This window comes from Aulostomus chinensis, chromosome 20 (genome assembly GCF_037954235.1).
Source record: "Aulostomus chinensis isolate RoL2024-O1b breed Wild chromosome 20, RoL_Achi_v1.0, whole genome shotgun sequence".
In the NCBI taxonomy this organism is placed as follows: domain Eukaryota; kingdom Metazoa; phylum Chordata; class Actinopteri; order Syngnathiformes; family Aulostomidae; genus Aulostomus; species Aulostomus chinensis.
The window spans coordinates 16,618,214-16,678,235 of NC_141339.1; the positions used below are offsets into that span (position 1 = coordinate 16,618,214).

Sequence of the window (60,022 nt, forward strand, 5' to 3'; positions counted from 1 at the left end):
GTGAATTCCCCGGAGGGGTCGGTCCAGCCTCTTCCTGGTTTGAGATTGGCTGGGCGATTGAATTGCCAGGAGAGGTCTGTCCAGCCTCTTGCTGGTTTGGGGTTCGCTGGGCGATTGAATTGCCAGGAGAGGTCAGTCCAACCTCCTGTGGCTCCGGCTCAGCATTTTGATGACCAATTTGCCCATTCTGGATCAAAAAGCTCATCAGCCTCAGGGTCTGCCGTTTTCGCTTCCCTGGCTTCTGACTGTATGTTTCATAGTCCATGTCAGGCTCCAGAGGATCTTCATCGTATTCGTCACCTGAGTACCACATGACGAAATCAAGATGCTTCCTTGGTAGGATTGGCTGGTAGAAAGGAAGTGTATTTCTGTTTGTATGTTGTTTGATGATGGTGAAGCAGGGAGGTCTTATACATCCCCTGTAGTTTCAGTCAGTGTGGGACATGACTGGGATCACAGGACCCTGATCTCCTTCACAACTGTCGAGACGACTGAGGTCTGTGATGGCTGTGAAGGTCATGACTCAGAAATGCTGTGATGTCAGAAGCTCCAGTGGTGGCCGGTACCATGTGGTACGACTGAGTACAGCTTCCTTTTTTTTTGTATTTTTTTTTTAACGTTTAACGTTACTTCTCAGACATAGAGAGTGGGGTTTCTACAAAATGTATTCTGAACTACATTGACACCTTTTGTTTTCCTTTGTTTTTATGATGGGTCCAAGAGCTTGGGGCAGGGAAAAAAGCCAAAACTCAGAAAAGAGTTGTCATTTTTTCTTAGAAGTGGTTCATTAATGCATAAAATACATTAATTCCCACACATATGACATTCAAAGCACGACTGTGTTTTAAATGGTTGCTAAGAATTGCACATTACTCATACAAATGACAAGTTTACAGTATTTCCTTATTTAATTTTGCTCCATATTCTGGCACATTGTAGATTTTAATTTTATGGTTATTTTATTTAATTTTTGTATTTTTTGTACTTTTATATTGCTGCTGCAATAAGAGAATTTCCCAGTTTGGGACAAATAAAGTACCTATCTTATCTTATCTTATCTTATCTCCAGATTTACATAAATGTTCAATTGCTCGCAGTGTGACTTTGAAGTGCTGTATGTCTGCAAGTTTTCTACTTAAAAGTTAAAAGCTTAAAACTTGGTTTCGGGTCGAAAACTTGCACCAAGGCCTTCAGAGGAAAAAGACGTTACAGCGGAGCAGCGCCAGGACAAAGAGGTACCGTCACAGGAACTGTGAAATACGCGAGAGTGACTGGTAATAATTCCTTATGTGTCAAACCTTGTAGATTGAACATTAAAATTAAATTTGTTAAAAATGTTTGGGCTTGAAAACAGGTTTTGATCTTTGGTTTCATTTACTGATATTGTACTTATTTTTTTAAATCTGCAAAAGTTTGAACTTTGAGAGTGTTTGAATAAGAGCGAACTGTGAGAAAATGTTAATGCCTGCCTGAGAAAAGTGTATAAAAGTGTGTGGGTAGGGGTTTTACGGCCTTAAAACATGTATAATTGTAAAAAATAAAGCTGATTACTTGGCGGATTTCGTCTATTGCGGGTTATTTTTAGAACGTATCCCCCACGATAAACGAAGGACCACAGTATTGCATATTGTAAAAAGTGGAGCATTGTATTGCATTCTCTGATAGGACCACTGGGTGCCGCCAAAGTCAGTAATCTTCAATTGTGGTTACTAAAGTACATAATCACTGGGAAAAATGTTGCTTTCTTGAAATATTTTCACCCCTGAATGAAGAATAAACTTCAACTAAGGTAGGGCTGTAATCTCCCAGTCGACTGGTCGATATATTCGTCAATACGTCCTGGTTCGACCAAAATGCTAATAGTTCGATTTTTTTAACCACGTTAATTTCGTCAGAAGGAATGTACCATATTGTAATGGGGGTTTTGTCAAAGCACCCCTCTTTCTCAGACAACAATCAATCTTTGAACACCCCCTTTGTTTTGCTATTTTGGACTCGCCCGACCCGCTAGAGACAGACAGACTGAAGAGTACTAGAAGGCCGACATCTGGTGGTTTGATGAATGTATACTTAATTTTGATGGTTTCATTTATAGTCAGTCCTCGGCCATCATGTCAAAGACATCTGCAGTGTGGCAGCATTTCATGAAAATAGATAATGGAAAAAAAGGCGAATGCAAGTTTGCAAAGATCAGTTTTCATGTCACAGCTCCACTACAAACACGACGGCGTATCACCTAAAAACGATAAGCTAACGTGTCCACCTTAGGTTGCCCCGTCAGTTTTGAGTATATGAACATATCAGAATTGATATTTCAATGTTTCAGTCTAATAATTGTTTTGTTTTAATTGTAAGAATTCTTACCGTGAACTTGCCTTTTGCTTGAGCGTAAAGTTTTAATTTAAAAGTCTGTTTGTGTCTCAGCCGCAATGCTGAGCTCCTGTGTTGAGTCTCGCTCTGTGCGCAGGACAAATGATTGTGTCGCTCAATTATTATGACGTGACGAAAACAATTGTCTACATATTCCTCAGCAGGTTTTGTGTTGATAGTTGACACAGTATATTTTTCATATATAAAATTAGTCGATTTTTAGTCGAAATTTGAGGGCTTCAGTCGACCAAGAATTTCTTTGGTTGATTACAGCCCAAGGGATCTGTCCTGCCATCTGTGCTTGATGTCTGTTGCTGCAGAAGCGACGCAGTGACTGGCTGATGGCCGTTTGTTTACAATTACAAGGACGTCATCACGTTAAATCATGAACATTGGAAGAGGCTGAGTTATTTCTAAGGCCTCAATGAGTCTCATTGCAAAGTAAGGTCTGACGAGGATCATGTCAGAGGGTGGTTGTTGTTTTATTTTAGGCTTTTTAAAGACATATTTCATGAAAAAATGCATCAAATTAATTTACCTAACACAAACACAACACACTCATTGCTCATTCTCTAATATTTAGTTATGTATTTCAACAGAGGAAAAAGAACATATGAAAAAATACAACATATTAAAATAATTCCGAGATGCAGTTTCTTTCTAAATGTCATACATTTTTTAATAGGGACATCACATTTCAATGAAAAAATGTACATCTTTAATGGAGACATGGACAGTGGAGAAAAATTCCATTGTTGTGATCACTTCCTGTTGGTTGACAAGCCGTCAGCTGCTGCCTGTTCTCACTTCATCACGGCCGTGAGCCTCCGTCACGTCAATCATTAGAACAGTAGTCCTCCACGATGAAGTCTCTGGGTCTCCTGCAGCTTCTCTACTCAGGACGCCATCAGTTCCTTCTACCAGGTGTTGTCTGGTAGCTGCTGGTTTGATCCCCTGTATTATAGTCTCACTCCAGTGGTCGCCTGCTCATGCCAGTCACCAGGTTTCCTGAGGGGCCTCCACGTTTGGTCGTTCTCCTCCTTGATGCTCAGAAAAGTCTCATCACCCCCCTGCCCTGTTCCACTGATGTTCTTCTCGGTGGGTCCAAGTCATTCTTGATTTATTCTGAAATTCTTTTTTCCTGCTCCCTTTTATAGAGTGGAGGATCATCCTTGTTGTTATCGTCCATAATCTGATCAGGTAAAATTGGCTTCGGAGCCAGGACAGGGCAAATAGGTCCGATTGTTCAGTCCGTTATTAATATCACTTCCTGGTGCTTGAGATGTCATCAGCTCCTGCTGTTTTCACCACCGCCGCCATCGTGAACCACCGTCACGTCAATCATCAGAACAGTAGTCCTCCCCAATGAAGTCTCTGGGTCTCCTGTTTCTTTTCTCATCAGGACGCCATCAGTTCCTTCAATCAGGTGTTGTCTGGTGGCTGCTGGTTTGATCCCCTGTATTATAGTCTCACTCCAGTGGTCATCCGCTCATGCCAGTCACCAGGTTTCCTGAGGGGCCTCCAAGTTTGGTCATTCTCCTCCTTGATGCTCAGAAAAGTCTCATCACCCCCCTGCCCTGTTCCACTGATGTTCTTCTCGCTGGGTCCAAGTAATTCTTGATTTATTCTGAAATTCTTTTTTCCTGCTCCCTTTTATAGAGTGGAGGATCATCCTTGTTGTTATCGTCCATAATCCGATCAGGTAAAATTGGCTTCGGAGCCAGGACAGGGCAAATAGGTCCGATTGTTCAGTCCGTCATTAATATCACTTCCTGGTGGTTAAGATGTCATCAGCTGTTGCTGTTGTCACCACCGCCGCCATCGTGAACCACCATCACGTCGATGAACAGGACGGTAGTCGTCCCTGATGAGGTCACTGGGCCTCCTGTCTCTTCTCTCATCAGGTCGCCACCAGTCACTTGTGTCCGCTGTCATCTGGCGGCTCCTGTTTTGATCTGCCATCCTGTAGCGGCCACCATCAGAGCCTCTGGCCTTCTCGGGATGATTCCAACCACCATCTTCCTTGTAATGGTGGCGATCGTGATTAAAGTTCTCCCATCGAGAACTCACCCCCTCATCTGTCTCGGGTCTCCACCAGTCACTGGCTTCGCACCGTGATTGGCGACTTTGCCAGCTGTTGCTATGGTGAGGCCTTGACCTGTCTTGACTGGTCACCCGCTCATGCAGGACATCGGGTCTACTGAGGGGCCTCCACATGCGTTCACTCTCCCCCTCGGTCCTCAGAAAAGGCTCGTCATGCCTGCCTTGTGTTCCTCTGATGGACTCATGACTTCTGGGGGCAGAACGGCGTTGGTCCTCGTCAATTTTGAAAAGTACACGACGTTCCTTCTTTCCTTCGTTCTCTGCAATCCGGTGACGTAAAATTGGCTTCGGAGCCAGTTCGTCCCTTTTGATGTAAGGATGAGACAAAATGGCCTGATTGGTCAGTCCATTGTTTTGTTGCTCCAATGGGTCACTCTGGCTGAGTGAATTCCCCGGAGGGGTCGGTCCAGCCTCTTCCTGGTTTGAGATTGGCTGGGCGATTGAATTGCCAGGAGAGGTCTGTCCAGCCTCTTGCTGGTTTGGGGTTCGCTGGGCGATTGAATTGCCAGGAGAGGTCAGTCCAACCTCCTGTGGCTCGGGCTCAGCATTTTGATGACCAATTTGCCCATTCTGGATCAAAAAGCTCATCAGCCTCAGGGTCTGCCGTTTTCGCTTCCCTGGCTTCTGACTGTATGTTTCATAGTCCATGTCAGGCTCCAGAGGATCTTCATCGTATTCGTCACCTGAGTACCACATGACGAAATCAAGATGCTTCCTTGGTAGGATTGGCTGGTAGAAAGGAAGTGGATTTCTGTTTGTATGTTGTTTGATGATGGTGAAGCAGGGAGGTCTTATACATCCCCTGTAGTTTCAGTCAGTGTGGGACATGACTGGGATCACAGGACCCTGATCTCCTTCACAACTGTCGAGACGACTGAGGTCTGTGATGGCTGTGAAGGTCATGACTCAGAAATGCTGTGATGTCAGAAGCTCCAGTGGTGGCCGGTACCATGTGGTACGACTGAGTACAGCTTCCTTTTTTTTTGTTTCTTGTTTTTTTAACGTTTAACGTTACTTCTCAGACATAGAGGGTGGGGTTTCTACAAAATGTATTCTGAACTACATTGACACCTTTTGTTTTCCTTTGTTTTTATGAAGGGTCCAAGAGCTTGGGGCAGGGAAAAAAGCCAAAACTCAGAAAAGAGTTGTCATTTTTTCTTAGAAGTGGTTCATTAATGCATAAAATACATTAATTCCCACACATATGACATTCAAAGCACGACTGTGTTTTAAATGGTTGCTAAGAATTGCACATTACTCATACAAATGACAAGTTTACAGTATTTCCTTATTTAATTTTGCTCCATATTCTGGCACATTGTAGATTTTAATTTTATGGTTATTTTATTTAATTTTTGTATTTTTTGTACTTTTATATTGCTGCTGCAATAAGAGAATTTCCCAGTTTGGGACAAATAAAGTACCTATCTTATCTTATCTTATCTTATCTCCAGATTTACATAAATGTTCAATTGCTCGCAGTGTGACTTTGAAGTGCTGTATGTCTGCAAGTTTTCTACTTAAAAGTTAAAAGCTTAAAACTTGGTTTCGGGTCGAAAACTTGCACCAAGGCCTTCAGAGGAAAAAGACGTTACAGCGGAGCAGCGCCAGGACAAAGAGGTACCGTCACAGGAACTGTGAAATACGCGAGAGTGACTGGTAATAATTCCTTATGTGTCAAACCTTGTAGATTGAACATGAAAATTAAATTTGTTAAAAATGTTTGGGCTTGAAAACAGGTTTTGATCTTTGGTTTCATTTACTGATATTGTACTTATTTTTTTAAATCTGCAAAAGTTTGAACTTTGAGAGTGTTTGAAAAAGAGCGAACTGTGAGAAAATGTTAATGCCTGCCTGAGAAAAGTGTATAAAAGTGTGTGGGTAGGGGTTTTACGGCCTTAAAACATGTATAATAGTAAAAAATAAAGCTGATTACTTGGCGGATTTCGTCTATTGCGGGTTATTTTTAGAACGTATCCCCCACGATAAACGAGGGACCACAGTATTGCATATTGTAAAAAGTGGAGCATTGTATTGCATTCTCTGATAGGACCACTGGGTGCCGCCAAAGTCAGTAATCTTCAATTGTGGTTACTAAAGTACATAATCACTGGGAAAAATGTTGCTTTCTTGAAATATTTTCACCCCTTAATGAAGAATAAACTTCAACTAAGGTAGGGCTGTAATCTCCCAGTCGACTGGTCGATATATTCGTCAATACGTCCTGGTTCGACCAAAATGCTAATAGTTCGTTTTTTTTCACCACGTTAATTTCGTCAGAAGGAATGTACCAAATTGTAGTGGGGGTGTTGTCAAAGCACCCCTGTTTCTCAGACAACAATCAATCTTTGAACACCCCCTTTGTTTTGCTATTTTGGACTCGCCCGACCCGCTAGAGACAGACAGACTGAAGAGTACTAGAAGGCCGACATCTGGTGGTTTGATGAATGTTTACTTAATTTTGATGGTTTCATTTATAGTCAGTCCTCAGCCATCATGTCAAAGACATCTGCAGTGTGGCAGCATTTCATGAAAATAGATAATGGAAAAAAAGTCAAATGCAAGTTTGCAAACAACAGTTTTCATGTCACAGCTCCACTACAAACACGACGGCGTATCACCTAAAAACGGTAAGCTAACGTGTCCACCTTAGGTTGCCCCGTCAGTTTTGAGTATATGAACATATCAGAATTGATATTTCAATGTTTCAGTCTAATAATTGTTTTGTTTTAATTGTAAAAATTCTTACCGTGAACTTGCCTTTTGCTTGAGCGTAAAGTTTTAATTTAAAAGTCTGTTTGTGTCTCAGCCGCAATGCTGAGCTCCTGTGTTGAGTCTCGCTCTGTGCGCAGGACAAATGATTGTGTCGCTCAATTATTATGACGTGACGAAAACAATTGTCTACATATTCCTCAACAGGTTTTGTGTTGATTGTTGACACAGTATAATTTTCATATATAAAATTAATCGATTTTTAGTCGAAATTTGAGGGCTTCAGTCGACCAAGAATTTCTTTGGTTGATTACAGCCCAAGGGATCTGTCCTGCCATCTGTACTTGATGTCTGTTGCTGCAGAAGCGACGCAGTGACTGGCTGATGGCCGTTTGTTTACAATTACAAGGACGTCATCACGATGAATCATTAACATTGGAAGAGGCTGAGTTATTTCTAAGGCCTCAATGAGTCTCATTGCAAAGTAAGGTCTGACGAGGATCATGTCAGAGGGTGGTTGTTGTTTTATTTAAGGCTTTTTAAAGACATATTTCATGAAAAAAAAGCATCAAATTAATTTACCTAACACAAACACAACACACTCATTGCTCATTCTCTAATATTTAGTTATGTATTTCAACAGAGGAAAAAGAACATATTAAAAAATACAACATGTTAAAATAATTCCGAGATGCAGTTTCTTTCTAAATGTCATACATTTTTGAATAGGGACATCACATTTCAATGAAAGAATGTACATCTTTAATGGAGACATGGACAGTGGAGAAAAATTCCATTGTTGTGATCACTTCCTGGTGGTTGACAAGCCGTCAGCTGCTGCCTGTTCTCACTCCATCACGGCCGTGAGCCTCCGTCACGTCAATCATCAGAACAGTAGTCCTCCCCGATGAAGTCTCTGGGTCTCCTGCAACTTCTCTACTCAGGACGCCATCAGTTCCTTCTACCAGGTGTTGTCTGGTGGCTGCTGGTTTGATCCCCTGTATTATAGCCTCACTCCACTGGTCGTCCGCTCATGCCAGTCACCAGGTTTCCTGAGGGGCCTCCACGTTTGGTCATTCTCCTCCTTGATGCTCAGAAAAGTCTCATCACCCCCCTGCCCTGTTCCACTGATGTTCTTCTCGGTGGGTCCAAGTCATTCTTGATTTATTCTGAAATTCTTTTTTCCTGCTCCCTTTTATAGAGTGGAGGATCATCCTTGTTGTTATCGTCCATAATCTGATCAGGTAAAATTGGCTTCGGAGCCAGGACAGGGCAAATAGGTCCGATTGTTCAGTCCGTTATTAATATCACTTCCTGGTGCTTGAGATGTCATCAGCTCCTGCTGTTTTCACCACCGCCGCCATCGTGAACCACCGTCACGTCAATCATCAGAACAGTAGTCCTCCCCAATGAAGTCTCTGGGTCTCCTGTTTCTTTTCTCATCAGGACGCCATCAGTTCCTTCAATCAGGTGTTGTCTGGTGGCTGCTGGTTTGATCCCCTGTATTATAGTCTCACTCCAGTGGTCATCCGCTCATGCCAGTCACCAGGTTTCCTGAGGGGCCTCCACGTTTGGTCATTATCCTCCTTGATGCTCAGAAAAGTCTCATCACCCCCCTGCCCTGTTCCACTGATGTTCTTCTTGGTGGGTCCAAGTCATTCTTGATTTATTCTGAAATTCTTTTTTCCTGCTCCCTTTTATAGAGTGGAGGATCATCCTTGTTGTTATCGTCCATAATCCGATCAGGTAAAATTGGCTTCGGAGCCAGGACAGGGCAAATAGGTCCGATTGTTCAGTCCGTCATTAATATCACTTCCTGGTGGTTAAGATGTCATCAGCTGTTGCTGTTGTCACCACCGCCGCCATCGTGAACCACCATCACGTCGATGAACAGGACGGTAGTCCTCCCTGATGAGGTCACTGGGCCTCCTGTCTCTTCTCTCATCAGGTCGCCACCAGTCACTTGTGTCCGCTGTCATCTGGCGGCTCCTGTTTTGATCTGCCATCCTGTAGCGTCCACCATCAGAGCCTCTGGCCTTCTCGGGATGATTCCAACCACCATCTTCCTTGTAATGGTGGCGATCGTGATTAAAGTTCTCCCATCGAGAACTCACCCCCTCATCTGTCTCGGGTCTCCACCAGTCACTGGCTTCGCACCGTGATTGGCGACTTTGCCAGCTGTTGCTATGGTGAGGCCTTGACCTGTCTTGACTGGTCACCCGCTCATGCAGGACATCGGGTCTACTGAGGGGCCTCCACATGCGTTCACTCTCCCCCTCGGTCCTCAGAAAAGGCTCGTCATGCCTGCCTTGTGTTCCTCTGATGGACTCATGACTTCTGGGGGCAGAACGGCGTTGGTCCTCGTCAATTTTGAAAAGTACACGACGTTCCTTCTTTCCTTCGTTCTCTGCAATCCGGTGACGTAAAATTGGCTTCGGAGCCAGTTCGTCCCTTTTGATGTAAGGATGAGACAAAATGGCCTGATTGGTCAGTCCATTGTTTTGTTGCTCCAATGGGTCACTCTGGCTGAGTGAATTCCCCGGAGGGGTCGGTCCAGCCTCTTCCTGGTTTGAGATTGGCTGGGTGTTTGAATTGCCAGGAGGGGTCAGTTCAGCCTCTTGCTGGTTTGGGGTTCGCTGGGCGATTGAATTGCCAGGAGAGGTCAGTCCAACCTCCTGTGGCTCCGGCTCAGCATTTTGATGACCAATTTGCCCATTCTGGATCAAAAAGCTCATCAGCCTCAGGGTCTGCCGTTTTCGCTTCCCTGGCTTCTGACTGTATGTTTCATAGTCCATGTCAGGCTCCAGAGGATCTTCATCGTATTCGTCACCTGAGTACCACATGACGAAATCAAGATGCTTCCTTGGTAGGATTGGCTGGTAGAAAGGAAGTGTATTTCTGTTTGTATGTTGTTTGATGATGGTGAAGCAGGGAGGTCTTATACATCCCCTGTAGTTTCAGTCAGTGTGGGACATGACTGGGATCACAGGACCCTGATCTCCTTCACAACTGTCGAGACGACTGAGGTCTGTGATGGCTGTGAAGGTCATGACTCAGAAATGCTGTGATGTCAGAAGCTCCAGTGGTGGCCGGTACCATGTGGTACGACTGAGTACAGCTTCCTTTTTTTTTGTATTTTTTTTTTAACGTTTAACGTTACTTCTCAGACATAGAGAGTGGGGTTTCTACAAAATGTATTCTGAACTACATTGACACCTTTTGTTTTCCTTTGTTTTTATGATGGGTCCAAGAGCTTGGGGCAGGGAAAAAAGCCAAAACTCAGAAAAGAGTTGTCATTTTTTCTTAGAAGTGGTTCATTAATGCATAAAATACATTAATTCCCACACATATGACATTCAAAGCACGACTGTGTTTTAAATGGTTGCTAAGAATTGCACATTACTCATACAAATGACAAGTTTACAGTATTTCCTTATTTAATTTTGCTCCATATTCTGGCACATTGTAGATTTTAATTTTATGGTTATTTTATTTAATTTTTGTATTTTTTGTACTTTTATATTGCTGCTGCAATAAGAGAATTTCCCAGTTTGGGACAAATAAAGTACCTATCTTATCTTATCTTATCTTATCTCCAGATTTACATAAATGTTCAATTGCTCGCAGTGTGACTTTGAAGTGCTGTATGTCTGCAAGTTTTCTACTTAAAAGTTAAAAGCTTAAAACTTGGTTTCGGGTCGAAAACTTGCACCAAGGCCTTCAGAGGAAAAAGACGTTACAGCGGAGCAGCGCCAGGACAAAGAGGTACCGTCACAGGAACTGTGAAATACGCGAGAGTGACTGGTAATAATTCCTTATGTGTCAAACCTTGTAGATTGAACATTAAAATTAAATTTGTTAAAAATGTTTGGGCTTGAAAACAGGTTTTGATCTTTGGTTTCATTTACTGATATTGTACTTATTTTTTTTAATCTGCAAAAGTTTGAACTTTGAGAGTGTTTGAATAAGAGCGAACTGTGAGAAAATGTTAATGCCTGCCTGAGAAAAGTGTATAAAAGTGTGTGGGTAGGGGTTTTACGGCCTTAAAACATGTATAATAGTAAAAAATAAAGCTGATTACTTGGCGGATTTCGTCTATTGCGGGTTATTTTTAGAACGTATCCCCCACGATAAACGAGGGACCACAGTATTGCATATTGTAAAAAGTGGAGCATTGTATTGCATTCTCTGATAGGACCACTGGGTGCCGCCAAAGTCAGTAATCTTCAATTGTGGTTACTAAAGTACATAATCACTGGGAAAAATGTTGCTTTCTTGAAATATTTTCACCCCTGAATGAAGAATAAACTTCAACTAAGGTAGGGCTGTAATCTCCCAGTCGACTGGTCGATATATTCGTCAATACGTCCTGGTTCGACCAAAATGCTAATAGTTCGATTTTTTTAACCACGTTAATTTCGTCAGAAGGAATGTACCATATTGTAATGGGGGTTTTGTCAAAGCACCCCTCTTTCTCAGACAACAATCAATCTTTGAACACCCCCTTTGTTTTGCTATTTTGGACTCGCCCGACCCGCTAGAGACAGACAGACTGAAGAGTACTAGAAGGCCGACATCTGGTGGTTTGATGAATGTATACTTAATTTTGATGGTTTCATTTATAGTCAGTCCTCGGCCATCATGTCAAAGACATCTGCAGTGTGGCAGCATTTCATGAAAATAGATAATGGAAAAAAAGGCGAATGCAAGTTTGCAAAGATCAGTTTTCATGTCACAGCTCCACTACAAACACGACGGCGTATCACCTAAAAACGGTAAGCTAACGTGTCCACCTTAGGTTGCCCCGTCAGTTTTGAGTATATGAACATATCAGAATTGATATTTCAATGTTTCAGTCTAATAATTGTTTTGTTTTAATTGTAAAAATTCTTACCGTGAACTTGCCTTTTGCTTGAGCGTAAAGTTTTAATTTAAAAGTCTGTTTGTGTCTCAGCCGCAATGCTGAGCTCCTGTGTTGAGTCTCGCTCTGTGCGCAGGACAAATGATTGTGTCGCTCAATTATTATGACGTGACGAAAACAATTGTCTACATATTCCTCAACAGGTTTTGTGTTGTTAGTTGACACAGTATAATTTTCATATATAAAATTAGTCGATTTTTAGTCGAAATTTGAGGGCTTCAGTCGACCAAGAATTTCTTTGGTTGATTACAGCCCAAGGGATCTGTCCTGCCATCTGTGCTTGATGTCTGTTGCTGCAGAAGCGACGCAGTGACTGGCTGATGGCCGTTTGTTTACAATTACAAGGACGTCATCACGATAAATCATTAACATTGGAAGAGGCTGAGTTATTTCTAAGGCCTCAATGAGTCTCATTGCAAAGTAAGGTCTGACGAGGATCATGTCAGAGGGTGGTTGTTGTTTTATTTAAGGCTTTTTAAAGACATATTTCATGAAAAAAAAGCATCAAATTAATTTACCTAACACAAACACAACACACTCATTGCTCATTCTCTAATATTTAGTTATGTATTTCAACAGAGGAAAAAGAACATATTAAAAAATACAAAATATTAAAATAATTCCGAGATGCAGTTTCTTTCTAAATGTCATAGATTTTTGAATAGGGACATCACATTTCAATGAAAGAATGTACATCTTTAATGGAGACATGGACAGTGGAGAAAAATTCCATTGTTGTGATCACTTCCTGGTGGTTGACAAGCCGTCAGCTGCTGCCTGTTCTCACTTCATCGCGGCCGTGAGCCTCCGTCACGTCAATCATTAGAACAGTAGTCCTCCCCGATGAAGTCTCTGGGTCTCCTGTTTCTTTTCTCATCAGGACACCATCAGTTCCTTCTATCAGGTGTTGTCTGGTTGCTGCTGTTTTGATCCCCTGTATTATAGCCTCACTCCACTGGTCATCCGCTCATGCCAGTCACCAGGTTTCCTGAGGGGCCTCCACGTTTGGTCATTCTCCTCCTTGATGCTCAGAAAAGTCTCATCACCCCCCTGCCCTGTTCCACTGATGTTCTTCTTGGTGGGTCCAAGTCATTCTTGATTTATTCTGAAATTCTTTTTTCCTGCTCCCTTTTATAGAATGGAGGATCATCCTTGTTGTTATCGTCCATAATCCGATCAGGTAAAATTAGCTTCGGAGCCAGGACAGGGCAAATAGGTCCGATTGTTCAGTCCGTCATTAATATCACTTCCTGGTGGTTAAGATGTCATCAGCTGTTGCTGTTGTCACCACCGCCGCCATCGTGAACTACCATCACGTCGATGAACAGGACGGTAGTCGTCCCTGATGAGGTTACTGGGCCTCCTGTCTCTTCTCTCATCAGGTCGCCACCAGTCACTTGTGTCCGCTGTCATCTGGCGGCTCCTGTTTTGATCTGCCATCCTGTAGCGGCCACCATCAGAGCCTCTGGCCTTCTCGGGATGATTCCAACCACCATCTTCCTTGTAATGGTGGCGATCGTGATTAAAGTTCTCCCATCGAGAACTCACCCCCTCATCTGTCTCGGGTCTCCACCAGTCACTGGCTTCGCACCGTGATTGGCGACTTTGCCAGCTGTTGCTATGGTGAGGCCTTGACCTGTCTTGACTGGTCACCCGCTCATGCAGGACAGCAGTTCTACTGAGGGGCCTCCACATGCGTTCACTCTCCCCCTCGATCCTCAGAAAAGGCTCGTCATGCCTGCCTTGTGTTCCTCTGATGGACTCATGACTTCTGGGGGCAGAACGGCGTTGGTCCTCGTCAATTTTGAAAAGTACACGACGTTCCTTCTTTCCTTCGTTCTCTGCAATCCGGTGACGTAAAATTGGCTTCGGAGCCAGTTCGTCCCTTTTGATGTAAGGATGAGACAAAATGGCCTGATTGGTCAGTCCATTGTTTTGTTGCTCCAATGGGTCACTCTGGCTGAGTGAATTCCCCGGAGGGGTCGGTCCAGCCTCTTCCTGGTTTGAGATTGGCTGGGCGATTGAATTGCCAGGAGAGGTCTGTCCAGCCTCTTGCTGGTTTGGGGTTCGCTGGGCGATTGAATTGCCAGGAGAGGTCAGTCCAACCTCCTGTGGCTCCGGCTCAGCATTTTGATGACCAATTTGCCCATTCTGGATCAAAAAGCTCATCAGCCTCAGGGTCTGCCGTTTTCGCTTCCCTGGCTTCTGACTGTATGTTTCATAGTCCATGTCAGGCTCCAGAGGATCTTCATCGTATTCGTCACCTGAGTACCACATGACGAAATCAAGATGCTTCCTTGGTAGGATTGGCTGGTAGAAAGGAAGTGGATTTCTGTTTGTATGTTGTTTGATGATGGTGAAGCAGGGAGGTCTTATACATCCCCTGTAGTTTCAGTCAGTGTGGGACATGACTGGGATCACAGGACCCTGATCTCCTTCACAACTGTCGAGACGACTGAGGTCTGTGATGGCTGTGAAGGTCATGACTCAGAAATGCTGTGATGTCAGAAGCTCCAGTGGTGGCCGGTACCATGTGGTACGACTGAGTACAGCTTCCTTTTTTTTTGTTTCTTGTTTTTTTAACGTTTAACGTTACTTCTCAGACATAGAGAGTGGGGTTTCTACAAAATGTATTCTGAACTACATTGACACCTTTTGTTTTCCTTTGTTTTTATGATGGGTCCAAGAGCTTGGGGCAGGGAAAAAAGCCAAAACTCAGAAAAGAGTTGTCATTTTTTCTTAGAAGTGGTTCATTAATGCATAAAATACATTAATTCCCACACATATGACATTCAAAGCACGACTGTGTTTTAAATGGTTGCTAAGAATTGCACATTACTCATACAAATGACAAGTTTACAGTATTTCCTTATTTAATTTTGCTCCATATTCTGGCACATTGTAGATTTTAATTTTATGGTTATTTTATTTAATTTTTGTATTTTTTGTACTTTTATATTGCTGCTGCAATAAGAGAATTTCCCAGTTTGGGACAAATAAAGTACCTATCTTATCTTATCTTATCTTATCTCCAGATTTACATAAATGTTCAATTGCTCGCAGTGTGACTTTGAAGTGCTGTATGTCTGCAAGTTTTCTACTTAAAAGTTAAAAGCTTAAAACTTGGTTTCGGGTCGAAAACTTGCACCAAGGCCTTCAGAGGAAAAAGACGTTACAGCGGAGCAGCGCCAGGACAAAGAGGTACCGTCACAGGAACTGTGAAATACGCGAGAGTGACTGGTAATAATTCCTTATGTGTCAAACCTTGTAGATTGAACATTAAAATTAAATTTGTTAAAAATGTTTGGGCTTGAAAACAGGTTTTGATCTTTGGTTTCATTTACTGATATTGTACTTATTTTTTTTAATCTGCAAAAGTTTGAACTTTGAGAGTGTTTGAATAAGAGCGAACTGTGAGAAAATGTTAATGCCTGCCTGAGAAAAGTGTATAAAAGTGTGTGGGTAGGGGTTTTACGGCCTTAAAACATGTATAATAGTAAAAAATAAAGCTGATTACTTGGCGGATTTCGTCTATTGCGGGTTATTTTTAGAACGTATCCCCCACGATAAACGAGGGACCACAGTATTGCATATTGTAAAAAGTGGAGCATTGTATTGCATTCTCTGATAGGACCACTGGGTGCCGCCAAAGTCAGTAATCTTCAATTGTGGTTACTAAAGTACATAATCACTGGGAAAAATGTTGCTTTCTTGAAATATTTTCACCCCTGAATGAAGAATAAACTTCAACTAAGGTAGGGCTGTAATCTCCCAGTCGACTGGTCGATATATTCGTCAATACGTCCTGGTTCGACCAAAATGCTAATAGTTCGATTTTTTTAACCACGTTAATTTCGTCAGAAGGAATGAACCATATTGTAATGGGGGTTTTGTCAAAGCACCCCTCTTTCTCAGACAACAATCAATCTTTGAACACCCCCCTTTGTTTTGCTATTTTGGACTCGCCCGACCCGCTAGAGACAGACAGACTGAAGAGTACTAGAAGGCCGACGTCTGGTGGTTTGATGAATGTATACTTAATTTTGATGGTTTCATTTATAGTCAGTCCTCGGCCATCATGTCAAAGACATCTGCAGTGTGGCAGCATTTCATGAAAATAGATAATGGAAAAAAAGTCGAATGCAAGTTTGCAAACAACAGTTTTCATGTCACAGCTCCACTACAAACACGACGGCGTATCACCTAAAAACGGTAAGCTAACGTGTCCACCTTAGGTTGCCCCGTCAGTTTTGAGTATATGAACATATCAGAATTGATATTTCAATGTTTCAGTCTAATAATTGTTTTGTTTTAATTGTAAAAATTCTTACCGTGAACTTGCCTTTTGCTTGAGCGTAAAGTTTTAATTTAAAAGTCTGTTTGTGTCTCAGCCGCAATGCTGAGCTCCTGTGTTGAGTCTCGCTCTGTGCGCAGGACAAATGATTGTGTCGCTCAATTATTATGACGTGACGAAAACAATTGTCTACATATTCCTCAACAGGTTTTGTGTTGTTAGTTGACACAGTATATTTTTCATATATAAAATTAGTCGATTTTTAGTCGAAATTTGAGGGCTTCAGTCGACCAAGAATTTCTTTGGTTGATTACAGCCCAAGGGATCTGTCCTGCCATCTGTACTTGATGTCTGTTGCTGCAGAAGCGACGCAGTGACTGGCTGATGGCCGTTTGTTTACAATTACAAGGATGTCATCACGATAAATCATTAACATTGGAAGAGGCTGAGTTATTTCTAAGGCCTCAATGAGTCTCATTGCAAAGTAAGGTCTGACGAGGATCATGTCAGAGGGTGGTTGTTGTTTATTTAAGGCTTTTTAAAGACATATTTCATGAAAAAATGCATCAAATTAATTTACCTAACACAAACACAACACACTCATTGCTCATTTTCTAATATTTAGTTATGTATTTCAACAGAGGAAAAAGAACATATTAAAAAATACAAAATATTAAAATAATTCCGAGATGCAGTTTCTTTCTAAATGTCATACATTTTTTAATAGGGACATCACATTTCAATGAAAAAATGTACATCTTTAATGGAGACATGGACAGTGGAGAAAAATTCCATTGTTGTGATCACTTCCTGGTGGTTGACAAGCCGTCAGCTGCTGCCTGTTCTCACTTCATCGCGACCGTGAGCCTCCGTCACGTCAATCATCAGAACAGTAGTCCTCCCCGATGAAGTCTCTGGGTCTCCTGCAACTTCTCTACTCAGGACGCCATCAGTTCCTTCTACCAGGTATTGTCTGGTTGCTGCTGGTTTGATCCCCTGTATTATAGCCTCACTCCACTGGTCGTCCGCTCATGCCAGTCACCAGGTTTCCTGAGGGGCCTCCACGTTTGGTCATTCTCCTCCTTGATGCTCAGAAAAGTCTCATCACCCCCCTGCCCTGTTCCACTGATGTTCTTCTCGGTGGGTCCAAGTCATTCTTGATTTATTCTGACATTCTTTTTTCCTGCTCCCTTTTGTAGAGTGGAGGATCATCCTTGTTGTTATCGTCCATAATCCGATCAGGTAACATTGGCTTCGGAGCCAGGACAGGGCAAATAGGTCCGATTGTTCAGTCCGTTATTAATATCACTTCCTGGTGCTTGAGATGTCATCAGCTCCTGCTGTTTTCACCACCGCCGCCATCGTGAACCACCGTCACGTCAATCATCAGAACAGTAGTCCTCCCCAATGAAGTCTCTGGGTCTCCTGCAGCTTCTCTACTCAGGACGCCATCAGTTCCTTCTATCAGGTGTTGTCTGGTGGCTGCTGGTTTATCCCCATTATTACAGTCTCACTCCAGTGGTTATCCGCTCATGCCAGTCACCAGGTTTCCTGAGGGGCCTCCACGTTTGGTCATTCTCCTCCTTGATGCTCAGAAAAGTTTCATCATCCCCCTGCCCTGTTCCACTGATGTTCTTCTTGGTGGGTCCAAGTCATTCTTGATTTATTCTGAAATTCTTTTTTCCTGCTCCCTTTTATAGAGTGGAGGATCATCCTTGTTGTAATCGTCCATAATCCGATCAGGTAAAATTGGCTTCGGAGCCAGGACAGGGCAAATAGGTCCGATTGTTCAGTCCGTCATTAATATCACTTCCTGGTGGTTGAGATGTCATCAGCAGTTGCTGCTGTCACCTCCGCCGCCATCGTGAACCACCATCACGTCGATGAACAGGACGGTAGTCGTCCCTGATGAGGTCACTGGGCCTCCTGTCTCTTCTCTCATCAGGTCGCCACCAGTCACTTGTGTCCGCTGTCATCTGGCGGCTCCTGTTGTGATCTGCCATCCTGTAGCGGCCACCATCAGAGCCTCTGGCCTTCTCTGGATGATTCCAACCACCATCTTCCTTGTAATGGTGGCGATTGTGATTAAAGTTCTCCCATCGAGAACTCACCCCCTCATCTGTCTCGGGTCTCCACCAGTCACTGGCTTCGCACCGCGATTGGCGACTTTGCCAGCTGTTGCTATGGTGAGGCCTTGACCTGTCTTGACTGGTCACCCGCTCATGCAGGACAGCGGGTCTACTGAGGGGCCTCCACATGCGTTCACTCTCCCCCTCGGTCCTCAGAAAAGGCTTGTCATGCCTGCCTTGTGTTCCTCTGATGGACTCATGACTTAAGGGTGCAGAACGATGTTGGTCCTCGTCAATTTTGAAAAGCACACGGCGTTCCTTCTTTCCTTCGTTCTCTGCGTTCTTCGTTCTCCGGTGACGTAAAATTGGCTTCGGAGCCAGTTCGTCCCTGTTGATGTCAGGATGAGACAAAATGGCCTGATTAGTCAGTCCAATGTTTTGTTGCTCCAATGGGTCACTCTGGCTGAGTGAATTCCCAGGAGGGGTCGGTCCAGCCTCTTCCTGGTTTGGGGTTCGCTGGGCGATTGAATTGCCAGGAGAGGTCAGTCCAACCTCCTGTGGCTCGGGCTCAGCATTTTGATGACCAATTTGCCCATTCTGGATCAAAAAGCTCATCAGCCTCAGGGTTTGCCGTTTTCGCTTCCCTGGCTTCTGACTGTATGTTTCATAGTCCATGTCAGGCTCCAGAGGATCTTCATCGTATTCGTCACCTGAGTACCACATGACGAAATCAAGATGCTTCCTTGGTAGGATTGGCTGGTAGAAAGGAAGTGTATTTCTGTTTGTATGTTGTTTGATGATGGTGAAGCAGGGAGGTCTTATACATCCCCTGTAGTTTCAGTCAGTGTGGGACATGACTGGGATCACAGGACCCTGATCTCCTTCACAACTGTCGAGACGACTGAGGTCTGTGATGGCTGTGAAGGTCATGACTCAGAAATGCTGTGATGTCAGAAGCTCCAGTGGTGGCCGGTACCATGTGGTACGACTGAGTACAGCTTCCTTTTTTTTTGTATTTTTTTTTTAACGTTTAACGTTACTTCTCAGACATAGAGAGTGGGGTTTCTACAAAATGTATTCTGAACTACATTGACACCTTTTGTTTTCCTTTGTTTTTATGATGGGTCCAAGAGCTTGGAGCAGGGAAAAAAGCCAAAACTCAGAAAAGAGTTGTCATTTTTTCTTAGAAGTGGTTCATTAATGCATAAAATACATTAATTCCCACACATATGACATTCAAAGCACGACTGTGTTTTAAATGGTTGCTAAGAATTGCACATTACTCATACAAATGACAAGTTTACAGTATTTCCTTATTTAATTTTGCTCCATATTCTGGCACATTGTAGATTTTAATTTTATGGTTATTTTATTTAATTTTTGTATTTTTTGTACTTTTATATTGCTGCTGCAATAAGAGAATTTCCCAGTTTGGGACAAATAAAGTACCTATCTTATCTTATCTTATCTTATCTCCAGATTTACATAAATGTTCAATTGCTCGCAGTGTGACTTTGAAGTGCTGTATGTCTGCAAGTTTTCTACTTAAAAGTTAAAAGCTTAAAACTTGGTTTCGGGTGGAAAACTTGCACCAAGGCCTTCAGAGGAAAAAGACGTTACAGCGGAGCAGCGCCAGGACAAAGAGGTACCGTCACAGGAACTGTGAAATACGCGAGAGTGACTGGTAATAATTCCTCATGTGTCAAACCTTGTAGATTGAACATTAAAATTAAATTTGTTAAAAATGTTTGGGCTTGAAAACAGGTTTTGATCTTTGGTTTCATTTACTGATATTGTACTTATTTTTTTAAATCTGCAAAAGTTTGAACTTTGAGAGTGTTTGAATAAGAGCGAACTGTGAGAAAATGTTAATGCCTGCCTGAGAAAAGTGTATAAAAGTGTGTGGGTAGGGGTTTTACGGCCTTAAAACATGTATAATAGTAAAAAATAAAGCTGATTACTTGGCGGATTTCGTCTATTGCGGGTTATTTTTAGAACGTATCCCCCACGATAAACGAGGGACCACAGTATTGCATATTGTAAAAAGTGGAGCATTGTATTGCATTCTCTGATAGGACCACTGGGTGCCGCCAAAGTCAGTAATCTTCAATTGTGGTTACTAAAGTACAAAATCACTGGGAAAAATGTTGCTTTCTTGAAATATTTTCACCCCTGAATGAAGAATAAACTTCAACTAAGGTAGGGCTGTAATCTCCCAGTCGACTGGTCGATATATTCGTCAATACGTCCTGGTTCGACCAAAATGCTAATAGTTCGATTTTTTTAACCACGTTAATTTCGTCAGAAGGAATGTACCATATTGTAATGGGGGTTTTGTCAAAGCACCCCTCTTTCTCAGACAACAATCAATCTTTGAACACCCCCTTTGTTTTGCTATTTTGGACTCGCCCGACCCGCTTTAGACAGACAGACTGAAGAGGCCGACGTCTGGTGGTTTGATGAATGTATACTTAATTTTGATGGTTTCATTTATAGTCAGTCCTCAGCCATCATGTCAAAGACATCTGCAGTGTGGCAGCATTTCATGAAAATAGATAATGGAAAAAAAGTCGAATGCAAGTTTGCAAACAACAGTTTTCATGTCACAGCTCCACTACAAACACGACGGCGTATCACCTAAAAACGGTAAGCTAACGTGTCCACCTTAGGTTGCCCCGTCAGTTTTGAGTATATGAACATATCAGAATTGATATTTCAATGTTTCAGTCTAATAATTGTTTTGTTTTAATTGTAAAAATTCTTACCGTGAACTTGCCTTTTGCTTGAGCGTAAAGTTTTAATTTAAAAGTCTGTTTGTGTCTCAGCCGCAATGCTGAGCTCCTGTGTTGAGTCTCGCTCTGTGCGCAGGACAAATGATAGTGTCGCTCAATTATTATGACGTGACGAAAACAATTGTCTACATATTCCTCAACAGGTTTTGTGTTGATAGTTGACACAGTATAATTTTCATATATAAAATTAGTCGATTTTTAGTCGAAATTTGAGGGCTTCAGTCGACCAAGAATTTCTTTGGTTGATTACAGCCCAAGGGATCTGTCCTGCCATCTGTGCTTGATGTCTGTTGCTGCAGAAGCGACGCAGTGACTGGCTGATGGCCGTTTGTTTACAATTACAAGGACGTCATCACGTTAAATCATGAACATTGGAAGAGGCTGAGTTATTTCTAAGGCCTCAATGAGCCTCTTTGCAAAGTAAGGTCTGACGAGGATCATGTCGGAGGGTGGTTGTTGTTTTATTTAAGGCTTTTTAAAGACATATTTCATGAAAAAATGCATCAAATTAATTTACCTAACACAAACACATCACACTCATTGCTCATTCTCTAATATTTAGTTATGTATTTCAACAGGGGAAAAAGAACATATTAAAAAATACAACATATTAAAATAATTCCGAGATTCAGTTTCTTTCTAAATGTCATCCATTTTTTAATAGGGACATCACATTTCAATGAAAAAATGTACATCTTTAATGGAGACATGGACAGTGGAGAAAAATTCCATTGTTGTGATCACTTGTTGGTGGTTGACAAGCCGTCAGCTGCTGCCTGTTCTCACTCCATCACGGCCGTGAGCCTCCGTCACGTCAATCATTAGAACAATAGTCCTCCCCAATGAAGTCTCTGGGTCTCCTGCAGCTTCTCTACTCAGGACGCCATCAGTTCCTTCTATCAGGTGTTGTCTGGTGGCTGCTGGTTTGATCCCCTGTATTATCGCCTCACTCCACTGGTCGTCCGCTCATGCCAGTCACCAGGTTTCCTGAGGGGCCTCCACATTTGGTCATTCTCCTCCTTGATGCTCAGAAAAGTCTCATCACCCCCCTGCCCTGTTCCACTGATGTTCTTCTCGGTGGGTCCAAGTCATTCTTGATTTATTCTGACATTCTTTTTTCCTGCTCCCTTTTGTAGAGTGGAGGATCATCCTTGTTGTTATCGTCCATTATCCGATCAGGTAACATTGGCTTCGGAGCCAGGACAGGGCAAATAGGTCCGATTGTTCAGTCCGTTATTAACATCACTTCCTGGTGCTTGAGATGTCATCAGCTCCTGCTGTTTTCACCACCGCCGCCATCGTGAACCACCGTCACGTCAATCATCAGAACAGTAGTCCTCCCCAATGAAGTCTCTGGGTCTCCTGCAGCTTCTCTACTCAGGACGCCATCAGTTCCTTCTATCAGGTGATGTCTGGTGGCTGCTGGTTCTATCCCCTGTATTATAGTCTCACTCCAGTGGTCATCCGCTCATGCCAGTCACCAGGTTTCCTGAGGGGCCTCCACGTTTGGTCATTCTCCTCCTTGATGCTCAGAAAAGTCTCATCACCCCCCTGCCCTGTTCCACTGATGTTCTTCTTGGTGGGTCCAAGCCATTCTTGATTTATTCTGAAATTCTTTTTTCCTGCTCCCTTTTATAGAGTGGAGGATCATCCTTGTTGTTATCGTCCATAAGCCGATCAGGTAACATTGGCTTCGGAGCCAGGACAGGGCAAATAGGTCCGATTGTTCAGTCCGTCATTAATATCACTTCCTGGTGGTTAAGATGTCATCAGCTGTTGCTGTTGTCACCACCGCCGCCATCGTGAACCACCATCACGTCGATGAACAGGACGGTAGTCGTCCCTGATGAGGTTACTGGGCCTCCTGTCTCTTCTCTCATCAGGTCGCCACCAGTCACTTGTGTCCGCTGTCATCTGGCGGCTCCTGTTTTGATCTGCCATCCTGTAGCGGCCACCATCAGAGCCTCTGGCCTTCTCGGGATGATTCCAACCACCATCTTCCTTGTAATGGTGGCGATCGTGATTAAAGTTCTCCCATCGAGAACTCACCCCCTCATCTGTCTCGGGTCTCCACCAGTCACTGGCTTCGCACCGTGATTGGCGACTTTGCCAGCTGTTGCTATGGTGAGGCCTTGACCTGTCTTGACTGGTCACCCGCTCATGCAGGACAGCAGTTCTACTGAGGGGCCTCCACATGCGTTCACTCTCCCCCTCGATCCTCAGAAAAGGCTCGTCATGCCTGCCTTGTGTTCCTCTGATGGACTCATGACTTCTGGGGGCAGAACGGCGTTGGTCCTCGTCAATTTTGAAAAGTACACGACGTTCCTTCTTTCCTTCGTTCTCTGCAATCCGGTGACGTAAAATTGGCTTCGGAGCCAGTTCGTCCCTTTTGATGTAAGGATGAGACAAAATGGCCTGATTGGTCAGTCCATTGTTTTGTTGCTCCAATGGGTCACTCTGGCTGAGTGAATTCCCCGGAGGGGTCGGTCCAGCCTCTTCCTGGTTTGAGATTGGCTGGGCGATTGAATTGCCAGGAGAGGTCTGTCCAGCCTCTTCCTGGTTTGGGCTTGGCTGGGCGATTGAATTGCCAGGAGAGGTCAGTCCAGCCTCTTCCTGGTTTGGGGTTCGCTGGGCGATTGAATTGCCAGGAGAGGTCAGTCCAACCTCCTGTGGCTCGGGCTCAGCATTTTGATGACCAATTTGCCCATTCTGGATCAAAAAGCTCATCAGCCTCAGGGTCTGCCGTTTTCGCTTCCCTGGCTTCTGACTGTATGTTTCATAGTCCATGTCAGGCTCCAGAGGATCTTCATCGTATTCGTCACCTGAGTACCACATGACGAAATCAAGATGCTTCCTTGGTAGGATTGGCTGGTAGAAAGGAAGTGGATTTCTGTTTGTATGTTGTTTGATGATGGTGAAGCAGGGAGGTCTTATACATCCCCTGTAGTTTCAGTCAGTGTGGGACATGACTGGGATCACAGGACCCTGATCTCCTTCACAACTGTCGAGACGACTGAGGTCTGTGATGGCTGTGAAGGTCATGACTCAGAAATGCTGTGATGTCAGAAGCTCCAGTGGTGGCCGGTACCATGTGGTACGACTGAGTACAGCTTCCTTTTTTTTTGTATTTTTTTTTTAACGTTTAACGTTACTTCTCAGACATAGAGAGTGGGGTTTCTACAAAATGTATTCTGAACTACATTGACACCTTTTGTTTTCCTTTGTTTTTATGATGGGTCCAAGAGCTTGGGGCAGGGAAAAAAGCCAAAACTCAGAAAAGAGTTGTCATTTTTTCTTAGAAGTGGTTCATTAATGCATAAAATACATTAATTCCCACACATATGACATTCAAAGCACGACTGTGTTTTAAATGGTTGCTAAGAATTGCACATTACTCATACAAATGACAAGTTTACAGTATTTCCTTATTTAATTTTGCTCCATATTCTGGCACATTGTAGATTTTAATTTTATGGTTATTTTATTTAATTTTTGTATTTTTTGTACTTTTATATTGCTGCTGCAATAAGAGAATTTCCCAGTTTGGGACAAATAAAGTACCTATCTTATCTTATCTTATCTTATCTCCAGATTTACATAAATGTTCAATTGCTCGCAGTGTGACTTTGAAGTGCTGTATGTCTGCAAGTTTTCTACTTAAAAGTTAAAAGCTTAAAACTTGGTTTCGGGTCGAAAACTTGCACCAAGGCCTTCAGAGGAAAAAGACGTTACAGCGGAGCAGCGCCAGGACAAAGAGGTACCGTCACAGGAACTGTGAAATACGCGAGAGTTACTGGTAATAATTCCTTATGTGTCAAACCTTGTAGATTGAACATGAAAATTAAATTTGTTAAAAATGTTTGGGCTTGAAAACAGGTTTTGATCTTTGGTTTCATTTACTGATATTGTACTTATTTTTTTAAATCAGCAAAAGTTTGAACTTTGAGAGTGTTTGAAAAAGAGCGAACTGTGAGAAAATGTTAATGCCTGCCTGAGAAAAGTGTATAAAAGTGTGTGGGTAGGGGTTTTACGGCCTTAAAACATGTATAATAGTAAAAAATAAAGCTGATTACTTCGCGGATTTCGTCTATTGCGGGTTATTTTTAGAACGTATCCCCCACGATAAACGAGGGACCACAGTATTGCATATTGTAAAAAGTGGAGCATTGTATTGCATTCTCTGATAGGACCACTGGGTGCCGCCAAAGTCAGTAATCTTCAATTGTGGTTACTAAAGTACATAATCACTGGGAAAAATGTTGCTTTCTTGAAATATTTTCACCCCTTAATGAAGAATAAACTTCAACTAAGGTAGGGCTGTAATCTCCCAGTCGACTGGTCGATATATTCGTCAATACGTCCTGGTTCGACCAAAATGCTAATAGTTCGATTTTTTTAACCACGTTAATTTCGTCAGAAGGAATGTACCAAATTGTAGTGGGGGTGTTGTCAAAGCACCCCTGTTTCTCAGACAACAATCAATCTTTGAACACCCCCCTTTGTTTTGCTATTTTGGACTCGCCCGACCCGCTTGAGACAGACAGACTGAAGAGGCCGACGTCTGGTGGTTTGATGAATGTATACTTAATTTTGATGGTTTCATTTATAGTCAGTCCTCGGCCATCATGTCAAAGACATCTGCAGTGTGGCAGCATTTCATGAAAATAGATAATGGAAAAAAAGTCGAATGCAAGTTTGCAAACAACAGTTTTCATGTCACAGCTCCACTACAAACACGACGGCGTATCACCTAAGAACGGTAAGCTAACGTGTCCACCTTAGGTTGCCCCGTCAGTTTTGAGTATATGAACATATCAGAATTGATATTTCAATGTTTCAGTCTAATAATTGTTTTGTTTTAATTGTAAAAATTCTTACCGTGAACTTGCCTTTTGCTTGAGCGTAAAGTTTTAATTTAAAAGTCTGTTTGTGTCTCAGCCGCAATGCTGAGCTCCTGTGTTGAGTCTCGCTCTGTGCGCAGGACAAATGATTGTGTCGCTCAATTATTATGACGTGACGAAAACAATTGTCTACATATTCCTCAGCAGGTTTTGTGTTGATAGTTGACACAGTATATTTTTCATATATAAAATTAGTCGATTTTTAGTCGAAATTTGAGGGCTTCAGTCGACCAAGAATTTCTTTGGTTGATTACAGCCCAAGGGATCTGTCCTGCCATCTGTACTTGATGTCTGTTGCTGCAGAAGCGACGCAGTGACTGGCTGTTGGCCGTTTGTTTACAATTACAAGGACGTCATCACGATGAATCATTAACATTGGAAGAGGCTGAGTTATTTCTAAGGCCTCAATGAGTCTCATTGCAAAGTAAGGTCTGACGAGGATCATGTCAGAGGGTGGTTGTTGTTTTATTTAAGGCTTTTTAAAGACATATTTCATGAAAAAAAAGCATCAAATTAATTTACCTAACACAAACACAACACACTCATTGCTCATTCTCTAATATTTAGTTACGTATTTCAACAGAGGAAAAAGAACATCTTAAAAAATATAATACATCAAAATAATTCCGAGATGCAGTTTCTTTCTAAATGTCATACATTTTTGAATAGGGACATCACATTTCAATGAAAGAATGTACATCTTTAATGGAGACATGGACAGTGGAGAAAAATTCCATTGTTGTGATCACTTCCTGGTGGTTGACAAGCCGTCAGCTGCTGCCTGTTCTCACTCCATCACGGCCGTGAGCCTCCGTCACGTCAATCATCAGAACAGTAGTCCTCCCCGATGAAGTCTCTGGGTCTCCTGCAACTTCTCTACTCAGGACGCCATCAGTTCCTTCTACCAGGTGTTGTCTGGTGGCTGCTGGTTTGATCCCCTGTATTATAGCCTCACTCCACTGGTCGTCCGCTCATGCCAGTCACCAGGTTTCCTGAGGGGCCTCCACGTTTGGTCATTCTCCTCCTTGATGCTCAGAAAAGTCTCATCACCCCCCTGCCCTGTTCCACTGATGTTCTTCTCAGTGGGTCCAAGTCATTCTTGATTTATTCTGACATTCTTTTTTCCTGCTCCCTTTTGTAGAGTGGAGGATCATCCTTGTTGTTATCGTCCATAATCTGATCAGGTAACATTGGCTTCGGAGCCAGGACAGGGCAAATAGGTCCGATTGTTCAGTCCGTTATTAATATCACTTCCTGGTGCTTGAGATGTCATCAGCTCCTGCTGTTTTCACCACCGCCGCCATCGTGAACCACCGTCACGTCAATCATCAGAACAGTAGTCCTCCCCAATGAAGTCTCTGGGTCTCCTGCAGCTTCTCTACTCAGGACGCCATCAGTTCCTTCTATCAGGTGTTGTCTGGTGGCTGCTGGTTCTATCCCCTGTATTATAGTCTCACTCCAGTGGTTATCCGCTCATGCCAGTCACCAGGTTTCCTGAGGGGCCTCCACGTTTGGTCATTCTCCTCCTTGATGCTCAGAAAAGTCTCATCACCCCCCTGCCCTGTTCCACTGATGTTCTTCTTGGTGGGTCCAAGTCATTCTTGATGTATTCTGAAATTCTTTTTTCCTGCTCCCTTTTATAGAGTGGAGGATCATCCTTGTTGTTATCGTCCATAAGCCGATCAGGTAACATTGGCTTCGGAGCCAGGACAGGGCAAATAGGTCCGATTGTTCAGTCCGTCATTAATATCACTTCCTGGTGGTTGAGATGTAATCAGCAGTTGCTGCTGTCACCTCCGCCGCCATCGTGAACCACCATCACGTCGATGAACAGGACGGTAGTCCTCCCTGATGAGGTCACTGGGCCTCCTGTCTCTTCTCTCATCAGGTCGCCACCAGTCACTTGTGTCCGCTGTCATCTGGCGGCTCCTTTTGTGATCTGCCATCCTGTAGCGGCCACCATCAGAGCCTCTGGCCTTCTCTGGATGATTCCAACCACCATCTTCCTTGTAATGGTGGCGATTGTGATTAAAGTTCTCCCATCGAGAACTCACCCCCTCATCTGTCTCGGGTCTCCACCAGTCACTGGCTTCGCACCGCGATTGGCGACTTTGCCAGCTGTTGCTATGGTGAGGCCTTGACCTGTCTTGACTGGTCACCCGCTCATGCAGGACAGCGGGTCTACTGAGGGGCCTCCACATGCGTTCACTCTCCCCCTCGGTCCTCAGAAAAGGCTCGTCATGCCTGCCTTGTGTTCCTCTGATGGACTCATGACTTAAGGGTGCAGAACGATGTTTGTCCTCGTCAATTTTGAAAAGCACACGGCGTTCCTTCTTTCCTTCGTTCTCTGCGTTCTTCGTTCTCCGGTGACGTAAAATTGGCTTCGGAGCCAGTTCGTCCCTGTTGATGTCAGGATGAGACAAAATGGCCTGATTAGTCAGTCCAATGTTTTGTTGCTCCAATGGGTCACTCTGGCTGAGTGAATTCCCAGGAGGGGTCGGTCCAGCCTCTTCCTGGTTTGGGGTTCGCTGGGCGATTGAATTGCCAGGAGAGGTCAGTCCAACCTCCTGTGGCTCGGGCTCAGCATTTTGATGACCAATTTGCCCATTCTGGATCAAAAAGCTCATCAGCCTCAGGGTCTGCCGTTTTCGCTTCCCTGGCTTCTGACTGTATGTTTCATAGTCCATGTCAGGCTCCAGAGGATCTTCATCGTATTCGTCACCTGAGTACCACATGACGAAATCAAGATGCTTCCTTGGTAGGATTGGCTGGTAGAAAGGAAGTGGATTTCTGTTTGTATGTTGTTTGATGATGGTGAAGCAGGGAGGTCTTATACATCCCCTGTAGTTTCAGTCAGTGTGGGACATGACTGGGATCACAGGACCCTGATCTCCTTCACAACTGTCGAGACGACTGAGGTCTGTGATGGCTGTGAAGGTCATGACTCAGAAATGCTGTGATGTCAGAAGCTCCAGTGGTGGCCGGTACCATGTGGTACGACTGAGTACAGCTTCTGTTTTTTTGTATTTTTTTTTAACGTTTAATGTTACTTCTCAGACATAGAGAGTGGGGTTTCTACAAAATGTATTCTGAACTACATTGACAGCTTTTGTTTTCCTTTTTTTTTTATGATGGGTCCAAGAGCTTGGGGCAGGGAAAAAAGCCAAAACTCAGAAAAGAGTTGTCATTTTTTCTTAGAAGTGGTTCATTAATGCATAAAATACATTAATTCCCACACATATAACATTCAAAGCACGACTGTCTTTTAAATGGTTGCTTAGAAGCGGCTTAATGAGAATTCAGAGGTTTGTATTGCATATTGTAAAGAAGTGGAGCATTTTATTGCATTCTCTTATAGGACCACTGGGTGCCGCCAAAGTCAGTAATCTTCAATTGTGGTTACTAAAGTACAAAATCACTGGACAAAATGTTGCTTACTTGAAATGTTTTCACCCCTTAATGAAGAATAAACTTCAACTAAGGTTGGGCTGTAATCTCCCAGTCGACTGGTCGATATATTCGTCAATACGTCCTGGTTCAACCAAAATTCTGATTGGTCGATTTTTTTGACCACGTTAATTTCATCAGGAGGAAAGTACCAAATTGTCATGGGGGTGTTTTCAAAACACCCCTGTTTCTCAGATAACAATCAATCTTTGAACACCCCCCTTTTTTTTACTATTTTGTACTCGCCCGACCCGTTGGAGACAGACTGAAGAGCATGAGAAGGCCGACGTCTGGTGGTTTGATGAATGTACATTTAATTTGGACGGTTTAATTTTAAAGTCAGTCCTCGTCCATCATGTCAAAGACATCTGCAGTGTGGCAGCATTTCATGAAAGTAGTATAGTAGTGGTATGAAAAAAGTCGAATGCAAGTTTGCAAAGATCAGTTTTCATGTCACAGCTCCACTACAAACATGACGGCGTATCACCTAAAAACGGTAAGCTAACGTGTCCACCTTAGGTTGCCCCGTCAGTTTTGAGTATATGAACATATCAGAATTTATATTTCAATGTTATAGTCTCATGATTGTTTTTTTTTTCTTGTAAAAATTCCTACCGTGGACTTGCTTTTTGCTTGAGCATAAAGTTTTAATTTAAAAGTCTTTTTGTGTCTCAGCCGCGATGCGGCGCTCCTGTGTTGAGTCTCGCTCTGTGCGCAGGACAAATGAGCCTCTTCATCTTCTTCTTACTGGGGTTTTACGGCGGTTGGCAGTCAACTAGCTGGAGCATTACTCCCCTCTTCTGTCCCACTGTGGAACACCAACTTTCCCTACATCTTACCCCTACACCTCAATCCTACCTCTAAATCCTACACATAATCCCGATACCTAAATCCTATCATAAAATCCTGTATCCCTCAAATAATCTAATCGAACCCCAACACTCTCTCTATCCTCCCTCCCCAGAACTCCCTCCAGACTGATCTCACCCCTCCCCATGTCCCTCCACCTGTCCCTCATCACCCTCCTCTCCACTTCATACATGCCACACCTCAGAAGTACGAGCTCTACCGACTCTTCCTCACCACACCCCTCACACAGCCCAGTGTCGCGCTTCCTTAACACCTTCAAAGTCCCGTTCAGCCCACAGTGTCCCAGCCTCAGCTTCACCTTCACTACTTCCTCCCTCCTCTGCCCACCTCCACCCTCTCGCTCCACACTCCTCTGAACCCTATAAAAGTGCCTATCCTTCTTCTCTCTGTCCCACCTTCCCTGCCACATGTCCATCACCCTCTCCCTCACTATCACCTTCAGGACAAATGATAGTGTCGGTCAGGTTTTGTGTTGATAGTTGACACAGTATATTTTTCATATATAAAATTAGTCAATTTTTAGTCGAAATTTGAGGGCTTCAGTCAACCAAGAATTTCTTTGGTTGATTATAGCCCTAGTAGTCTATGACTCATTTTAAATGTAATGGACTCTTTCTTGGCCTGCATGCCACCTCCACTCCATTTTGGTTAAAAAAAATGGCATTATGGTTTGTGTGTAATGCTGACAGACAAAATAAAACAGACCTCCTCTGTTCCTCGAATTCATCTTTTAAGATAGCTAAAAACTAAAATATTTAACTACTTGCTAAAATGAGTGATAAATACATGAAGTATGAGTTATTTTACACCGTTTGGGCCTGAAAGAAGTGCTTTTTTTGTTGTTTTGTTTTTGTTTTTTGGGGGGTTTTCCACACAGCTGCAACGCCAATGTGGCATATTTTTAAGCTTGAGACGCCCTCTAGTGTCCAGACCGTGCAATTCCATAACCAGACATCTGGTTGAGAGTTTGCAGTAACAATGATAATAATACATGTTCGAAGTAACAAATAACGCGTCAAAGCTGTTAATACGTGTTTAAGCTGAATCAGTTTTGATATAAGACGTCGAGTTACGGTCACAATTCAGCGGACAAAGAAAACAATATTCGAGTAAGAGCAAGATTGTTGTCCTGAGGTGGTTGAGTAAGGAAGTGGGCCCACCTTCCGGCTGCAGGAGCGCAGACGGAGGTGAGGGAGTGGCAACCTGCCACCTTGTGAGCTCTGGGAGAGAGAGAGAGAGAGAGAGAGAGAGAGGAGCTGTCAGGCCTGCTGGGTCCTCCGCTGGGAGTTGCTTGCTGTTACGCTTTTATTCTCTGGGGAATTAACTCAGAAGCAGGTAATACTCCTGTTGTTTACTTTTTTTTTTCTTGTTTTTGAGGAGCTGCAACTTCTGCGGAGGTGAGTTGAACGTGTAGAGGTAGCAAGCGGCTGCCGGGCCCTCACGTAGAGAGGTGACGGCATAAACAATCAGGCCTCCCTGTTCATGACTTCAACCTGACAGGCCGTTGAATTTTGTTAAATTTCCTTTTTTTTTTTTTTTTTTAAACAACAACAAAAAACTTTTTTCTTGTTAATGTGTGCAACATGTGTAATGTGGCTTTGAAGCCTTCAATTTTATGAATTGTTTACAAAGGTGAACCTCTTGACTGCCATTTTCTCCTAGAGAGAGAGAGAGAGAGAACTTTGTTCATTAACAAAGCAAGTCTGTGCAGGTAAAGAGGCAGCCAGCAACATTCCAGTGCCTGGGGTCATGGTTGCAATATGCAGACCCTCTGTGCGAGTGAGTGTGTGTGTGTGTGTGTGTGTGTGTGTGTGTGTGTGTGAATACAAATACCTGCCTGTGTTGACAAGCCAAGCACCGAACAGGAAAGGGAGCTTTGAAAAAAAAAAAAAAAAAACTACTGAAGTTGAGATGACCACATTAAAAGAGGAAGGTGACTCCTTTCACATGTCAGCAGATTTGCAGCCGATACAGAGGGACAGTATAAGCTTCATGTTTCTCATTTGTCTTTGTTCCATATGATTAAACAAACAAAACAAAAACAAAAATAGAAAAACGGCTCTATTTGGTTAGCTGGCTAAAAGTCCACTTTTTTTCCTGATCTGGGAAAACCAGTTGATGACACAGAGATGGAATGGATGCTAGTTGTGTCAGGAGTGCATGTCGTGACAGATTCAGGCAGCCGAGACCGCCACAACTTGAACCTGTTCAGGGACTTTAACATTTATTTTTCAACCAGAGATGTGAGATTTTTCATTTCTTACCATTTTAAGCAGTAACAAAAGTTGTTCCGTGAAATACGACCATAAAACGCTATTTTTATTAGTCTCCTGACTGTGCACAGTGCAACTCCACAACTGTGCAAACACACACATTGATCTTGACAATCGTAAAATACCGAACGACGACAGTGAGTTTGGCTGCCAAAAAGTTGGAATAAGAATTTAAAATTCACAAATCAAAATTCGAGGGAAGAATGCAGACACCATCAGCTGAGGTAGGGATGAACAACACTTGCCACAAATGGACTTTTGGCCTGATTTTTGCCGCTAAACAACATTTATTGATGGAACAACAAATAAAAACATGAAAAGCTCCTTTAAATTGACAGGGGTTTGAATAATTACCAGTTTACCTGTTTAAGATTGGCATTATTGTCGATGGCAGATGACAACAAGCCAAATCATACTGATTAAACAGATTATCACGCCGTGGAATAATTCTTCTAAGATGTCTAAAGTGATGGCTGTCTTCCCGTTCTACTGAGTTTCTTTCAAGCTCAGCCTTGTTGCAATGTTACTGTGGAATTTCATTCTCATTTGTCACATCAGACCCTGTCATTCCCCTCCTGACATCTCACCAGTGGATTCTGCACGTTTATCAGAGGGTGGAGTTGGCGGTGATATTATTTTTGTATCACCTGGATAAAGGTTTTGGTTCAGAATATTCCTGTTTACTGTCCCGCCTTGGCGTCTGTTGTGGCTGCAGCGTGCTGAAAAAGAATTTTGCTCCATCTCTGTTTTGTGATGAAAATCACCCCCTGGAACAGTTGTTACCATAACAACTCACGTGGCAGCGTGACAGTGTGTGTGTGCGCACTCTTGTACTTGCTACATATTAAGTTCTAGAATACGTAGTTAACCAACAGAGTGAGGACAGTTTTTGAAAATTGAGGACATTTTAGTTGGTCCTCACATCTTCAAAGTGCCGTTTGAGGGTCAAGACTTGGTTTTAGTTCGAGGTTAGAATCAGGTTCTGGTAAGGTTCGGGGTCAAGGTCACGGTTAGGCAGTCAGTTGAGAGGGTTAGGTTTAGGGTGAGGGGCTAGGGAATGTATTACGTCAATGAAAGTCCTTACAAAGACATAAGTACAAGGGTGTGTGTGTGTGAGAGAGAGAGAGAGAGAGAGAGACAGACAACATAGTGGGCCTGGTTTTGTTCTTGAGGATCGAAAGTGCCGTCCAGAATTTTCTTGTTTTGATTTTGTGCGATGTCACAAGGTGATAACAGTTGTTTTACTTTTTTATGAACTTGTTTTTCTTCAGCGTCATGTTTCTATGTTCAGCAGTATTACCCATCTCTCCTGAAATTTTCCGCTTGACTTGAAATCAAGCACCTGGAAAGTAACTTAAGAGAACATGTTGTCGGTACCAAAGAACAGTACTGGTACGCGACATCCAGCTCTGTTTGGACCACCATCAGTCCGTCTGTGTGCTCCAGTCTTCTGAGTTTTAGTGTTTGTGTGTTGAAAAGACATAAAATCGAGTCTCACACCTTTGTTAGCTCGGCCAGACTGGAGGACACAGTTTCAACAGAGCTCATTCTGCATTCCGTTCCACTGAATTGTTGCCTTTTCTGTCCCGTTAACATTTCACGCGCAAATCCATTGTTCTAATCTAACAATTAAAATTTACATAATGAAATACCTTAAAATCAGAACACTGAAAGAAGCAGTATTTTAGCCATGTCCTGATTGTCTTACACAGTTCCCCCTGAAATATTACTAGAAATCGTAATATTTTGTACTATTGCAGTACAACTATGACTCCAACTTCCAGTGTAGATGCATAATAGGTTTTCCTCCTCAGGAATTCATAATGAATTTCTAATAAATTCAGTGTTTCCTTGGTGCAGACGATGGCAGGGAGTCCTAGATTTAATTAATCTTGGAAGATTAAAATAAAATTAAGCTTACAAACAGCTTTTAAGCCTTTTTTTTTAAAGTGGGAACTTGTTAAGCCTTCTTATAACCACATGAAGCTAGTTTATGCTATTAGCCTTGATGCTACATGGCCAAATTTGCTCTTCATATTAAAAGCATTACTTGCAGCTGACTCATTTTGTTCTTTAACATGGGATGACAGTTACATGATAAGTTCAAGCATCCACCCCTATCCTTTATCCCAATTTCTTTTTTTCCTCAGACATATTTTAATTTTTTTTTTTTCTAAAGGAGAGGTGTGTCTAATATTTATTTCAAGCAAAGGAATGTTTCCAGAGCTTCATAGACAGGAGTAGAACTGCTGGAAGTTTTCTTCACCTTAGAAATTTTCTTTAACTCTCATCCTCCTTCTAACCCATCTGTCAGTCCTCCTACACCTGGGTGATGGTGCAACATGCCGGCTGTGCTGTACCATCTTCTCTCTCGCTCGCTCTCTCACTCCCTTTCTCTCTGTCTTTAAACACACACACACACACATGAACACACCCACACGTGGCCCAGCTGGGGAATTCGTGGCCTCAGGCTAACAAAACACAACCCTGTACAACAGCGGCGGAAAGCCATGAGAGGAACCAACACGTCTCGGTTGCCTCACAGCCAACTGACAGCACGGAGCTTCATTTATGAGAAAAATCCCATTCTGACAGCTGTAACAGACGGACTGTGAGGTTGGTAGAAATAATTGGAGCATTGTGGGATCGGCTGCAAAGGTTGTAAAGTTTTTATCCCTCTTTTGCTCTGATTGCTGAGTCAACATGTCCTCCGGTTTTTAGAGACACTCCATTTGCCTTTGGTGCCTTCTTACAAGAGCTTATGCGACCTGAGAGTCAAAGAAGGAGGATTTCTCTGTTTTTTTGGTCAATATTTCCAGATGTATGTGCTGTTAGATTTTGTATTTCAGGGTTGTTGTTTTTTAAGCAGAATCTCAGGTTTTTGCAGCTTAACTCACATTACGCGTTCATGGCAGTCTGTCAGACTGACTTTGACATTTGACCACTAAGAAAATTTCACTTCATCCTCGAGTCCTAGCGGACGTTTGCGCTATATTTGAAGAAATTTCCTCAAGCTGTTCCTGACCCTTCCCAGTGGATGTCTGTGGCAGATCTGGAGACATTTTTTTCCCCCTCAAGGCATTCGAGGGATACTCATTTGAGGTGAAAGTGACCTTTGACCTTTGACAGACACAATCTTTTCAGTTCGTCCTTGAGTCCCGTCAGATATTTTAGCCAAAAGTGCAAAAAATAACAAAACCCAAAAACCTCTAAAAGCACCTCTGAGTTATTGTGTGAACAGTGCAGTTGTGTGGCTTGAATGGTTGTGTGTTGTCTTTGGATGCACCAAAGGTACCGAGGTCGTTAAGCCCAGTTTCTCTGCTTCTTCCTCTCATGTTGTACTGAGAGTAAACCCAACGCTGCAGTGACTAACTAGCGCCTTTTGCTGTTCAAAATACCAAATTACCAGAAACAAGAAGAGCAGTATCTATATCTATCTATATATAGATATAGATAGATATATATCTGTCTACATGTATATAGATATAGAATCTCATACTTTTACTACATTGGATGATTATCTTTTCTTTTTTCAGCATGGGTTGCTACTCAGCTCTGATTTTAACATTTGCGATCACTATTTAAGTTTTTAAGAGTTTCCCGGTGAAACAGCCTTTCTCATATATGTTTGGGGCCTTTTTTTTTTTTTTTTCATCTGACTTTCCTTTTTGTGTGACTTTTGTCTTTTCTACCTTCATCACAGTTGTTTTAGCTGATGAAAAATGAATATCTAAGAATAATGTAAAACTAAAACTCTTACAAATGGCACCTTTTCAATATTGAAGAAGTGGAGTTGAATTACTTGGCTAACTCCCGCATGAATATTTCTGAATATCCTGAATTATTCCAGATGAGCAATTTGTTGCTACATCCGGACTTCTGACAGGTAGAACAAATCCAAACAGGTTGTATAACAGAAGCTACTACACAGTCAGTGGTTAGTCATCGCCGTAGTTTTGATACGGATCGATTTTGGTGTTTCGGTTAACGTTTCATATGGGCTGGTTCCCTCAAGGCTGTAAGTTGCACTTTTATCCTGACCCTATCTTCAATAGCAGAGGAGCAAAAATATCACAGTTTTATTGACACAGTAGATCAGATCTCTGAAGAGGGTTTTGCTTCGTGGATCACGCAGGTCCTCACTTGAAATCACAGATAGACAGGAATGTAATTAGAAACAAATGATGTGAGTCACAGATCAGAGCATGAATATGAATGGTGGCAAGACTCGTACTATGATGAATCCTAGAACAGCTTGTACTCATCACAGTGCACAGCATTGTCACTGGGAACCTTCCTTTAATAGGATAGGAAAGTTCCTCCTTGTTTCTAATTAGAAAGTTCCAAGACATGGGTTGAGTTATGGCGACATTAACCTTCTTTTTTTTCCTCTCTCGCTAGACAGAATGAAGTTGATATGATGGTGCAAACCCAGCCGTGAGAATGTATGAGGTGATGTCCGGTGACACCCTGGCTTGGAAGGTGCCCAGTCCAAGAAACAGTGGCACCGATTCCAGCCCCGAGTCACACTTCACGGTGGACGAAGGGGCCGTCAAGATCCTCAAAGTGTGTTTCTGTACCAACAACAACCTGGGCAAGAACTTTAAGCTGGTCAAATGTGACAGCTCTTGGCAAATAAGGGTGAGAGCAAAAACCTATTGGGAGTGAATGTGTCAGGAGACTGTGATGAAGAGGGAAACCTCAGTTTGTCTTGGATGGCTCAGGTTGCTAATCTGTCAAAGCAGGAGTTTTATGGGGTTTCTGTTTGTTTAGCAGCAGAGCCAACAAATGTTGCTGTTAATATCATTTTTTTGTCATTATGTCATTTCAAGGCTAATTTATTTAACTAAGGTCGATTAAAAATGGATGATAATGGATGAATTCTGGCTCCTCCTTCTTCAGGGAATCATTCGCTCCATTCTGGTAAGCGGTCGTCTGGGGCCCAATATCGAACACACAGGATGTTACGGCCTCCTGCTGAAACACCTCAAATCAGAAGAGCTTCACTGGCTGCATCCTGATCTGACCGTTGGAGAGGTGGAGCAACGTTATGAGAGCCATCACGTGGAAGCTGAATGGAGGTACAGTTGACTCGAGAGGATGTTTTGGAGCAAATTTCACGACTGAAGATGATCGGTTAGCAGGGGTGTTTTTCTAATTGATTATTTTCCTTCCGATCACAGGTATGACCTTCGTATCAGATACATTCCTGTCAACTTCCTGGAAAAATTCAAAGACGACAGATCAACATTTCTGTATTTTTACCAACAGGTAACAACCAGGCTGGATTTTAGTTCAAGTATGTTGTTGGTATGCTATCAAATGTCAGCCACACCAGTCTAAACGTTACTGGGATTGTGGACGATACCGTTTGACCATCAATAATGGCTCAGCCGAGCGTGATACTGACATATCAGCAACATGCATGTGTGATTTTTGTGGGGTTCGTCATTAAATTAATCATTTTTTTAATTCATCTTTTTATGAAAATACAAATAATAGTGTAAAACGTACAAATCCTTCCATCGTTGCATGTTATGTGGCAGTTGCTAGTCAAAATCACTGCAGTGAGATACTTCTTCAGAAATGTGCCGCTCAAAGAAGTGGTAGGTTTGAATTGTTGAGAGATGAGACCCCACCTGCTGTTTACAGCCTTAAAACTGTCACGGTCTGGAAATGTGTTGATACGGTGTGTTTGTCTTTCTCTGTCGGACAGGTGCGTAGTGATTACATGCAGTATCACGCCAGTAAGGTCAGTGAAGGGATGGCGCTGCAGCTCGGTTGTTTGGAGATCAGGTGAGTCACTTTTTCCCCCTCCGCGTTCCTTCCCTCCAGTGCGTATACGGGTGAGGCGACTGGAGTCGGTGTGAATTTAGAAAAAACACATTCGCAAACGCATTCGTTGTGACATTTATAATATCAGGATGAGATCTCTGCATGCGTGCAATTTATTAGCTGTTTTCTGTATTTTCTGTTTTTCAAACTACAGGAGGTTCTATAAAGACATGAATGCAAAAGGACTTGAGAAGAAGTCCAACTTTGAGCTGCTAGAGTAAGTTTTTATACTTTTAAAATCTGATCAGCAGGTTTAGATCCTAGTAAACCCTTTGGATTGTAATTGAAAAACATAAATTGCCGAGTCATGTGTTAAATTCATTTTTTTCCTGAACTTTGCTGCATAAATGAAGAAAGGAGGTGGGCCTGGACCTTTTCTTCCCTCAACAGCTGATAAACAGTATGAAGGTACGTGTTGAGAGCCTGCAGGAGCTATTCTTTTGCCTCCAAACGTATTTAAAACTTGCACACATGATATAAAGTCAAATAATCCTGTCGTTTTCCAGTCCAAGCAGCTACGAAAGTTGATCCAGCAAACGTTTCAGCAGTTCGCGACACTCAAGGAGGACGACTGCATGGTCAAGTTTTTCAAGACACTTAATGAGTTCATCAGTTACGACGAGGAGGTGTTTCCATGTGAACTAGTGGTGAGTAGCAGCGTTTCGTCATTTGCTGTCCCCAAGCCGTTCTGCACATCACCTCAATGTGGTTCAGGTGAAAATGACAAACCTTAAAAGACTCTCCCTTATAAATAGCAAGGTTGGAGTTTGTCGGTTGAGCTGGTCATCGGTGGGAGAGGCATTCGCCAACGTACACAGAAGAATTCAGCGGTGAGCATGATGGAGATATTCTCCGATATCAAATCTGCCCGGTTAAGTTGGAGTGTTTTTTGTTAAAGGGTTGTTGTGCGCTTTCTTTCTTTGTATATATGCTTCCTCCGCTCCACATTTTAGGAATATCAAAAAAGAGGAGTACCCAAGAAAGATGTGTTTACAGCTGGATTGCCAAAAACAAACACCACAGAAATAAGTCCCGAAATTAGTTTTTCTTTTTTGAACATTTTCAAGTATTCACGATCCCACGATCCTTCAAATTAAACTACTGTACAAGTATATAAAATAGTATGAATAAACATAGTTCAAATTAACCCTAACCCTAACCCACCCCCAGCTGCTAACACAATGCTAACATACGTGGCCAACACTTTTGCTTCAGGTTAAATTATCTAATTTTCAGAATGAATTTCTGTCACAGGAACCAAACCAGCACTTTTACTTTAATAGTTTGACTACATTTTACTCTACTTGTCTTTGCGTCCAATGGGAATATTTTCATTGCTGTATTTATACTTTTGTGGTGTTCTACTTTTCGACAAGGACAGATCATGAGCTTGTTTTCTGAAGTGTCAAATATGAAGATTTTTCTCTGTCACATCTCATATTTAAAGTAAACAATGAATCACCCCTTTGGACTTTGTTGGCCTTCAGCGTATTCTCCAGCATTACACAGCTGATGCTATCTTGTCCATCATAATTTCAACAAGTGCAACCCTGTTTTTCTGGCGCATTAGCCTGTCTTCCTAGCAGACTTCAAGCAGATCAAGAGAATACAATGTTTATCTCAGAGCGACGGCAAGGCTCTCCTAAACCTCGACATAGAGGGCGCCAGACAAGTAAGTCTCACGTCAGCGCCGTTATCTTACCTTTTAAACGGTGTCACTCTGAACTTTTGGACATTTTTTCCCTGTGTTCCTCTCTTTCTGACAGCGTCTATCAATAAATGTGGCGACGGTCCCTATGGCTGAGAACATGATGGACCTTATTGACGGTTACTGCCGCATGGAGAATGACACGGACGATTCTGTTATCCACAGGCAAAATAAAGGTGAAAACACAGCCGAGCCACTTCACACGCAGATGAACAACATTATCAGGCATTCATTATTTTGTATTGATTTAAATCGTTAAAAAAAAAAAGTGATTCTAATCCTTATCGGCATTCATATCCCAGATGCAAGTGCTCGGAGTTCCCTTCCTGAGATCCCGACAGAGTGAGTTCTCTTCTGTAGCTAAGAAAGCCTTATTGGTGATGGCTGTTCTCTTGGATCATTCTGTTTTAACTCTGAGGAACTGTAATATGACACTTGATGATAAATGATCATATTTTCTCACTTTCTGTCTCCCCTTTTTTTTTTTTCTGGAGCAGCAGAAACAGCAGCTCCATCAGACACAGCATGGGTGAGTTGACATTGTTCAATCTATTTTGCAATTATACATCAGAATTTTGTCCCTAAACAAAACAAAACACAATCTATTTAAATTTCAGGGTCTGACATCTACTGCGAGATTCTTGATGAAAGGCCCAGATCAGGTTTGTCTAGGTTTCTATTCACATTTTTGGGAGGAAAAAAAAAATATACAACTTGCAGGCGACCACTTTGACGGCTCCCTATAATGTTGTAGTTGTGAAGTACGGGATCGACCGGAATGACATTGTTCTTGGACGAATCCTGGGTGAGGGGTTTTTCGGTGAGGTCTACGATGGCTTCTACAACACAGCCGTAAGTTTTATCTTCTCATTTAAAGTACATCAGGTTTTCACTCTTAAGGTGGTTTACTTTAAGGCATTCATTTGTAAGGACTGAAAAGGCAAAACACACTTTTTTAGCTGAAATATGATTTAAAGAAAATCTGAGTATGACGTATTGTTAGAGGGATACTATTACTAGGCGTCAAGATGTCTCAAATTAAAAAAAAAAGAAAAAGAAAACACGCAATATACCTCTACAGTTACTGGTTTCGCAATTTTCAAATACCATCCCTGTTTTCTTTTTCCTTTGACTGAACAGATGGGAGAGAGGATCAACGTGGCCGTGAAGACGTGCAAAGACTGCTCACCCGATGTGATGGAGAAGTTCATGAATGAAGCAGGTGTATTCGGGGGGGGGGGGGGGGGATGTATCGAAAATATTAGATCCAAAGAATAATAACAGATGAGTAACAACTATGTGGTTTTTGTTAGTAATTATGAAGAAGCTCGACCATCCCCACATCGTCAAACTGATAGGAATCATCGAGGAGGATCCCGTGTGGATTGTCATGGAGCTTTATCAGTACGGAGAGGTTAGTAACAATCCGTGTTGAACTCAGCTGATTTTTTTTTTTTTTTTTTTGTCAGTTTGAGATGAAATAATTTGCTCTGCAGGATTGAAATCTGTTGTGTACGAAAGCAACGTGAATCACGGTCCCTCAACATGAGTTCATAAGCTGTATGTCAGCGCAGCAGCAGACTAACTGAGATGTGTGATGTGTTTGTAGCTTGGGAACTATCTCATGCAGAACCAGAACAAGCTGACAAACACAACGCTGGTGCTGTTCAGCCTGCAGATCTGCAAAGCGCTGGTCTACCTCGAAGGGGTCAACATGGTACACAGGTGAACGATGACATGATATATACATCCTCAAACATGTAAGAACTAAACCTTTGGTTTGGTTTCAGAAAAGCTTGTGTAAAGAAAGAAGTCCCTTTTTGGGGGATCTAACAAAGTTGTTAGTTTCACTGTTGATCACACTGACTATGGGGTGATTATTTTATTATTTTTATTGATAATATGTAAAGTCCTGTGGCGGCACGGTGGTGCAGTGGTCAGCACTGTCGCCTCACAGCAAGAAGGTTCCAGGTTCGAGCCCCAGCTCCAGCATGGGGGTCTTTGTGGTAGAAAATGGATGGGTGGGTGGGTGGATAAAGTCCTGTGCTGCAAAGCTCATAATATTTTGCTGAAATGGAGTAAATGGAGTCTTATATATTGAGGAAAATATCAAGAAAAATACTACGTGAACGTAGGTGTAGCTTTCGTCACGAGGTAACTGAAGATTTGTACTAAGACAGGATATTAGAGAATGCAAATTTAAGATGAAATAAACACCTGTCCCAGTTTTTCATGGAGAGAGACATCAACAGGTGATCTTGAGAGAAAACCCAAACAAGTGAATTACTTTTGGCCTGCGTGGAAAATGTAAATATTAGATTAACATTATTTAATGCTGCAGTAATCGAGGAGTAAATTTATGTCTGACAGCAGGACGAAAAGCCAGTTCAGCCCCACTGCTTTATCCGTGAAAGATTTTATCAGGCATAAAAGGGTCCACTGCAATATCCAATATTAAGCATAGTTTTTAGCTACAGCGACTGTACGCCGTCATCTCTGCCTTCATCAACTTGAATATTTCTTCTCGTCTCATTTGTCTTGTAACAGAGACATTGCAGTTCGTAACGTTTTGGTCGCCAGTCCAGAATGTGTGAAGCTGGGAGACTTTGGTTTGTCCAGATACATAGAGGAAGAGGAATACTACAAAGGTAAGCTGCTGCTTTGACTCCTGCACTGTTTTTCTCACAGAACCGAGTGCCTAAATCATAATTGCATTCACAATTTGTCACATGAAATGGAATTATATGGGGAAAAATGTGCATCTTTTTGTTGATGAACAATAAAAACGGCCTTCCTAAATGCTTAACTTTGACACACACGATCGTTAAAACGTACTAAATCAAAAGGGAGCATCAGGAGCACTGGCGCCCTTGTTGAAACACTGTACACTGACATCTCTTTTAATTGCAGCATCCGTTTCGCGATTGCCGATCAAGTGGATGGCCCCAGAATCCATCAACTTCAGACGGTTCACCTCTGCCAGTGATGTCTGGATGTTTGGTGAGCTTGTAGTACATTAACTTAAGGACAAAGGACTGATAAGCTCCTTTTGGGAATCATTAACTGATATCCAAAGGATATTGGAATCCTGTTTATGCAACACTATGTAGGAAGTGGTGGTGGAGGAAATGAAGGATTACAGTCTTCACCCTGTCTCTGCTCTTCTTTTGTTTTTCTGTGTAAAATACAATTATTGCACCTTTCAGACTGGAATCGGGCCCGGATCATCTGATTTTTTACACTTACATAACATTAGCACCACCTTGTGGCTGGTCTCATAGTCACATGGTGCATTTTAATGAAACCGAAAAAAAAACAGAGAATCCACTTAATAAGTGTTCCATCCCTGATGATGTCCATCAGATGAGGGAGGATGATATAGATAAAGAAATTAGTTACTATATTTTGTAAGATCAGTCACTGTATGTGTGTGAATAAAAAAAATCATCAGGAATCAGTTTTGTTTGTATATTCTGAAGGAAGGAAATGGCTCTCACACCACGAGAAGTTGTTGCTAGTAAAAACAAAAGTGAGATCTGATGCTGGATAACTGAATCGAGTCATTAGGATGTTCTTCATCTCAAAAGTCAAATTATTTGTTTTTGATTCATTTGACGTCTCTTGTGTTTTCCGTGCTTGTTAGCTGTGTGTGTGTGGGAGATAATGAGTCAAGGGCAGCAGCCATTTTTCTGGCTGGAGAACCGAGATGTAATCAACCAGCTAGAGCAGGGAATCAGGCTGCCTAAGCCCGACAACTGCCCTCCTGCCCTCTACTCCCTCATGACCCGCTGCTGGTCCTACGACCCCAGAGAGAGGCCCAACTTCACTGAGCTGGTGGTCAAGATCAGGTACTCAGGATCCTGGAATCATTTTTCCAAATGAAAAAATTGTTAGGATGTGCCAGTCTTCTCCTGCATGATGTTTTCAACAAATATGTTTGTGTCTTAATTCGGCCAGCGATGTCCACAAAATGGAGAAAGAGCAGGAGGTGGAACGAGAGAGAGACAGAGCACGCGCCACAAAATATTTTGAACCAAAATTCAACTTTAATGAGCCTCCTCCCAAGGTATCCGTGTGACTATTGCAGCTTTTGGTACGCGTACTTGCACCTTCTTTTAAACACTTCTAAAAATATCTTAATTTTAATTTCAGCCTTCAAGAATGAAACCAGGCAGGTTTGGGAACACGCTCAGTATCGGTCTGCACATCCAGGTACAGTAACCTCTGAGGGTGCTGGTTCTTTCTGTGTTAGCAGTAGTGAATCAGTCATATATCTGCATATCGATTGTGTGTATCTGTGCAGCTGAATGAGGCATTGTGTGCCAGCTCTCCTGACCTCGCCAGTCCATGTGAATACCAGTCTCCTATTGACTCCATGAATACGCTGGCGTTGCCCGTCAGGTCTCCACGACGACGGAGCATGGGGGTAAGTAAAAATATTGTTTCTCAATGTGAGAATTTGAAATTTGTTTCATACAACATGCCATGCAATATGTTGCTTTTCTAGGAGAGCGAGTTCCCCCGTCTAGAACCAAACAGCAGGGAGGACGCTCAGCGTCTGTGGCAGAGGGAGAGACAACAGATGCATGCCACTCTCCGCCATCAGAAAGAACAGATGATGGAGGATAAAAAGTGGCTGGAGAAAGAAGAGAGACTCCTGGTGGGAAACAGAGCATCATTAACTTTTGTCAACCCGCTCGCTGTGTCTCTGTGTCCCCCTGCTCCAGAATTCGATGTAGCCCTGACAGCTACACTCGACCAGGCATCGTTAAAAAGTGTCAGCCCTCTCGTTCACTCTCGACGTCCCACTAGTCTTAAATTGAATGTCCCTCTGCTAACTGTTCCAAAGCGAGGGTCCATGTCCATAGTTTATAAAATGAACCTGCCTGTTCTTTTACAGGACCCTATGGGACCAGACGACATCGGTAGCCCAACGGTACGTGTCCGCAAAATTACATTTGAATCAGGAAGGCACCGATTGTAGAATTGTAGTCCGATTTTGATGATGCTGATGCTGACATGGCTGATAGCAAATCCCCATACTGCAGTTCTTCTTTGGTGTTCTGTTTGTTTTTGTCAACTTTTTAAAAAGTCTTTTCACATTACCATTTAAACCTTAACCACAGCCACCTGTGAGTGCAATCTTATTTATCAGTAGACAGATGGAACAAAACAAAATGAATATCAGCCGATAACAATGCCCGTCCGACATGTTGGTGTGTCCCTAATTTAATGTTAGTTGAATGTTGCAGATTAAAAGAAGAATCAAGTTGTAACATTTTAACTCCTTTGCCCTATGGAAATCTCTCTGCATGATACTGTATAGTATCTATAGTATTCTGCATAGTTTAATCTCAGAAGTGCGCGTGATAAATTCAGTGCAGCTAAAACAGATTTAGAACTTTTGGTAGTTCATGTTCTCCCTTGTTTCCTTGCTCTGTCAATTTATTCAAAGCACAATCATGACAAGTGGCTGCAGGCTTGGCCTTTATATGTCAGAATCATGTAGCTACATATAAAACTTAGCTGTGTCTCCTCCAGCTGCCGATGCACTCAAATTCATTGCAAACATGCTAAGAAAGCATTGGCCACTTAGGCTTCTTGCAAAATTCCTTTTTATGTTTTGGCACAAGGACATTAGAAGAAAATCATTTAGGGAAACCATCAACTTGAGTACAGGAGGCTCATTGTATAAACATTAGTAAAAAAATAAAATAAAATAATGTGATGTTCCACAGTTTGTCTCAACAAAGGAGCAAGCTCCATTTGGAATCAACTTCTCTTTGCAAGAGTTTTCTGTGTTTAGTGCATGCGAGCTGTTCAGTATCTTGACAGGTTACTTGATTTATTTTCATGAATTTTATTTCTGTCTGTTCTTTTTAGTCCAAAGAACCTGAATCTGAAAATGGTAAGCGCTCAAATGAACACAAATTCACATTTGAACCCGAATCATTCGTCACGCTACTGTGACCGTCTCTCTCTCTCTCTCTCTCTCTCTGTCTTTCAACCTGAATCTTTCTATTCCATCTCCCTCTGTGTTTTATATTTTTCCCCCTTTCTGCCCCACAGCACCGCCAGAAAAGCCCCCGCGGCTCACAGCACAGGTAATTACAGCAATTAGTTTTTGAATATCTTTCAAAGCCTTCTGAAAGGCCTTTTAAATTCTATTAGATTTGATTTGCGATTTAAAAAAAAAGAAAAAGAAAAAAGGACTCAGTCACCTTGAAAAAAGTAATAATTAAAATGGCATTGATGTCACTATTCATTATCGTTTTGTCTTTCATAGCCTGCACCCACGGCTGAGCTGGACCGATCTGATGATAAAGTGTATCAGTATGTCATGGACCTGGTCAAAGTTGTTGTCCAGCTCAAGAATGACATCACTGAAATGCAGCCGGAACAATATATCACCGTCGTGAAGGTACGTGCAGACCAATCGTGTGCTTTTACAGTTATCTGGTCAAACTGAATAATAAAACGGACACTTTCTCTGCTCTGGTCTCTGCTCCCAGTCTGTCGGGATGGCCCTGAGAGATCTGATTCACAGCGTGGATGACATACTGCCCACTTTACACGAGTCTGTCAGGACTGAGGTACGGAATATCACCTGCAGCTTTTCTCCCCAGGTTTTTTTGTTGTTGTTGTTTCTTTCTTTCTTTCGGTCCACTTGCCGCTCCCCTTACTTTATCCTTAAAAACAAAAGTTTCAATAACCTACTGGAGCTGCAGCAACATACGTAAATATGAATTGATAAATAAATGAAAATAGAAATATCAACAATATAATTACTGTACAATGTTGAGGTTAACTTGAGTATTCGCATTTTTAGGAGACCACTAGATTTTGAAGATCATATTGTTCTTTTCTCTTCTCTGCATTTATCTGAACCCATCAGTTGCTCATGAAGAGAAAGACACAACTTTGACGCACACTCGCAAGAATCAGAATACAAAAACGACTTAAGTAAACACAAGAAAAAAAACGTCTTTACTCTTACCGCAGCAGATTTTTGAATGAAGTGTTTTACTTGTTCCCCAGAACACTATTCTGTCTGGGTATTTCTGTTTTTAATTAAGTTAATGAACTGTCTACTGCCGTCTTGTTTATTTTTCTGGCTAAGGAGACCCAAATACCTTAATTTAAAAGTTAGATCTGTCTCTAAAAAAAACCCCCCATAATTATCAAGTCATTAAATGATTAAACACACACACACACACACACACACACACACACACACACACACACACACACACAGGGTGCTTGCTCCAGACATCTATTGTGTACCTAGTAAGTAAGTTCCTAGTGTGAATAAGAACTAATTTGTGCATGAATAAGGCCCAAAGTATTTACAGTACATGAGGAAAATATCACAAAAAAAGGAACTGTTGAATGCAAAGTGGAATCTCCTTACTGACATTGTTGTGAAGTCCCCCCCCGTTTGCTCATTGCGCTTTTCTGGAGTTCTTAAAAGTGGTCTGTTCTGTTTGGTCCCTGCAGATCGAGGGCACCCAGAAGCTCCTCAACAACGACATGGCGGAGCTGATAAGCAAAATGCGGCTCGCCCAGCAGAACGCCATTACCTCTTTGAAGGAGGAGTGTAAAAAACAGATGTTGGCTGCAGCACACAACCTGGCTATGGACAGCAAGAACATGCTAGATGCTGTGGACCAAGCCAGGGTCCGGGCCAACTTAGCCAAGCCTGTGGCCCCCTAGTGGACTGTGAATCTTGTGGCTCAGTGTCAACATCGGCCTTAATTACCTTTGAACCCATTCAAATATTCTGAGCTTCCAGAGGCATCGTAGCTGTAAAAAAAAAAGTATTATTCAGTTTCAACATGATGCTACTGGACTTGGATTGTATCAAGGTATTACTTTGATCATTTAAAAATGCAGATGCTCCTTTGATCAGCCAAGTTTTCAGCCCCTGACCTCTAAAATAAATGTGCCCAAGACTGTAAACGCGTACTCACCAGCCTAACCAAACACATCCAACTTTAACTGTATTTTAAATAGAACTACTTCTTTTTTTTTGTTCTAACAGTTATGTTGCTATTCGACTTTCAGTCTTCCACCTGCTTTTAATCTCAGTTGAAACACAATCGCATCCACTGCATCCCTCCGGTAACGTGATTATACACATAGGCTGCAGAATGGCATACACCAAATACCACAGTGATTTATCAGTAGATCAGTTTGGGGTTTTTTTCATCACAGAATACAGTCATGCATCGTAAGGTTTGAAGGTATGAAAAAAGAGATATTATCCAAAACTTCTGAAGATGCTACAACTCAGTGGGCATAGCCAGTTTTTGGAATTGATGCATTTCCTTCCCAGTCACCTGTGTATGGAATCAAAGATTTCTATGAGAAAGTTCTCAAAATTTGTTTTTTGTCTCTGATTTTGTCACCTAAAGAAATGTATTATCTTTGTAAATACAAAGTGTATCTAATGACATAGGTTTTAATGCTAAGAAAAGAAATGACATCTCATTAGAATAACATGTTCATTCACTACAAACCTGAGTGAAATATAAAGATGACAAAAGGATTGTCTACGAGTCAAAGTGTTTTATAACTTAAAATACTACAGGTTTGACTAGAACGCAATGTTAAAAAAATGCAAGACGAAGACAACACCGGCACAGATATTAAATCAAAAGCTGTTTAACATCCTTTGCTCAACTTGAAAAAGTCAATCGTTTTTTTTTGTTTTTTTTTTTGTAATCATTTTTAAAGGATGTGAAAAAAGTGATATGATTTCTACAAAAGTCTTGATGTATACTGAACAACATGCCTGTTGAGTGAAAACTTAATGGTGGAAGTGTACCATATTATTATTCCTCTACAATCATGGCTGGTGGTGGTAAAAAACTGGCCTTTTTCCATCAGGACAAGTCTGAATTCTTGCTTGTGTTGTACGTCGCTTTGGACAAAAGCGTCTGCTAAATGAAATGGAAACTGACCAGTAATGGCTGCATCCTACAATTCTACAAAGTGTCTTTTTAAATTGCAAAGCCCCAGGAGAAAAAAAGAATTGACCGATTGTCAGATTTACACTGGATCACAGTACTGAGATTACCAACTAGAGTCTTTAATGATCTGTTTAGAGGGGTTGATACTAGCAAGTTCTCACTACTTGTACTGCGAGACTCTGCTTTGAAAATGGTTGACCACAGAACTGGCGCTGAGAGGCTGCGGCACTGAGTGGGTCAATATGGAAAGGCTCCAAAAGGGGTTCTGTTCTCATTTTACTTCTAATAAGTATTTTCATTTCTTTATAACAGGAGTACCTCAGGGGTTGATACTGGGTCCAAATTTATTTTCTTAGTTTCCCTTACATATGATGATCCCACTCTGCGACGCCATGCAAAGGCCCAGTTTTTTTCCACTTCTGCACTGATATTACGTAACTGTATCCCTCAGTCTAAGCCTCGGCAGCTTAAAACCTCAAATTTGATGAATTTCCTCAAATGTGTCTACTGGCAATACCAAGACCCATACTCTAGTACCAAGTCCTCCTGGTCCATCAGAAATTTTGCTAGGGTTTGTTCCGCACCATCATTCATTGTTGTCTTCCTTCACAACTCCATAACAGCGATGGTGTTTCAGCAAGTAAAAAAATTAGACAAATCAATGCAAAGTGCGAGAGACCAACCAGCGTACACCCTGAGATGCTCAGGCAGGAATATTTAGTGTGGGACCGCTGTCGGAAGGACATCATCGGAGTCTGCTTTGAGGTTGTTTTCAAACCACTCAGTAAATTACCAATGAACAGTTTTTCACTTATGCTTTTAATACACAGAATTGTCATTCAAAAATCAGACTAATCATGGCAATGTAGGGGAAAAAAAAAAATCTAGGGAGGAAAAAAAAGTCCTTCCAGTGAAAATGACTACATACAGCATGAAAAGCCTTGGAGAATACACGATAAACCTGAAACTTTCATATTAAAATGAAGAATCCCATCTCATATTTTTCATCTAGATAGGAAAATAATCTCGTGGTAAAAATCCCTCAAGAAATAGATCATTGTTGGCATGAGAAAATATGACCCAGGTTGAATCATCCTGCCTTTTAGAGCACAACATGCACGCATCCTTGGTACACAAGCAACCAGTCCAGACAAATCCAGCATGTGCAAACAAATTACAAGAGGTATATATGTTTTATTTTTGCAGCGATTTTAGATGCCACTCTTGTCCTCGGACATGCTGCATATCTGGACCAGGTTCCAACTAAGGTCTAACCTCCAGCACTCCATAAAACAGAAATATAATCTTAATGGACTCTCTAATCCACAATATAAGGTCTATTCCTCACTGAATTTCAGTTCCCTTGTACTATAAAACATAGTAATTATAATAACATTCAACCGAACATCAATGCAGCCGCTTGCTATCATTTAACCCAATAGATAATGTACTAAACATCTCCATGTTAACAGTCAAACATTGATCAGACAAGTTAGCAAGTTGTGTTGACACTTTAACACGGCATGTAGACCTAGTTACTAACACAAGGTATATCAAAGTGAGCACTGACTTCAAATTGCAACCTGGGCATGGAAGATGATGAGGTGGAAATGTTACAGCTGTAGGACGGATGAAAGCTGAGTTGCAAATCCAGGACGTCCAAACAATATCAGTGAATAAACCACATTCCCTGTCTTGAGGAAGAGTTCAGCTACATTTGAACTGTAAAAATGACACCCATAGGTGGTGATTATTTGTTGTTGTTGTTTTTTTTCTCCGTCACAAAAGTTAGATCATGCCAGCAATCCAAGGAGGAAGGAAGAGGCCAATGGTCCCAAGCAGGCACACAATAATGAACATCCACAAAAAGATCCGGTCAATCACCATGGCAACATACTTCCAATCCTCTTTCACCTGTGAAGAAAAGGTCACAGAGAACATTCAATGAAATGGAGTATCTTTGAACACGTGTAGAATCTTGAAGCCAGTTTACACCAAAGATTAATGTCGAAACCAAACGGTTGCAGGGAAAGTTGCAGCGGTGTGAACTCGCTCATCTCGGTTGTCACTGTCAGGTTTCAGAATTTTGCAGTGTCAAATTACAAAGAGATGCAGGTTTCAACTCATGTTTTACTGAATCTAAACGGGCTTTGAGATTTGAATTCGCTACAAAGCTTTTGGTCCTCATGAATTAAAATTGGACTTCGGATCGGAAAAAGCCCAGTTGAAACTGGCAGCTGTTTGCAATTCACTGGACTGCAACATTCTTAAACCTGACAGGTCACACTGCTGCAGCTAGGGGGCAGTGTAATGTTTATCACCAGTGAGGTTATCAAGCTGAGTGGAAGTCGGCTTGAGTCGAGCTGAGACGTGTGAGTTTGACACCGCTGCAACTTTTCCTTCAGGCCTCGTCATGACTCTCTGGTGTAAACTGTCTTTAAGAGTTCAGAGCTTTCCTTTTCAAACCGGAACATTTTGAGAAGATACTCACACTGAAGTCAGCGTCTTCAGCTCTAAGGTGGTCTGCGATGTAGTGCACCCCCTCGAGAGCGCGCACAACGCTTGGTGAGAGCAGGATTGTTGGGTCTGACACTGTATTGTCCACTTTAGTTGACTGCTGATTGACTCTGGACCCTGTCAGCTGTCTGCTTGTACCTCCAGCTCCCTCCTGCCTGATGTGTTGATTTTTCTGTTGGGGTGGGGGTGTTGACCCTGGAGGCCTGGGTGATGGAGGACGGAAGGAGAAATATGACGTCAGCGTACCCATCTCCAAATCCTCGTAACAACTTCTCTCCGGGTCTTCGAACGTATTTCCATCTCTTAACCAGTTAGCCGAGGTGCTGAGGCAGTTGGCAGATTTATACAAGGCCAAGCGTCCCTGCTGCCGCTCTGCCGCCGCCTCCCGCTGGAGCAGCAACAACCTGCGACGACGGCCATCTGGCACAGGCCGTCGCATGAACAGCCAGCGCGGGATCAAGTCCAGGAACACCGAGTGAACCCAGTGGGGCATCTTGTGCGTACTGGGAGAACGATGGTGCACATTGAGCACAAAGACAGTGATAACAATCGACAAGGTGACAAAAATCATAGTAAAGAGGAGGTATTCGCCAATGAGGGGGATGACCAGGGATGTGGAGGGAATGATCTCCGTGATGAGGAGGAGGAAGACGGTGAGGGACAACAACACGGAGATACATAAGGTGATCTTCTCACCGCAGTCTGACGGTAGATAAAACACCAAAACAGTGAGACAGGAGATCAGCAAGCAGGGGATGATGAGGTTTATGGTGTAAAACAAGGGAAGCCTTCGGATGATGAAGAAGTAGGTGATATCCGGGTAGATCTCGTGGCAGCAGTCATATTTCTTTGTGTTGTACGTTCCCACGGCGTTGATGATGGCCCACTCGCCGCTCTCCCAGTAGTTATTCAGGTCGACGGTGTTTTCAATCCGCTCCAAGTCGATCTTTGCCTTGTCATAAGTCCAAGAGCCAAACTTCATTTTACAGTTTTGTTGATCGAAGGGGAAGAAGGTGACATCGATGCTGCAAGAGCTCTTGTAAATGGCAGGAGGAACCCAGCGGATTTTACCCGTGTGGAATAGATGAGCTTTGGTCATGTGGGTAACAGCGAACTCGCCATCAGCGCTGGAAGAAAAGCAAGTCCAAATTTATCCATGATTGAAAAAAAATAAAAGAAAGCATCATTTAACAACTTAATGATTTAAAAAAAAAGAAGACATTTGGTGTCATTTTTAGAGTTTATTTAAGACAAATGCTAATCACTTGAGGAAAATGTCTTCTTCTTTTTTTTCACTGACAAACAATTGTATGAATAGGTGGAAATGCACATTATAAATAACATTTGAAAAGTTTACAGTGAGAACTGAAGCGGAGTAGTATTAGGAAACATCCACTAGATGGTACTATCCTACCAACCATCCAGGCCCGATCCTGCTGTGAATTGAAGTTCAACATTATAAAGCTAAAAGCATTTATCATACGGCCTGTGTCTGTCCACCAGGCGCCATACGCCTGCCAACTGCTGCCTTTCGTTCGTTCATAAACGGGACAAATTCACAGTTTACTAAACAGATGGGATTCTTTCTTTCTCGGACTCACTTATTATAGAGGACGATGTCGGGTACCCATATGAGTTCTGACGGCACTCTGATGGACGTCACGTTGTCATAATCTGATGGTCTCCAGCGTAGCTTGTAGTCGTTCCACTCCTAGAAGACACACCCGACACAGATGAGCCTCTCTTTTTTTTTTTTTTTTTTTCGTCTTTAAAAACAAACACAAAACTTTAAACGGTCTCATATTGTCAGAGGAAAACACTGAATTCCGTATGAGTCCTCTGACCTGTTTGAGCCAAACGTTTGTCGTCATCATCTGGTTCTTCTCGTCCTACCGGACAGAAAGAGAAATGCAGGGGAGTCATGAATATTTCTGAACGTCAACACGTGATCCAGGCCAGAACAAGGACATACGTGTGAGAGGTTCTTAAGAGTTTGTCAGAGTAGAGCCAATTACAGCTGGCAGTACATTTACTTCAACAAACAGATGCACGTTGATGGCAGTGTCTCTGCTTGTAAAGATACCGGAAAAAAAAAAAAAAAAACATATTTAATAAAGTCATGAATCAGACTCACCACGTCAATGAGCTGCGCTATGGAGAGTCCGAACTTGACAATGACCACGTCAGAGATGTTTGGCACGGGTCTCGACCACTTGTTGTAACCGGCGAACAGCGTCTTGAAAAGCGCATCCTCGGCGTGCGAGTGGGTCTTATCATAACAGAACACTGTGAATACATAAAAAAACACAAAAAAAACAATAAAAAAACCCAGTGTTATGAACATTAAAAGAAATGTTTTTCGAGAAAGTAACGGAAAATGTAAAAGCGGTCATAAAATGTGTAGTTGACAGATGTACCCGGTATTTCCTGAAACATAATCACGGCCAGAAACATTTTTTCCAATGCTAAATCTGCTAAACTGAATCACGTCCATTCATTTTTGTAAAGTTTTTACGATTTAACCCTCAATTTTTGGTTGATCTTTATCTATTAATCTGTCTCTCCTCATCCAGTAAGTCAGGATGGCCTATTCAGGGGCGGTTATAGGAATTGGAGGCCCTGGGCATAAGGCAACTAGGGTGCCCTTCTCACTTTTGCCAACAAAATGATCCAAAAAAAAAAAAAAATCGAGGGGGCTGCTCCCTCAGGGTAAGGCTGCCAATGCTAGCTAGTCTTCATGATTTCACTTCTATTTGAAGGTTGCCCAAATATTTCATTCATTTACTGTAGTTTTGTTTTTAAAGAAAAGGTTTGAGTCCAAGTTTTTGCCAATCGTCACCTTCTTAAGATAATTGCCTGAGTCACTTTCTTTTGCCTGAATCAACTCCTTATGATGTTCTGTCTCCTCCCTATCCCAGCTGACACTGCCTGTCGCAGGGCCACCAGGAGCAATTAGGGCTCAGTGCCTTGCTCAAGGACAGGCTACTTCAACATGGTCTCCGGTAGCTCGGTCACGTGCTGTAGCCCCTGAGTTGAGACTCCTGGTTCCTAACTGCGATTGTCTTGACAGGGACTGGATAGAGTGTGACGTAAGGTGGGTGCTGTGGTGGGGAGAAAAAAAAACGAAACAGGTCCTCCTAACGTGGCTCTGAGCGCAAACCCGTAAAGAATTACCAATTTAATCAAACTTGAATAAAACTGGCCATCTTTCTCCTTCTCCTTGAATCCACTCTTACAATTACAGCCACAGTTGCTGTCTCTGGTGGTAACTCGTTTGATTAAGCGCGAATGCATCATGCAAAGGTGCTGCAAGTTCAAGGTGGAATAGTCTATTAAATGTAAAATGTGGATCACAGTAAACACGGTCAAATGTAGATAATTCACTGAACAGACTACAGGGCATCGCTCATTTGAGGAGACAAAAAAGGAGAAACTGCATCATAGGAAATTCATAAGGTCCTTTTGAGACCTACCATAAAGTAACCACACCTACTTTAAGGGTATGACATTGAGGCTTTTAGTGTGTGGTGGGGGTGTGTGTGTGGTGGGGGTGGCCTGGGTTAGAGGGCTGTAGTCTAAACAGCTCAGATGTTCTCGGTGAAATCTTATCAACCTTTTCACATCTTAGCAAATCTTTTAAGCTCTTGATGTCCCACGTGGCTCGCCCTGCTCCCTGGGGGTGAGAGGGTGCAGGCAGGGTGAAGAAACCCCACCCCAACCTCCATCACCAGCAACACCATCCCATCCACTCTTCCTTCCTCTCCCTTCATCACGTGGCTTTACTGTGCGGGTCGTTTATCAGTTTGAGTTTGAATACGAATCCAGGACATATTTCACTCCAAGCTGCAACTGACTGTATCAACTTAATAAAACACCATTGAAATAAACAGGAATCCCTTCCTGTGAGGATTACTGCCCCCCCCCCCCCAGTATGTGTGTAGTCAAGATTCAATTACACACATCATTACTTGCCAGTGTTAAGTGGAGGTGAGCTCATTTCTCCATAGTGACAGGTGTTTATCATCGAGCTATCTGTCAATCGCTGTTACTATTACTGATGCATTAAACAGTTAATTGATGCAGGAAGCCATACCGGGGTGTGTGTGTGTGTGTGTGTGTGTGTGTGTGTGTGTGTGTAACACCGTACTGGATTAATCAAGCAGATACTCGAGTTGAAATGATGTCGATTTATTGATCAGTGGATCCAAAGGACAGCTCAACATCAGGCTTCTCAGAAACTGCTGCATTTATTAGACTTTAAGCCATCGAGTTTGTGAATTCTGTATAGTTTCTGAAATTGGTTGTCTGATAAATTTTGGGTCAAATTACATTTTTCATAACCTAAAGGGTCATAAAACCCCAGGGAGAAAATGACCTCATCATTTAAAGAAATACGACTTTTCACACTAGATGTGCTGGGATACCAGTAGTTACATTTGTTGTAAATGTATGGCTCGTATACAGTATATACACGCTGATGATAACAGACAGATTTAGCATTCAGGCTATACACCTCACAGGGAGCTGCGTTGCTCATTCAATCTACAATTTTCAATTTATTGAATGAAAGTCTTTGGGTGTATTTTGTTTGTTTGTTTTCTCACATAGAGAGAAAAAAAAAACGTGGATTTATTCTAGGAAACAGAGAGGAATCACATAAAAGCCAAACCAACAAATAAACACAAATTAATATAATGAGAGACCATTAAGTTCTACTGAAGCTGAAAAGAAGAAATTAACAAATTAAACCTGTCATGTTAGTTATCTTGTACTAAGTTGAAAAAAAAAAACTTAATTAAAAAAAGGAACTACAATCATGGTCATTCTAGGCTTCCGTAGAGTTCCTGTTCTCCATCTCTCTGGAGATGTTTGACGCGTGTAAAACAGGGCTTCATCCGGTACCTGTCCATGGATGAAATGTAGTGCTAAAATACCACATGGACCAGACTTTATAGCCTGTAACAGTCCAGTGGGTGGTAACCAGATGAGGGCTTAAATGGCGCGCACAGCTAACCCCAGGCTAAATGACTTACTCGCCATGTTCGCTGAGTGGCTGGAGGAGGTTTCACAGAGAAAAACCTGACCTGTGTACGGTTGCGTGGCTAAATGTGTGGCGACCATGCAGGACTCAGAGCTATTTGGCAAAAGATAATATGAGGATTCCCATTTAATTGCCTGGAGGTGCGCTCACCTCCTGCTGTCAAGTGCAACTCTGGCAAACAAGCATCCGCCAGAGGCGTCTTATCCTGACAGGCAAGGTGCTGCGTGTCTGTTTGCCTGCACATCTGGAAAGGACCAGATGTGGAGCTCCAAATAAAAGAAAAGGCTCCTGGGTGCCATAGATCAAAGTCTTCTGCCGGTGGAGGCTTGAAATGAGATGACACCTCCAACATCCAGCACGCCCAGCTAGTGGATGTTGGACCGAGGCCAGAGCCCTTGGCGAGATGTATATGACCAGTGTGTATGATGGAGTCAGCAGCTTCTCAGGCCAGAGGCACTCTCGGTGAAATTGGGCTGTCAAATACTTACAATAAAAAATTACACTCGCCCGCACACACACACACACACACACACACACACACACACACACACTTACAAAAATAAAACTCAACAACAATTATCTGTGAGTCGACTACAATTGCAAGTCAAGCTGAACTCATTCACCGCCTACTGAGAGGAAACTGGAGACGGGTAAATGTTCAGTATCCTGCAGAGGCGGAGGGACGACACTTTACATTAGGGTTTAGAATCACAGTGGGCTTCCAGTACGTGCACATGTATAGGGAAAGGGACCGTGTGTCGCAGGCTGGACCGAGGAAAGCAAACATTCAAACGACACATGGACGTACCCACACCGTTTACTGCATGGTCATGTTCATGTGTGTGCGAAACAACAAATGGCAAGAGGACGATTCTGCAAAGGAGCAAAGAGGAATGTTGTTATGAATATGACATTTTTCTAACTTGTGGCAGGTGGACTGTCATGCACTGTATTGGCCATCAACTTTTAATTTATGCACTATTATCCAGAAAAAAAAGATGCATTGGGTGATTTCCTTTTTTTTTTTAACTTCCAAAGAAATTTATAATGTGGTTACAATAAATAAAGTACATTTTAGGGATTAACTGCACAAAGAATATTTGCTGATATCTGGATTTTAGAATTTTTTCCCCCCTTCCTTATAAGTCTGCCACCAACATCAATATGCAAGTGTTGGTTAGCAGTGACGTTATGGTGTTCTGCGTCCGTCATACAGTTGTTCAGCTGTAACGTGTCGTGCCTCAGGTTCATATCTTTGTCACACACAGTGCCTACCAGACAACATTTGAGGAATCATTGCCAAAAAAAAAAAAGAAACCCTGCCAACAACAAAAATTACATTTAGAGTTCTACCTGAGTTTCTGTCGGTAACGGCGTCAATCCTAAAAGTCCTGTAGCAGTTGGCTCAAGAACAATGTGATCAATAACAGTGAAATCTGCGTATTTAGGCCCTTAAGATCACCTCTTTTCTACTTCTTTGAAATGAGACGCCAAAAAGAGGGGGGGGGGGGGGGGGGGAGGACAAAACTTCGAACAGCGACAGACTTTTGAAGTCCATATTCTGTTGAGTTGCACCTGCAGCCACCGCTGCGTTACAGACTTCACGCATCCTGTGTGGGCACTGGAACGGATGTTTCTGTAAACTGTGACGCTAAAAAAAGGAAAAAGGAAAAAAAAAAAGAGATCTCAATCTCAGAGAACCTACCTGACTGACAGAAGAGCAGCGAGCAGAGAGCAGCCGTCCTCGCACAGAACAGGTGGTTGTATCCCATTTTGCGCTCCGGTAGTGAAGAGGACTCCCACTTCAGCGTCCGCCGTCCAAACGTTATCTTGAAGCCGTGATGTTGTGCGCGCCAAATCTGTCATCTTCGCAACCCGTGAGGCATCAGGACAACCTCGGTACTCCAGTTACTACAGCGGCTTTTATACCTGTGGGTGGAGTGTGTGAGTATGACGATAACTTTACCGTCTTCCCTCCGTCAGCTGCCCCCCCCCCCCCCCCCCAGCCCCTCAGCACCGGTAGAATGGATGCGGAGCGACTTGCTGCGCGCTCCAAAACGGACTAGAGCCGCACATCCATCACCGCGTGGATGCTGAATCAGGGAGCGGCACCGTTCCACTCCAATTTACCTCAGCCAGCTCACCACAGCGCCTTTACCGATCTGACACCAGGATGGCACATCTCCTGCGCATTAATATCCAAACAATTACGCACGGTGCCACGTCCTTTTAAGCTCCCAGGCGGCCTTTTTGTTTTTCTTTGACCGTGATTAGACGCACATTAACTGACCACATAGGTGACCATAACTGCATCCACAATGACAGTGTTTCCTCTGGTGTAGTTCCTCCCCCTCCAACCCCATCCCTCTCTCTGTCTCTGTCTCTGTCACTCTCTCTCTCTCTCTCTCTCTCTCTCTCTCTCTCTCTCCTACTCGCCCTGTTCCTCTCAAGGTAAAAGACTGAGTGAGTCCTTACATGGACGCTACATCTGATCAGTAGCATCAGATCCTGCTCTGAAGGGACACTCAGTGAGAGATGCAGCTGGACACATGTTGCAGTAAACAGTTAGAGGGCAGAGAAAAAGTATTTTTGAGGCTACAGAATAGTACTTGTCACTCAAGTTAATGGCCAAAGTGTGTACCTTGTTCCATCAACTTTGTTATTTTACATTTTTGAAGAAGTTCTACTCTGTCAACATGAATTAAATTGAGGGAATAAGTCACATCTTGTAGCCTCAATATAACTAAAATGAGGCTACAGATATAACTTGCTCCCTCAGTTCAGTTATTTTGAGGTCACAAGATGGACCACGTCCCCTTAACTGAATTGCCAAAAGGCAGAAATTGTTCCATCACCTTATTTATTTCGTATTTTTTTTTAAAACAAGTTATATCTTGTGGCCATGAATTAATTAAATTGTAAGAACAAATTTTACCTTGTTGACTAAAAATAACTAAATAGTGGAAACAAATCATGTCTTTGGACCTCAAATCAACATCGTGATGGGAAACAATTACATCTTGTGCCTGCAATAGAACTTAAATGTGGGAACGAGTTTTATCTCACAGTTTCGAAATAACTAAATTGAGGCTACAAGTTATATCTTATGGCCTCAACTTATTCGTTTTTTTTTTTTTTACACTCTTCATGACCAAACTGACACTGTCCTATATTTCCAAACATGGTGAATGAATCCT

At 42.5% G+C, this 60,022-nt stretch overlaps 2 protein-coding genes across 9 annotated transcripts; one reads left to right on the forward strand and one right to left on the reverse strand.

Annotated features, from left to right (window-relative positions):
* The first annotated feature begins 21,092 nt into the window (after positions 1–21,092).
* On the forward strand, positions 21,093–48,841 carry ptk2bb (protein tyrosine kinase 2 beta, b). 8 transcript variants are annotated; one of them, XM_086190397.1, is made up of 31 exons: positions 31,671–31,814; positions 37,154–37,393; positions 37,655–37,833; positions 37,936–38,023; positions 38,469–38,548; positions 38,742–38,804; positions 38,941–38,995; positions 39,094–39,234; positions 39,343–39,417; positions 40,158–40,259; positions 40,354–40,471; positions 40,598–40,637; positions 40,793–40,824; positions 40,913–40,957; positions 41,050–41,147; positions 41,436–41,517; positions 41,609–41,709; positions 41,905–42,020; positions 42,843–42,943; positions 43,206–43,295; positions 43,939–44,143; positions 44,253–44,361; positions 44,448–44,507; positions 44,599–44,721; positions 44,803–44,955; positions 45,196–45,231; positions 46,179–46,203; positions 46,365–46,399; positions 46,582–46,716; positions 46,808–46,888; positions 47,793–48,841. In XM_086190397.1, exons 2-31 carry the CDS (start codon positions 37,196–37,198, stop codon positions 48,006–48,008), a joined length of 2,982 nt encoding a protein of 993 aa, XP_086046523.1. In that variant the 5' UTR covers positions 31,671–31,814; positions 37,154–37,195; the 3' UTR covers positions 48,009–48,841. The 8 variants fall into 8 exon arrangements, with proteins under 8 accessions (XP_086046521.1, XP_086046520.1, XP_086046519.1 ...); XM_086190395.1 differs by lacking the exon at positions 31,671–31,814 and adding an exon at positions 21,093–21,115 and having other exon boundaries at positions 37,158–37,393; positions 44,803–45,231; XM_086190394.1 differs by lacking the exon at positions 31,671–31,814 and adding an exon at positions 21,095–21,115 and having other exon boundaries at positions 44,803–45,231.
* Positions 48,842–49,998: 1,157 nt separating this feature from the next.
* On the reverse strand, positions 49,999–58,813 carry chrna2b (cholinergic receptor, nicotinic, alpha 2b (neuronal)). Its single transcript, XM_086190398.1, has 6 exons — positions 58,531–58,813; positions 53,919–54,070; positions 53,629–53,673; positions 53,386–53,495; positions 51,759–52,911; positions 49,999–51,181 (listed from the first exon to the last, which is right to left on the reverse strand). Exons 1-6 carry the CDS (start codon positions 58,595–58,597, stop codon positions 51,056–51,058), a joined length of 1,653 nt encoding a protein of 550 aa, XP_086046524.1. The 5' UTR covers positions 58,598–58,813; the 3' UTR covers positions 49,999–51,055.
* Positions 58,814–60,022: the final 1,209 nt, after the last annotated feature.

Excerpts from the sequence above, each read along its gene's own strand:
- ptk2bb (XM_086190395.1), top strand. The coding sequence starts at position 37,196 with ATGTATGAGGTGATGTCCGGTGACACCCTGGCTTGGAAGGTGCCCAGT. Across the intron at positions 38,549-38,741 it reads CTCGGTTGTTTGGAGATCAG|GAGGTTCTATAAAGACATGA; the intron begins GTGAGTCACTTT and ends TTCAAACTACAG. Across the intron at positions 39,418-40,157 it reads GTACACAGAAGAATTCAGCG|CCTGTCTTCCTAGCAGACTT; the intron begins GTGAGCATGATG and ends CTGGCGCATTAG.
- chrna2b (XM_086190398.1), bottom strand. The coding sequence starts at position 58,597 with ATGGGATACAACCACCTGTTCTGTGCGAGGACGGCTGCTCTCTGCTCG. Across the intron at positions 52,912-53,385 it reads GACATCGTCCTCTATAATAA|CGCTGATGGCGAGTTCGCTG; the intron begins GTGAGTCCGAGA and ends CTTTTCTTCCAG. Across the intron at positions 51,182-51,758 it reads CTGAAGACGCTGACTTCAGT|GTGAAAGAGGATTGGAAGTA; the intron begins GTGAGTATCTTC and ends TTTTCTTCACAG.